The sequence below is a fragment of the Triticum urartu genome, chromosome 7A (genome assembly GCF_056163025.1).
Source record: "Triticum urartu cultivar PI428250 chromosome 7A, HENAU_Tu73, whole genome shotgun sequence".
NCBI classification, from domain to species: domain Eukaryota; kingdom Viridiplantae; phylum Streptophyta; class Magnoliopsida; order Poales; family Poaceae; genus Triticum; species Triticum urartu.
Genome location: NC_141879.1, coordinates 448,944,734 through 449,016,491, shown reverse-complemented (window position 1 = coordinate 449,016,491; position 71,758 = coordinate 448,944,734). Strand labels below are relative to the sequence as shown.

Below are 71,758 nucleotides of genomic sequence, written 5' to 3'. Positions count from 1 at the left end.
TCGGAAGGCGCGCCGAGGTACCATGGCTCGTGCCAGTCGTACTTGGAGAGGGTGTGGAGGAGGTTGGGGAGGACGAAGGCGGTGTCGTCGTCGGCGAGCACGAGCCACCTCGGCGGCGGCGACTGGTGCTGCTGCTGCTGCTGGCGGAGCTCGAGGAGGAGCTCCTTGGCGATACGCGCGACGCGGACCGCGGAGGGGAGGCCCTTCCGGTAGGAGTAGGGGAAGCGGGAGGCGTCGCGGGAGACGCGGAGGTGGAGGTTCGCCGGGACGGAGGCGGCGCGGGGCGGGGCGTCGAGGAAGAGGAAGGCGCGCGCGGGCAGGCGGAGCCAGAGGCGGAGGAGCGGGAGGCGCAGCGGCAGCGTGCGGCGGGAGGAGGCCACCCCGAACACCACGTGCGAGAGCGTCGTCGGCGAGGGCGACGACGAGGAGGAGGGGTCGGCCTTGGGCTTAGGCTGGGCGGCGGCGGCGGCGGCGGTGGTGGCGGTGGTGCGGAGGGGCGTGGGGAGGATGAGGGGGCCCGGAGGGGCCGGGTGGTGGCGCGGCGGGAGGTGCAGCGTGAGGAGGAGGATGAGCGACAAGAGCGGAAGGGCGAGCAGGAGCGTCCGAAGGGGCGCGAGCGGGAGCCCGTGCGAGTGCGACGGCGTTGCCATGGACGCCGGCCCGGCCGCGAGGTGGGAAAGTGGAGGCCGAGGTGCAGCAACTGGAAAGAAGAAAGGAACCCAAACCGCCGTGCCCAACGAGTGGAATCCAGTTCGAATCAGTTTTCTAGAGGCCATAGCCCAGAGGCACGGATCACTCACAAATTTCCTTTTTCTTCTCCTTCACTGTTTTGACAGCCAGAGGGCGTGTAGATAAAGGACAGGACATTTCATGCTAATGCATGATTTTTTTTATACTATATTTAGCACGCCATAACTTTTTAGACTGGCGAATCACGTAATAGGTGCGCCAAGAAAAATAAAAAACCAATAAATAACTTCCTCTAACTAGTAAGAAGCTCGTGCATTACAACGGGACATACATGCGAGATGGGACTTGCCTGCTCTTCAATATGCTCTGTGCTCCCCGACCGCTTAATCCAACAAGCCACAATAGTTTTCCTCCCTGGTCGGTCAACTCTCTCTCTCTATCTATCTCTCTCTCTCTCCGTTGCTGACTTCTCCTCCCGCTACCGAACCCCCAGCCAGTGGCGGAGCTACAAACAAAAAACTGGGCGGGCCAAGCTAACCAAGAGCATAACTTTTTTTTGAAATTTTAACCTGTCGGGTCGCCTGTGGCCGGCTCGCCGTCGCAGCTAGTGCAGCCACATCAGATGGGGGGTGCCGGGATGGGTCGCCACTAGGCAAAGTTGACTCTAGCTCAGCTCCTATTAGCTGTAGTTGCCCCAGCTACTGTACCTCCCCGTCGGCCGGCGCCGTTCCCTAGTGGAGTACACGAGTCGTAGTACTACTTCTCTACTAGACGAGGCGTAGACAGAGCAAGGGGACAGATGTGTTAGTGGTGCTACTCTATTGGTGGCAATTGGACTCTGGCGTTTGGGCTATGGAGCATGGCCTACCACCATGTGTGCTGGGCAATGGTCATACGTATATATATGTATTTTGGTGAATTGTTGGGCGGGCCACGGCATGGTTTTGCCCGTGAGTGGCTCCGTCGGTGCCCCCAGCCTCAAGGTGGCAGGCCCTACTGCCGCCGCACCATGTGGATTGAATTGATCGGGGGTCGACGTAGTCACGCAGAGCTCTGAAGTTGCAGAGACCGCAAAGATGTGCTCGTCATTTCACGGTTGTTGCGACCCAAGATTGTCGGTCGACGAGAAGGACATCATGCTCTTGCTTAGGTAGCTCTTGAAATCCTTGCGGCGGGGCGGAGTAGTGAGCCGTCAGAGGACTTGACGAGGGACAATGAGGCAACGTTCCTAGGGCCAGACCACTGGTGATGTTGGGTATTGAGGCCAACTCCAACGCCACGATGCAAATGGATGTGGAATTGCTTCGCCTTATGTCCGTTTGGGTCAGGGGCGAAGTCCGCGCAAATTTGGCCATGCACCCAACCGGCCGCCCCATTTGGTCTGTCTGACTGATTTTTTTCCAACAAACAAACATATTTGCATACTAGCTAGAATTCATGCCAGCATACAAAATAATCTCCATCACCAGCCATAGTTTAGAATTCATGCCGGCACACATGTCGGCATACAAAAAGAATCGCATCATGGTCAAAGTTCATGCATCTTGGCCAAACATAAGATGATCACGCTAGCTTGAGCATCTCCTTTTGCTTCTTCTCGAACCAAGCCATTTGGGGCGGGGGGCGGGGGAGGAGGCATCTTGCTCAAGTCCACCGCCATGATCTCCGATTGTTTCGAGATTAGCTTGAGCTTTATCTCGTTTGCTCTTGTCTGGGCATTGCTCTCATCAATCTTGAGCTTTTCTTTTGTATGTCAAAGAAGGTCTTCATTTGCTCCTCTTTCTCTTGGCGCTTCCTCTTGTCCCTCTTCTCAATTGTCACCTCCTTTTGGGTCACGAAACCCTTCAAAGTTTCTTGCAAGGCGATTGTCGAAGCATCACGCTTTTCGTCCACCTTGGAATTGGTCTTCCTCTCGGCCCCCCTCCCACCTTCGCTTCGTTCAGCCACTGATGAAGGCCCCCACCTTTATTTTAGCAACATATTGCTCCTTAAATTTTTCACACTCGCAAATCATCGTCCAACAATGGGTCAAAGTGAATGGCTTGTTTCATGTTGGGCGTTGAAGATTTCTAAAGTTTGAAAGCCTGCAAATGAAGATGAAAACAAGAAGATACATTCATATGCATAGGAGAACGACAAATTCTCATATGAACTGTTGGAAATATGCCCTAGAGGCAATAATAAAATGGTTATTATTATATTTCCTTGTTCATGATAATTGTCTATTGTTCATGCTATAATTGTGTTATCCGGAAATCGTAATACATGTGTGAATACATAGACCACAACATGTCCCTAGTGAGCCTTTAGTTGACTAGCTCATTGATCAATAGATGGTTACGGTTTCCTGACCATGGGCATTGGATGTCATTGATAACGGGATCACATCATTAGGAGAATGATGTGATGGACAAGACCCAATCCTAAGCATAGCGCAAGATCGTGTAGTTCGTCTACTAAAGCTTTTCTAATGTCAAGTATCTTTTCCTTAGACCATGAGATTGTGCAACTCCTGGATACCGTAGGAATGCTTTGGGTGTGCCAAACGTCACAACGTAACTGGGTGGCTATAAAGGTGCACTACGGGTATCTCCGAAAGTATCTGTTGGGTTGGCATGAATCGAGACTGGGATTTGTCACTCCATATGACGGAGAGGTATCTCCGGGCCCACTCGGTAAGACATCATCGTAATGAGCTCAATGTGACTAAGGGGTTGGTCACGGGATGATGTGTTACGGAACGAGTACAGTGACTTGCCGGTAACAAGATTGAACGAGGTATTGGGATACCGACGATCGAATCTCAGTCAAGTAACATACCGATTGACAAAGGGAATTGTATACGGGATTGATTGAATCCTCGACATCGTGGTTCATCCGATGAGATCATCGTGGAACATGTGGGAGCCAACATGGGTATCCAGATCCCGCCATTGGTTATTGGCTGGAGAGATGTCTCGGTCATGTCTGCATGATTCCCGAAACCGTAGGGTCTACACACTTAAGGTTCGATGATGCTAGGGTTATAGGGAAAGTTTGTACGTGGTTACCTGTAACGCCCTCGATGCGGCTATAGCTCCTACGTGTCGAGGCACGACTTAGAGGCATAACCGCATTGAAAGCAATGTCGCAAGTTAGGCAATCTTCACAACATCCCATGTAATATAGATAATAAAAGGGGAGAAACATAGTTGGCTTACACTCGCCACGTCAATCAAAGTACATAAATAGCATCACAACATTCAAACACTCATGGCCCGACTACGGCGCCAAAATAAAAGAACAACCCAACATGTGACACGGTCCCGATCGCCCCAACTAAGCACCACTACTGATCATTGGGGAAAGACACGTAATATCGGCGTGAGTCCTCGTTGAACTCCCACTTGAGCTCAAGCGCGTCATCTGGAACGGAATCATCAAGCCCTGCATCTGGTTTGGAAGTAATCTGTGAGCCACAGGGACTCAGCAATCTCGCACCCTCGCGATCAAGACTATTTAAGCTTAAAGGTAAGGCAAGGTAAAATATGTGGAGCTGCAGCAAGCGACTAGCATATAAGGTGGCTAACCTGTTCGCAAAAGAGAGCGAGAAGAGAGGGCAAAGCACGAACGAGTAACTACAGAGCAACCTACGGCAAGCATTACTCCAACACCGTGTTCACTTCCCGGACTCCGCCGAGAAGAGACCATCATGGTAACTCACACAGTTGATTCATTTTAATTAAGTTAAGGTTCAAGTTATCTACAACCGAACATTAACAAATTCCCATCTGCCCATAACCGTGGGCACGGCTTTCGAAAGTTCAAATCCCTGTAGGGGAGTCCCAACTTAGCCCATGACAAGCTCTCACGGTCAACGAAGGAATAGACCTCCTCCCGAGACATTCCGATCAGACTCGGTATCCCGGTTCTACAAGACACTTCGACAAGTTAAAACAAATCCAGCAACACCGCCCGAATGTGCTGACAAATCCCGATAGGAGCTGCACATATCTCATTCTCAGGGCACACTCAGATGAACACTACGTACAACTAAAACCAACCCTCGAGTTGCCCGAGGTGGCGCTGCAAGTGGCTCTGTTTGGACCAACACTCAGAGGAGCACTGGCCCGGGGGGGGGGGGTTTAAAATAAGATGACCCTCGGGCTCCGGAAACCCAAGGGAAAAGAGGCTAGGTGGCAAATGGTAAAACCAAGGTTGGGCATTGCTGGAAAAGCTTTAATCAAGGCGAACTATCAAGGGGTTCCCATTATAACCCAACCGCGTAAGAAACGCAAAATCCGGGAACATAACACCGATATGACGGAAACTAGGGCGGCAAGAGTGGAACAAAACACTAGGCAAGAGGCCGAGCCTTCCACCCTTTACCAAGTATATAGATGCATTAAGATAACAAGATAATATAATGATATCCCAACAAGTAAATAATGTTCCAACAAGGAACGGTCTCCAATCTTCACCTGCAACTAGCAACGCTATAAGAGGGGCTGAGCAAAGCGGTAACATAGCCAATCAATGGTTTGCTAGGACATGGAGGGTTAGAGGTTTGACATGGCAATTTGGGAGGCATGATAAGCAAGTGGTAGGCATCGTAGCATAGGCATAGCAAAAGAGCAAGCATCTAGCAAAGCAAAGATAGTAGTGATTTCGAGGGTATGATCATCTTGCCTGCAAAGTTGTCAGAGTTGGCTGGATCCTCGAAAGCAAACTCAACGGGCTCCTCGTTAGCGAACTCGACTCCCGGCTCTACCCAAACAAGACAAACAAGCAACAAGGACACAATCAACCATGTGCAAAGCTCAAACAATATGATGCAAAGATGGTATGCTATGCGAGATGCGATGCAAGATTTGAAAAGGAATGAATGAACCTGGCCTCAACTTGGTAATCCAAGTGTGCCACTAGAAAGGTGAGATGAAATCACTTGAAAACGATATAAAGATCACCGGAATCGGAGTTACGGTTTGGAAATGGCAAGCAATTCAAATATGGCACCGGTCTGCGATATACAACAAGTAGTCATCTAAATGCAACAAGATGAGCATGCTACAGCACTCAAACATGACAACCAAATACATGGCAGGGATCCATTCATGATGCTTAACAAAAGAGGAACACTGAGCTATGGCCAATTCATCCATTAACAGGTTCAAACAAGCATGGCAAATATGCATTTGGTAAACAGATTTCAGACTTAGTGAAATTAACGCTTGTGTGGAATTTCAGATCAGGTAGCACACTTTGGAGCATGAAAATTATATGCTACAGGTGCTGAACATGGCAAAGTAAAGCATGGCATGGAGCTACTCAAAGAGCTTAACAAAAGTCCCTTAGTGACCTTGAGCCAAAAGGGATCAGAAAATACAATTGCAAGCATGTGAACATGGCAAAAACATAAACAGATCACAGACTTAGTGAAAACTGGAGCATGCAAAAACAGATATCAAGTAGGCATATTTACGAGCTCGATGCACTCACTACAGAGCAAGTCATGACAATCTAAGCACACACCCATCAAGAATACACATTAAACAAGCTAGACATGGCAAGAACAATAGCATAGCATGCACGGATCAACTACAACATCCTTGGCAAAATCGCTAACAAGTAGACAATCTGCCCAGATTCACAAAATAGCAAAAGTAGAGCTCGATTGACTCAAGCTAGGGTGCTCCATAATTGCAAACAAAGACATGGATGGATAGAGCACCACAAGATTAACAAAACATCCTTACTGATCATCCTCAAAAGAGGCACAGATCACTAGGAAACAACATAAACATATGGCATATTGAAGCAGATCAAGGACTTGTGGAAATGCTAAGTCCCTGAAATCAACATTAACGAATGCACCACTTTGCAAGCTTATGCTAGTCACCACACACATCACAAAAATACATGGGTTGCACCTCTGGATATATGGCAAAACATATAACAAAACACATGTAGAGCTCAGGGGCATATCATGCACACATTAATCATGGCAAAAATGACAACTGTCTAATTGGAGCAGCAGATCTGACAATTATCTCAAATAGCACTCTTCCAACCGCATTTCGGGCATCAAGATGAACTCAAATGAAAATGATGCAATGAGATGAAATGATGTGCTCTCTGAGACGAACATTTTGATATGCTATATGCCCAAAACGGATCTACGGATGCAAAGTTACGGCACGATGATCATAGCTAAATAAACTGAAGACTTAGGAGAAAAAAAGGGTCAACCCCTAGGGTTCCTCAGATCTGGATCTGGGCGGCGCGGACTTCGAGGATCCCCGGAGGCTTCACCGGAGAAGACGGGGACGGTGGTGGCTGGAGTGAGCTCGGGGCTCACCGCTGCGTGGCGGAGCTCGGCTCCGGCGAGGGCGTGCCGGCGAGGAAGCGGGCGGCGCCGGCGGGTCGCTGCGGTTGCGAGGAAGCGACGGCAGACGGCGGACGGCGGTGAGGCGGCGGGGCGGCGGCGGCCGGAGATCGGCAAGGGCGGCGCTGGGAGGCGCCTCGGGCTCTAGCGGCGGCGGATCCTGCGGGATCGGGCGGCGGGCGGCTCGGGCCTCGGGGGCTCTCCCCGGGCCGGAGCGGGCGCGGGTGGCGGCGCGCCACGTGGCGACGACGGGTTGGTGGCGGCGGGATGTCCGGCGGCGGGCGGACGTTGTCCGGCCGCGCGGATGGAGCGGGGCTAGGGTTTGGAAGAGGGGATCCGGGATTTCGAGGAGGGATCTATTTATAGGCATAGAGGGAGCTAGGAGTGTCCAAATGAGGTGCGGTTTTCGGCCACGCGATCGTGATCGAACGCTCTAGATGATGGAGAGGGTTTTGGTGGGTTTTGGGCCAAAATGGAGGGGTGTTGGGCTGCAACACACACGAGGCCTTTTCGGTCCCTCGGTTAACCGTTGGAGCATCAAACGAAGTCCAAATGGTATGAAACTTGACAGGCGGTCTACCGGTAGTAAACCAAGGCCGCTTGGCAAGTCTCGGTCCAATCCGGAAATGTTTAATCCCCACACACAAAAGAAAGGTAGAAATGACCACCGGAGGAGAACGGAGCGCCGAAATGCAAAACGGACAACGGGGAAAATGCTCGAATGCATGAGACGAACACGTATGCAAATGCAATGCACATGATGACATGATATGAGATGCAAGACAACGACAACAACACATGGAGACAAAGACCCGAACCCGAGAAAATAAAATAACTTAAGGCCGGAAACGGCAAGAGTTGGATTACATCTCAGGTAAATCATATCCGGGGTGTTACATCACCGAATGTTGTTCGGAGTCCCGGATGAGATCCCGGACGTAACGAGGAGTTCCGGAATGGTCCGGAGACAAAGATTTATATATGGGAAGTCCTTATTCGGTCACCGGAAGTGTTCGGGGGTTTATCGGTATTGTACCGGGACCACCGAAAGGGTTCCGGGGGTCCACCGGGAGGGTCCACCTGCCCCGGAGGGCCCTATGGGCTGAATATGGAGGGAGAACCAGCCCCTAGGTGGGCTGGGCGCCAAACCCCCTAGGGCCCATGCGCCTAGGGTTTGGGGGAACCCTAAAGGGGGCGCCCCTTGGCTTGGGGGGGGCAAGCCTCCCCCCTTGGCCGCCGCCCCCCCTCTAGATCCATCTGGAGGAGGACAGCCCCCCTCTCCCTTGCCCCAATAAATAGAGGGGAGGTGGGAGGGCAGCCACACCACATCCAAGGCGCAACCCTCCCCCTCCCCAACACCTCCTCCTCCTTCCGCGATGCTTGGCGAAGCCCTGTCGGAGTACCACGCTCCACCACCACCATGCCGTCGTGCTGCTGCTGGACGGAGTCTTCCCCAACCTCTCCCTCTCTCCTTGCTGGATCAAGGCGTGGGAGACGTCACCGGGCTGCACGTGTGTTGAACGCGGAGGCACCATGGTGCTTAGATCAGATTCAACCACAATCTGAATCGCTTCGTGTATGACTCCTTCATCCGCGTTCTTGTAACGCTTTCGTTTCGCGATCTTCAAGGGTATGAAGATACACTCCCCTCTCTCTCGTTGCTAGTCTCTCCATAGATTGATCTTGGTGATGCGTAGAATTTTTTTAATTTCTGCAACGATCCCCAACAGTGACATCATGAGCTAGGTCTATGCGTAGTTTCTATGCACAAGTAGAACACAAGTTGTTGTGGGTGTCGATTTTGTCAATTTACTTGCCGTTACTAGTCTTATCTTGATTCGGCGGCATCGTGGGATGAAGCGGCCTGGACCGACCTTACACGTACTCTTACGTGAGACTGGTTCCACCGACTGACATGCACTAGTTGCATAAGGTGGCTAGCGGGTGCCTGTCTCTCCCACTTTAGTCGGATCGGATTTGATGAAAAGGGTCCTTATGAAGGGTAAATAGAAATTGGCATATCACGTTGTGGTTTTGGCGTAGGTAAAAAACGCTCTTGCTAGAAACCTATAGCAGCCATGTAAAAACTTGCAACAACGATTAGAGGACGTCTAACTTGTTCTTGCAGCATATGCCGTGTGATGTGATATGGCCAAAAGGATGTGATGAATGATATATGTGATGTATGAGATTGATCATGTTCTTGTAATAGGAATCACGACTTGCATGTCGATGAGTATGACAACCGTCAGGAGCCATAGGAGTTGTCTTAATTTATTTATGAACCGCGTGTCAACATAAGCGTCATGTAGTTACTTTACTTTATCGTTAACCGTTAGCCATAGTAGTAGAAGTAATAGTTGGCGAGACAACTTCATGAAGACACGATGATGGAGATCATGGTGATGGAGGTCATGGTGTCATGCCGGTGACGATGATGATCATGGCGCCCCGAAGATGGAGATCGAAAGGAGCAAAATGATATTGGTCATATCATGTCACTATTTGATTGCATGTGATGTTTATCATGTTTTTACATCTTATTTGCTTAGAACGACGATAGCTTAAATAATATGATCCCTCACAATAATTTCAAGGAAGTGTTCCCCCTAACTGTGCACCGTTGCTAAGGTTCATTGTTCCGAAGCACCACGTGATGATCGGGTGTGATAGGTTCTAACGTTCGCATACAACGGGTGTAAGTCAGATTTACACACGCAATACACTTAGGTTGACTTGACAAGCCTAGCAGGTACAGACATGGCCTCGGAACACAGAAGACCGAAAGGTCGAACATGAGTCGTATAGAAGATACGATCAACATGAAGATGTTCACCGATGATGACTAGTTCGTCTCACGTGATGATCGGACATGGCCTAGTTAACTCGGATCATGTATCACTTAGATGACTAGAGGGATGTCAATCTGAGTGGGAGTTCATTAAATAATTTGATTAGATGAACTTACTTATCATGAACATAGTCTAAAACTTTGCAATATGTCTTGTAGATCAAATGGCCCATGCTAATGTTGCCCTTAACTTCAATGCGTTCCTAGAGAAAACCAAGCTGAAAGACGATGGCAGCAACTACACGGACTGGGTCTGTAACCTGAGGATTATCCTCATAGCTGCCAAGAAAGCATATGTCCTTGAAGCACCGCTAAGTGACGCACCTGTTTTCCCAGCAACTCAAGACATTATGAACGTCTGGCAGTCGCGTAGTGATGATTACTCCCTAGTTCAGTGCGGCATGCTTTACAGCTTAGAACCGGGGCTCCAAAAGCATTTTGAGCAACACGGAGCATATGAGATGTTTCAAGAGCTGAAAATGGTTTTCCAAGCTCATGCCTGAGTCGACAGATATGAAGTCTCCAACAAGTTCTACAGTTGTAAGATGGAGGAGAACAGTTCTGTCAGCGAGCACATACTCAAAATGTCTAGGTTGCACAACCGCTTGTCTCAGTTGGGAGTCAATCTCCCGGATGACGCGGTCGTTGACAGAATCCTTCAGTCGCTTCCACCTAGCTACAAGAGCTTTGTGATGAACTTCAATATGCAGGGGATGGAAAAGACCATTCCTGAGATATATTCAATGCTGAAATCAGTGGAGGTGGAGATCAAAAAGGAACATCAAGTGTTGATGGTGAATAAAACCACTAAGTTCAAGAAAGGCAAGGGTAAAAAGAACTTCAAGAAGGATGGCAAGGGAGTTGCCGCGCCCGGTAAGCAAGCTGTCGGGAAGAAGCCAAAGAATGGACCCAAGCCTAAGACTGAGTGCCTTTATTGCAAGGGAAACGGTCACTGGAAGCGGAACTGTCCCAAGTACTTAGCGGATAAGAAGGCCGGCAATACCAAAGGTATATGTGATATACATGTTATTGATGTGTACCTAACCAGCGCTCGTAGTAGCTCCTGGGTATTTGATATCGGTGCGGTTGCTCATATTTGTAACTCAAAACAGGAGTTGCGGAATAAGCGGAGACTGGCGAAGGACGAGGTGACGATGCGCGTCGGGAATGGTTCCAAGGTCGATGTGATCGCTGTCGGCACGCTACCACTACATACCTACGGGATTAGTTTTAAACCTCAATAATTGTTATTTAGTGCCAGCTTTGAGCATGAACGTTGTATCTGGATCTCACTTAATGCGAGATGGCTACTCATTTAAATCTGAGAATAATGGTTGTTCTATTTATATGAGAGATATGTTTTATGGTCATGCTCCGCTGGTCAATGGTTTATTCTTATTTAATCTCGAACGTGATGGTACACATATTCGTAGTGTGAATGCCAAAAGAAGTAAGGTTGATAATGACAGTCCCACATACTTGTGGCACTGCCGCCTTGGTCACATTGGTGTCAAACGCATGAAGAAACTCCATGCAGATGGACTTTTGGAGTCTCTTGATTATCAATGATTTGACACGTGCGAACCATGCCTCATGGGCAAAATGACCAAGAATCCGTTCTCCGGAACAATGGAGCGAGCAACCAACTTATTGGAAATCATACATACTGATGTGTGCGGTCCAATGAGCGTTGAGGCTCGCGGTGGTTATCATTATGTTCTCACCCTCACTGATGACTTAAGTAGATATGGGTATGTCTATTTAATGAAACACAAGTCTGAGACCTTTGAAAAGTGCAAGGAATTTCAGAGTGAGGTTGAGAATCAACGTGACAGGAAAATAAAGTTCTTACGATCAGATCGTGGGGGAGAATACTTGAGTCACGAATTTGGCAAGCACTTAAGGAAATGTGGAATTGTTTCACAACTCACGCCGCCTGGAACACCTCAACGTAATGGTGTGTCCGAACGTCGCAATCGCACTCTATTGGATATGGTGCGATCTATGATGTCTCTTACCGACCTACGGCTATCATTTTGGGGTTATGCCTTAGAGACTGCCGCATTCACTTTAAATAGGGCTCCGTCGAAATCCGTTGAGACGACACCGTATGAATTATGGTTTGGGAAGAAACCTAAGCTGTCATTTCTAAAAGTTTGGGGATGCGATGCTTATGTCAAGAAACTTCAACCTGAAAAGCTCGAACCCAAGTCGGAAAAATGCATCTTCATAGGATACCCTAAGGAAACTATTGGGTATACCTTCTACCTCAGATCCGAAGGCAAGATCTTTGTTGCCAAGAATGGATCCTTTCTAGAGAAAGAGTTTCTCTCGAAAGAAGTAAGTGGGAGGAAAGTAGAACTTGATGAGGTACTGCCTCTTGAACCGGAAAATGGCGCAACTCAAGAAAATGTTCCTGTGGTGCCTGCACCGACTGGAGAGGAAGTTAATGATGATGATCATGAAACTTCGGATCAAGTTGCTACTGAACTTCGTAGGTCCACAAGGGCACGTTCCGCACCAAAGTGGTACGGCAACCCTGTCCTAGAAATCATGTTGTTAGACAACGGTGAACCTTCGAACTATGAAGAAGCGATGGCAGGCCCGGATTTCGATAAATGGCTGGAAGCCATGAAATCTGAGATAGGATCCATGTATGAAAACGAAGTATGGACTTTGACTGACTTGCCCGATGATCGGTGAGCCATAGAAAATAAATGGATCTTTAAGGAGAAGACAGACGCGGATGGTAATGTGACCATCTATAAGGCTCGGCTTGTCGCTAAGGGTTATTGACAAGTTCAAGGGGTTGACTACGATGAGACTTTCTCACCCATAGCGAAGCTGAAGTCCGTCCGAATCATGTTAGCAATTGCCGCATTCTATGATTATGAGATATGGCAAATGGACGTCAAAACGGCATTCCTTAATGGTTTCCTTAAGGAAGAATTGTATATGATGCAGCCAGAAGGTTTTGTCGATCCTAAGAATGCTCACAGGGTGTGCAAGCTCCAACACTCAATCTATGGGCTGGTGCAAGCATCTCAAGTTGGAACATTCGATTTGATGAGATGATCAAAGCGTTTGGGTTTACACAGACTTATGGAGAAGCCCGTGTTTACAAGAAAGTGAGTGGGAGCTCTGTAGCATTTCTCATATTATATGTGGATGACATACTATTGATGGGAAATGATATAGAATTCTTGGAAACCATAAAGGCCTACTTGAATAAGTGTTTTTCAATGAAGGACCTTGGAGAAGCTGCTTATATATTAGGCATCAAGATCTATAGAGATAGATCGAGACGCCTCATTGGTCTTTCACAAAGCACGTACCTTGACAAGATATTGAAGAAGTTTAATATGGATCAGTCCAAGAAGGGGTTCTTGCCTGTGTTGCAAGGTGTGAGATTGAGCACGACTCAATGCCCGACCACGACAGAAGATAGAGAAAACATGAGTGTCATCCCCTATGCCTCAGCCATAGGGTCTAATATGTATGCCATGCTGTGTACCAGACCTGATGTAAACCTTGTCCTAAGTTCGGTAGGAAGGTACCAAAATAATCCCGGCATGGAACACTGGACAGCGGTCAAGAATATCCTGAAGTACCTGAAAAGGACTAAGGATATGTTTCTCGTTTATGGAGGTGACGAAGAGCTCGTTGTAAAGGGTTACGTCGATGCTAGCTTCGACACAGATCCGGATGACTCCAAGTCACAAACCAGATACGTGTATAAATGGTGGGGCAGTTAGCTAGTGCAGTTGCAAGCAAAGTGTCGTGGCGGGGTCTACATGTGAAGCGGAGTACATGGCAACCTTAGAGGCAGCACATGAAGCAATCTGGATGAAGGAGTTCATTACCGACCTAGGAGTTATTTCCAATGCGTCGGGACCGATGACTCTCTTCTGTGACAACACTGGAGCCATTGCCCTTGCCAAGGAGCCTAGATTTCACAAGAAGACCAGGCATATCAAGCGTCGCTTCAACTCCATTCATGAAAATGTTCAAAATGGAGACATAGATATTTGTAAAGTGCATACGGACCTGAATGTCGCAAATCCATTGACTAAACCACTTCCACGAGCAAAACATGATCAACACCAGAACTCTATGGGTGTTTGATACGTCTCCAACGTATCTATAATTTTTGATTGCTCCATGCTATATTATCTACTGTTTTGGACATTATTGGGATTTATTATACACTTTTATATTATTTTTTGAGACTAACCTATTAACCGGAGGCCCAGCCCAGAACTGCTGTTTTTTTGCCTATTTTAGGGTTTCGAAGAAAAGAAATATCAAACGGAGTCCAAACGGAGTAAAACCTTCGGGAACGTGATTTTCTCACCGAACATGATCCAGGAGACTTGGACCCTACGTCAAGCAACCAACAGGGAGGCCACGAGGTAGGGGCGCGCCTACCCCCCCCCCCAAGCGCGCCCTCCACCCTCGTGGGCTCCCTGTTGCTCCACCGACGTACTTCTTACTCCTATATATACCTACGTACCCCCAAACGATCAGATACGGAGCCAAAACCCTAATTCCACCGCCGTAACTTTCTATATCCACGAGATCCCATCTTGGGGCCTGTTCCGGAGCTCCGCCGGAGGGGGCATCGATCACGGAGGGCTTCTACATCAACACCATAGCCTCTCCGATGAAGTGTGAGTAGTTTACCTCAGACCTACGGGTCCATAGTTATTAGCTAGATGGCTTCTTCTCTCTTTTTGGATCTCAATACAAAGTTCTCCCCCTCTCTTGTGGATATCTATTCGATGTAATCTTCTTTTGCGGTGTGTTTGTTGAGACCGATGAATTGTGGGTTTATGATCAAGTTTATCTATGAACAATATTTGAATCTTCTCTGAATTCTTTTATGTATGATTGGTTATCTTTGCAAGTCTCTTCGAATTATCAGTTTGGTTTGGCCTACTAGATTGATCTTTCTTGCAATGGGAGAAGTGCTTAGCTTTGGGTTCAATCTTGCGGTGTCCTTTCCCAGTGACAGTAGGGGCAGCAAGGCACGTATTGTATTGTTGCCATCAAGGATAACAAGATGGGGTTTTTATCATATTGCATGAATTTATCCCTCTACATCATGTCATCTGGCTTAAGGCATTACTCTGTTCTTATGAACTTAATACTCTAGATGTATGCTGGATAGCGGTCGATGTGTGGAGTAATAGTAGTAGATGCAGGCAAGAGTCGGTCTACTTGTCTTGGACATGATGCCTATATACATGATTATACCTAGATATTCTCATAACTATGCTCAATTCTGCCAATTGCTCAGCAGTAATTCGTTCACCCACCATAAAATACTTATGCTCTTGAGAGAAGCCACTAGTGAAACCTATGGCCCCCGGGTCTATCTTCATCATATTAATCTTCCAATACTTAGTTATTTTCATTGCTTTTATTTTACTTTGCATCTTTATCATAAAAATACCAAAAATATTATCTTATCATACCTATTAGATCTCACTCTCGTAAGTGACCGTGTAGGGATTGACAACCCCTTATCGCGTTGGTTGCGAGGATTTATTTGTTTTGTGTAGGTGCGAGGGACTCGCGCGTAGCCTCCTACTGGATTGATACCTTGGTTGTCAAAAACTGAGGGAAATACTTACGCTACTCTGCTGCATCACCCTTTCCTCTTCAAGGGAAAACCAACGCATGCTCAAGCGGTAGCAAGAAGGATTTCTGGCGCCGTTGCCACTATCCTTTGTCACACTTGTGCTTCAAAGTAGCACCATAATCCTCATGATAGAGAGTCTCTTGTTTTGTCACTTTCATATACTAGTGGGAATTTTTCATTATAGAAATTGGCTTGTATATTCCAACAATGTGCCTCCTCAAGTGCCCTAGGTCTTCGTGAGCAAGCAAGTTGGATGCACACCTACTTAGTTTATTTTGTTGAGCTTTCATACATTTATAGCTCTAGTGCATCCGTTGCATGGCAATCCCTACTCCTTGCATTAACATCAATCAATGGGCATCTCCATAGCTCATTGATTAGCCTCGTTGATGTGAGACTTTCTCCTTTTTTTTGTCTTCTCCACATAACCCCCATCATCATATTCTATTTCACCCATAGTGCTATGTCCATGGCTCGCGCTCATATATTGCGTGAAAGTTTATAGGTTTGAGATTACTAAAGTATGAAACAATTGCTTGGCTTGTCATTGGGGTTGTGCATGATGAGAGCATTCTTGTGTGACGAAAATGGAGCATGACAACTATATGATTTTGTAGGGATGAACTTTCTTTGGCCATGTTATTTTGAGAAGACATAATTGCTTAGTTAGTATGCTTGAAGTATTATTATTTTCATGTCAATATGAACTTTTATCCTCCTATATATACCCATATACCCTAAAACGATCGGGGAGCACAATAGATCGGGAGTTCCGCCTCCAGAAGCCTCTATAGCCACCGAAAACCAATCTAGACCCATTCTGGCACCCTGCCGGAGGGGGCAATCCTTCTCCGGTGGCCATCTTCATCATCCCGATGCTCTCCATGACGAGGAGGAAGTAGTTCTCCCTCGGGGCTGAGGGTATGTACCAGTAGCTATGTGTTTGATCTCTCTCTCTCTCTCTCTCTCTCTCGTGTTCTTGAGGCGATTCGATCTTGATGTATCGCGAGCTTTGCTATTATAGTTGGATCTTATGTTTCTTCTCCCTCTCTACTCTCTTGTAATGGATTGAGTTTTCCCTTTGAAGTTATCTTACCGGATTGAGTCTTTAATGATTTGAGAACACTTGATGTATGTCTTGCCGTGCGTATCTGTGGTTATAATGGGATATCACGTGATTCACTTGATGTATGTTTTGGTGACCAACTTGCGGGTTCCGCCCATGAACTTATGCATAGGGGTTGGCACACGTTTTCATCTTGATTCTCCGGTAGAAACTTGGGGGCACTCTTTGAGGTTCTATGTGTTGGTTGAATAGATGAATCTGAGATTGTGTGGTGCATATCATATAATCATACCCACGGATACTTGAGGTGACATTGGAGTATCTAGGTGACATTAGGGTTTTGGTTGATTTGTGTCTTAAGGTGTTATTCTAGTACGAACTCTAGGGCTGTTTGTGACACTTATAGGAATAGCCCAACGGATTGATTGGAAAGAATAACTTTGAGGTGGTTTCGTACCCTACCATAATCTCTTCGTTTGTTCTCCGCTATTAGTGACTTTGGAGTGACTCTTTGTTGCATGTTGAGGGATTGTTATATGGTCAAATTATGTTATTATTGTTGAGAGGACTTGCACTAGTGAAAGTATGAACCCTAGCCTTGTTTCCTAGCATTGCAATACCGTCTACGCTCACTTTTATCATTAGTTACCTTGCTGTTTTTATATTTTTCAGATTACAAAAACCTTTATCTACTATCCATATACCACTTGTATCACCATCTCTTCGCCGAACTAGTGCACCTATACAATTTACCATTGTATCGGGTGTGTTGGGGACACAAGAGACTCTTTGTTATTTGGTTGCAAGGTTGCTTGAGAGAGACCATCTTCATCCTACGCCTCCTACGGATTGATAAACCTTAGGTCATCCACTTGAGGGAAATTTGCTACTGTCCTACAAACCTCTACACTTGGAGGCCCAACAACATCTACAAGAAGAAGGTTGTGTAGTAGACATCAATGGGTATCCAGATCCCGCTATTGGTTATTGGCTGGAGAGATGTCTCGGTCATGTCTGCATGATTCCCGAACCCGTAGGGTCTACACACTTAAGGTTCGATGACGCTAGGGTTTATAGGAAAAGTTTGTACATGGTTACCGAATGTTGTTCGGAGTCCTGGATGAGATCTCGGGCGTAATGAGGAGTTCCGGAATGGTCAGGAGACAAAGATTTATATATGGGAAGTCCTTATTCGGTCGCCCGAAGTGTTCGGGGGTTTATCGGTATTGTACCGGGACCACCGAAAGGGTTCCGGGGGTCCACCTGCCCCGGAGGGCCCTATGGGCTGAATATGGAGGGAGAACCAGCCCCTAGGTGGGCTGGGCACGAAACCCCCTAGGGCCCATGCCCCTAGGGTTTGGGGGAACCCTAAAGGGGGCGCCCCCTTGGCTTGGGGGGCAAGCCTCCCCCCTTAGCCGCCGCCCCCGTCTAGATCCATCTAGAGGGGGCCGGCTGTAACACCCATGATGCGGCTATATCTCCCACGTGTCGAAGCACGACTTAGAGGCATAACCGCATTGTAGGGATGTCGCAAGAGGGGTAATCTTTACACATCCCATGTACTGAATAAGAAAGGGATAAAGAGTCGGCTTACAATCACCACTTCACACAATACATAAATATAGCATTACATCATCCAGAATACAATTAAGGTCCGACTACGGAACAAAATAAAGAAAGACAACCCCTAATGCAACAGATCCCCGATTGCCCCGACTGGGCTCCACTACTGATCAACTGGAAAACGAAACAACACAACGAACACGATCTTCATCGAGCTCCTCCTTGAGCTCGGTTGCGTCACCTGCACGGTTTCAACGGCACCTGCAACTGTTTGAAGTAATCTGTGAGCCACGAGGACTCAGCAATCTCACACCCGCGAGATCAAGACTATTTAAGCTTATGGGTAGGAAAGGGGTGATGAGGTGGAGCTGCAGCAAGCACTAGCATATATGGTGGCTAACTTACGCAAATGAGAGCGAGAAGAGAAGCAAAGCACGGTTGTGAACTAGAAGTGATCAAGAGTGATCCTAAAACTACTTACGTTCAAGCATAACACAAGAACCGTGTTCACTTCCCGGACTCCGCCGAGAAGGGACCATCACGGCTACACACACGGTTGATGCATTTTAATTAAGTTAAGTGTCAAGTTCTCTACAACCGAATATTAACCAATTCCCATCTGCCCATAACCGCGGGCACGGCTTTCGAAAGTTCAAAACCCTGCAGGGGTGTCCCAACTTAGCCCATCACAAGCTCTCACGGTCAACGAAGGATATTCCTTCTCCCAGGAAGACCCGGTCAGACTCGAAATCCCGGTTACAAGACATTCCGACAATGGTAAAACAAGACGAGCAAAGCCACCCGAATGTGCCGACAAATCCCGATAGGAGCTGCACATATCTTGTTCTCAGGGCATACCGGATAAGCAATCCGTACAACTAAAACCAACCCTCAAGTTTCCCCGAGGTGGCGCTGCAAGGGGCTCTAGTTTGGACCAACACTCAGAGGAGCACTGGCTCGGGGGTTTAAAATAAAGATAACCCTTGAGTCTGCAGAACCCAAGGGAAAAAGGTTTAGGTGGCAAATGGTAAAACCAAGGTTGGGCCTTGCTGGAGGAGTTTTATTCAAAGCAAACTGTCAAGGGGTTCCCATTATAACCCAACCATGTAAGGAACGCAAAATCAAGGAACATAACACCGGTATGACGGAAACTAGGGCGGCAAAAGTGGAACAAAACACCTGGCATAAGGCCAAGCCTTCCACCCTTTACCAAGTATATAGATGCATTAAATTAAATAAGAGATATTGTGATATCCCAACAATAACCACGTTCCAACATGGAACAAACTCCATCTTCACCTGCAACTAGCAACGCTATAAGAGGGGCTGAGCAAAGCGGTAACATAGCCAAACAACGGTTTGCTAGGACAAGGTGGGTTAGAGGCTTGACATGGCAATATGGGAGGCATGATATGACAAGTGGTAGGTATCGCGGCATAGCAATAGAGCGAGCAACTAGCAAGCAAAGATAGAAGTGATTTCGAGGGTATGGTCATCTTGCCTGAGATCCCACAAGGAAGAGGAACGAGTCCATGAAGAAGACAAACGGACGTAGTCGAACGGATCCTCACAACTCCGGAATGGAACCGAAGCTAACGAGAGAAGCAACCCGGAAAGAAGCAAACATAGTAAACAACCACCACATAAACATGGCATGATGCACAACCAAGTATGATGCATGTCCGGTTTAAATATGCATGGCATGGCAAAGTGCACAAGCAAAACTACAAGTTAAGTGGAGCTCAATATGCAACGAGTTGCATATTGACGGAACACCACATGACTTATTTAGTTCTCTCTCGTTTAGATACCCAACAATATTAAATGTTGTTAAACATGGCAAGAGGTGGAGCATATGAAAACTACCTATCTAGGCAAGTTTAAATGAGGCCGGAACAACAAGCAACAAGTCCGGAAAATCCTCATATGCATATTTTAAGGTTTGGTACTGTTCTGCCCTAAACATAATTTTAGAGTTATTAAACCTACAAAGTAAGTACACCATGTTAAACTAGGCAAAATTCTACCCCATTTACATATAAAGTTTATTAGATTTGGAGCTACGGTTATTAAGTTATGAAATAAAGCATTTTAACAAGGTAATAGGCAAAATATGTGCAAACATCATTTCAGACATTTTAAACATGATTGAGAGTGGCATATTATGAAACTACACAAAATTCTAAGCAACTTTCATATAAAGTTTGTTTTAATATGATGCACCGTTAATTAGTTAGGATATGCATGAAGCTTAGGGAGTTTTCTGTAAAACTGTTAGTCTCTAGATAAAAGATAAAATCGCCATAGGGAAGAAACATCATGGACAGAAACTACTGGCCCAACAGCGAAAGAAGAAAAAAAACACAGGAGGCGTTGGAGTTGGCCTCACCATGGGCCGTGGCCCGGATCTGGTGGGCTGGATGGTTGGAGGGGCGCGGCTGGGCCTTGCGCGAGATGCGGCCCAGGCGTGGTCGCGGTCGACCAGCGAGGAGTGGGACGAGGCGCTGGGTGAGCGAGGCGACTGGTCAACGCGGGCATGACCCGTTGTGCTCTGTCGCTCGAAGCAGGGGATGCAGCGGCGGCTTGGAGCGGCTCGATGCAGCAGCAAGACAGCGGCGACCGATGTAGGAAGCAGCAGAAGCAGGGAGGCCGGCGGGTGCGGAGGTCCAGCGAGTACTCCGGCGATGGGTGGCTGATCCGGGCGATGGCGTGGCGCGAGGGCGTTCTTCCCTGGAAAGAGGCGAATGCGACGGGAACCTTCAGGAGCTCCATGGGCGGCAGGCTCCTGCAAAAACGGCGGTGAGAGGGTGCAGCGGCTGCTACTGTTGCTGGCGTCATGGAAGAACTCCGGCGAGGTTCAACGAGGAGGTCCGGGCGTGAGGAGAAGACCAGGACGGCGGGGAAGAGGCTGGGACAGAGCGGGACTTGCAGCAGCAGCGGCGGGGCATGGCAGCACGGACTTGGCGGCGGTGAACGAGCGTGAGGGAAAGGAGGCAGGCATGGCGCCGCGCTCTGTTGCAGCATGGGAACGAGCGGGTGATGCGGTGCTCCGGCGAGGAAAAGGAGGGCGCCATGGCCTACTGTAGCTCCTGCGTGAAGAACACAGGGAAAGGGAGAGAGTTTAGCAACGGGAGAGAGAGGGATGGCGAGGGGGAGGCTAGGGACGGCGAGGCTTGGCCTGGTCGTGGTCGTGGTCGCCGGAGGGCGCGTTGGATCGGGAGGAGCGGCGAGCTCGAGGGAGCGAGAGGTTCGCGGGGCCTCTGCTTGCGGGAGGTTGGGAGCGAGGCTACGGGCGTGAACGACGCCCGGGATGGGGATGGCGCGGGCATGCCGAGAGACGGCCGGATCCGCGAGCGCGTCCAGAGTCGGTGAGGGAGGTGGAGGGATTTGGTTAGCCGATGGATGAATTCGAGGAGAGGTGGAGGATTGGCTACGGGATCAGGATGGATCCCGAGGAAGAAGAGGGGTGGTTGACTGGCGGCGGCGGGGATTGGACATGGGGTGGGTCCCTAGAAATTAGGTTTTGGTCTGATTTGGAAAGAGGTGGTCTATTTATAGGGAAAAAGGAGTAGGTTTGGACCCTCCGATCGAAATTGGACGGTCGAGAATAAATAGGTTTGGAAGTCCAAATAACAAAACAGAGATGTTTTATAGATGTTAGGGGATGATCCGGACCCACCGGTGACGATTGTCCGGGTCGGGTTCGGGGAAGTTTCGGACGCGCGAGAGGAGACTATGCTCTGAGCAAGGAGGGGTTTCGGGGCCTGGCGGTGGACTGTGAGGAAGGGCTTGGGCTGAGAGTAAAGAGGGGGAATGCAGCCCGGCGACTGTTTCCAGAGACCGAAAACGTCCGACGATTTGACCGACTATAATGTCGCTATAGTTATCCGTTGGGGCATCAAACGATCTCCAAATGCGATGAAATTAGGCGGGCGACCTACTGACAACAAAACAACATCGCACGCCAACTTTCATCCCATTCCGAGAACATTTACCAGCCACTTATAAAATACTATTTCGGACGTGCCGCGGGCGCGTGCAAGTGTGTCTAGGCTCAGAACGGACAACGGAAAGAACGAGGAGACCGGGACGGATGAAAGTTTCAAAAACATGATGATGCAATGCACATGATGACATGAAAAGATGCGACACGCAAGCAAAAGACAAGGCAACAACAGCGAATAACTGGAAGACACCTGGCGCAACGGTCTCAGGGCGTCACAACACTCCACCACTACGAGAGGATCTCGTCCCGAGATCTAGGATGGCACCGGAGGGAAAACGGAAGAGGAAGATAAAAGGTAAAACTAAGTTGCTTCTTTGACAAATGAGTGAACCCAAAGAACCTTTCGAGGTTAAACAAATTGAAATAAGGAAGCCAACAAAGATGCAAGAAGTTGAAAACACTCCGATAGATAAGAGGAACATGGGATACGACGAGAATCTAGAGGTTAAGTGGCAAGATAGATATTGAAACCACTCCGGTTAAAACAATATAGAGAAGGAATAAGAATGATATAATTTGGACAGCACTCCGACTGTAAATGGAAAGAATTCAACATGAACTTGACAAGATGAGAGGATACTTGATGAGATCAACAACCCACTGCCTCCGGAACTATTGAAAGAATGGAACAAGGGGTAAGAAAGATCTCAGACAGCACTCCGGTTGAGAAGGAAGGCAAAACTTGATAAGATGAGAGAACTTGAATGAAAACACGACACTCCGGTTGAATTGATAAGCAAAAGAAAGAACATGATCCTCACAATTCGAGATGATGTTAGAAAAGAGCAACATCACAATGCCTCTGGATGAAGGAATAGAAGGTAGATCGTCGGAACAAAAGAACGGAGAAAAAAATGACAACTTCTGCCACACATGAGCTTGGAAAGCACCCTTCCGAGAATTGTATTATTCATGCTAGAATTGTATTAACCGGAAACATAATACATGTGTGAATACATAGACAAACAGAGTGTCACTAGTATGCCTCTACTTGACTAGCTCGTTAATCAAAGATGGTTATGTTTCCTAACCATGAACAAAGAGTTGTTATTTGATTAACGGGATCACATCATTAGGTGAATGATCTAATTGACATGACCCATTCCATTAGCTTAGCACCCGATCGTTTAGTATGTTGCTATTGCTTTCTTCATGACTTATACATGTTCCTATGACTATGAGATTATGCAACTCCCGTTTGCCGGAGGAACACTTTGTGTGCTACCAAACGTCACAACGTAAATGGGTGATTATAAAGGTGCTCTACAGGTGTCTCCAAAGGTACATGTTGGGTTGGCGTATTTCGAGATTAGGATTTGTCACTCCGATTGTCGGAGAGGTATCTCTGGGCCCTCTCGGTAGTGCACATCACATAAGCCTTGCAAGCATTGCAACTAATGAGTTAGTTGCGAGATGATGTATTACGGAACGAGCAAAGAGACTTGCCGGTAACGAGATTGAACTAGGTATTGAGATACCGACGATCGAATCTCGGGCAAGTAACATACCGATGACAAAGGGAACAACGTATGTTGTTATGCGGTCTGACCGATAAAGATCTTCGTAGAATATGTAGGAGCCAATATGAGCATCCAGGTTCCGCTATTGGTTATTGACCGGAGACGTGTCTCGGTCATGTCTACATTGTTCTCGAACCCGTAGGGTCCGCACGCTTAAGGTTTCGATGACAGTTATATTATGAGTTTATGAGTTTTGATGTACCGAAGTTAGTTCGGAGTCCCGGATGTGATCACGGACATGACGAGGAGTCTCGAAATGGTTGAGACATAAAGATTGATATATTGTACGGCTATATTCGGACACCGGAAGTGTTCCGGGTGATTTCGGAGAAAACCGGAGAGCCGGAGGGTTACCGGAACTCCCCCGGGAGAAGTAATGGGCCATATGGGCCTTAGTGGAGAGAGAGAGGGGCAGCCAAAGGTGGGCCGCGCGCCTCCTCCCCCCTGGTCTGAATTGGACTAGGAGAGGGGGGCGGCGCCCCCCTTTCCCTCTCCCTCCCCACTTGAGGACTCCTCCTTGGCGCGCCATAGAGGGCCGGCCTCCTCCCCTTGATCCTTTATATACGGGGGCAGGGGGCACCCCTTGACACACAAGTTGATCCACGTGATCATATTCTTAGCCGTGTGCGGTGCCCCCTTCCACCATATTCCTCGATAATATTGTAGCGATGCTTAGGCGAAGCCCTGCGACGGTAGTGCATCAAGATCGTCACCACGTCGTCGTGCTGACGGAACTCTTCCCCGACACTTTGCTGGATCGGAGTCCGGGGATCGTCATCGAGCTGAACATGTGCTAGAACTCGGAGGTGCCGTAGTTTCGGTGCTTGATCAGTCGGGCCGTGGAGACGTACGACTACATCAACCAAACGCTTCCGTTGTCGATCTACAAGGGTACGTAGATCACACTCTCCCCTCTCGTTGCTATGCATCACCATGATCTTGCGTGTGCGTAGGAATTTTTTTGAAATTACTACGTTCCCCAACAGTGGTATCAGAGCCAGGTTTTTATATGTTGATGTTATATGCACGAGTAGAACACAAGTGAGTTGTGGGCGATATAAGTCATACTGCTTTCAGCATGTCATACTTTGGTTCGGCGGTATTGTTGGACGAAGCGGCCCGGACCGACATTACGCGTACGCTTACGCGAGACCGGTTCTCCCAACGTGCTTTGCACATAGGTGGCTTGCGGGCGACTGTCTCTCCAACTTTAGTTGAACCAAGTATGGCTACGCCCGGTCCTTGCGAAGGTTAAAACGGAGTCTATTTGACAAACTATCGTTGTGGTTTTGATGCGTAGGTGAGATTGGTTCTTGCTTAAGCACGTAGCAGCCACGTAAAACTTGCAACAACAACAAAGTAGAGGACGTCTAACTTGTTTTTGCAGGGCATGTTGTGATGTGATATGGTCAAGACATGATGCTAAAATTTTATTGTATGAGATGATCATGTTTTGTAACCGAGTTATCGGCAACTGGCAGGAGCCATATGGTTGTCGCTTTATTGTATGCAATGCAATCGCGCTGTAATGCTTTACTTTATCACTAAGCGGTAGCGATAGTCGTGGAAGCACAAACTTGGCGAGACGACAACGATGCTACGATGGAGATCAAGGTGTCACGCCGGTGACGATGGTGATCACGACGGTGCTTCGGGGATGGAGATCACAAGCACAAGATGATGATGGCCATATCATATCACTTATATTGATTGCATGTGATGTTTATCCTTTTGTGCATCTTATCTTGCTTTGATTGATGGTAGCATTATAAGATGATCTCTCACTAAATTATCAAGAAGTGTTCTCCCTGAGTATGCACCGTTGCGAAAGTTCTTCGTGCTGAGACACCACGTGATGATCGGGTGTGATAGGTTCTACGTTCAAATACAACGGGTGCAAAACAGTTGCACACGCGGAATACTCAGGTTATACTTGACGAGCCAGGCATATACAGATATGGCCTCAGAACACGGAGACCGAAAGGTCGATCGTGAATCATATAGTAGATATGATCAACATAACGATGTTCACCATTGAAAACTACTCCATCTCACGTGATGATCGGTTATGGTTTAGTTGATTTGGATCACGTAATCACTTAGAGGATTAGAGGGATGTCTATCTAAGTGGGAGTTCTTTAAGTAAATTAATTGAACCTAAATTTATCATGAAACTTAGTACCTGATAGTATCTTGCTTGTTTATGCTTGATTGTAGATAGATGGTTCGTGCTGTTGTTCCGTTGAATTTTAATGCGTTCCTTGAGAAAGCAAAGTTGAAAGATGATGGTAGCAATTACACGGACTGGGTCCGTAACTTGAGGATTATCCTCATTGCTGCACAGAAGAATTACGTCCTGGAAGCACCGCTGGGTGCCAGGCCTGCTGCTAGAGCAACACCAGATGTTATGAACGTCTGGTAGAGAAAAGCTGATGACTACTCGATAGTTCAGTGTGCCATGCTTTACGGCTTAGAATCGGGACTTCAACGACGTTTTGAACGTTATGGAGCATATGAGATGTTCCAGGAGTTGAAGTTAATATTTCAAGAAAATGCCCGGATTGAGAGATATGAAGTCTCCAATAAATTCTATAGCTACAAGATGGAGGAGAACAGTTCTGTCAGTGAGCATATACTCAAAATGTCTGGGTATAATAATCACTTGATTCAATTGGGAGTTAATCTTCCAGATGATTGCGTCATTGACAGAATTCTCCAATCACTGCCACCAAGCTACAAGAGCTTCGTGATGAACTATAATATGCAAGGGATGAATAAGACTATTCCCGAGCTCTTCGCAATGCTGAAAGCTGCGGAGGTAGAAATCAAAAAGGAGCATCAAGTGTTGATGGTCAACAAGACCACTAGTTTCAAGAAAAAGGGCAAAGGGAAGAAGAAGGGGAACTTCAAAAAGAACGGCAAGCAAGTTGCTACTCAAGAGAAGAAACCCAAACCTGGACCTAAGCCTGAAACTGAGTGCTTCTACTGCAAGTAGACTGGTCACTGGAAGCGGAACTGCCCCAAGTATTTGGCGGATAAGAAGGATGGCAAGGTGAACAAAAATATATGTGATATACATGTTATTAATGTGTACCTTACTAATGCTCGCAGTAGCACCTGGGTATTTGATACTGGTTCTGTTGCTAATATTTGCAACTCGAAACAGGGACTACGGATTAAGCGAAGATTGGCTAAGGACGAGGTGACGATGCGCGTGGGAAACGGTTCCAAAGTCGATGTGATCGCAGTCGGCACGCTACCTCTACATCTACCCTCGGGATTAATATTAGACCTAAATGATTGTTATTTGGTGCCAGCGTTAAGCATGAACATTATATCTGGATCTTGTTTGATGCGAGACGGTTATTCATTTAAATCTGAGAATAATGGTTGTTCTATTTATATGAGTAATATATTTTATGGTCATGCACCCTTAAAGAGTGGTCTATTTTTGTTGAATCTCGATAGTAGTGACACACATATTCATAGTGTTGAAGCCAAAAGATGCAGAGTTGATAATGATAGTGCAACTTATTTGTGGCACTGCCGTTTAGGTCATATCGGTGTAAAGCGCATGAAGAAACTCCATACTGATGGACTTTTGGAACCACTTGATTATGAATCACTTGGTACTTGCGAACCGTGCCTCATGGGCAAGATGACTAAAACACCGTTCTCCGGTACTATGGAGAGAGCAACAGATTTGTTGGAAATCATACATACAGATGTATGTGGTCCGATGAATATTGAGGCTCGTGGCGGATATCGTTATTTTCTCACCTTCATAGATGACTTAAACAGATATGGGTATATCTACTTAATGAAACATAAGTCTGAAACATTTGAAAAGTTCAAAGAATTTTAGAGTGAAGTTGAAAATCATCGTAACAAGAAAATAAAGTTTCTACGATCTGATCGTGGAGGAGAATATTTGAGTTACGAGTTTGGTGTACATTTGAAACAATGCGGAATAGTTTCGCAACTCACGCCACCCGAAACACCACAGCGTAATGGTGTGTCCGAATGTCGTAATCATACTTTACTAGATATGGTGCGATCTATGATGTCTCTTACTGATTTACCGCTATCGTTTTGGGGATACGCTCTAGAGACGGTCGCATTCACGTTAAATAGGGCACCATCAAAATCCGTTGAGACGACGCCTTATGAACTGTGGTTTGGCAAGAAACCAAAATTGTCGTTTCTGAAAGTTTGGGGCTGCGATGCTTATGTGAAAAAGCTTCAACCTGATAAGCTCGAACCCAAATCGGAGAAGTGTGTCTTCATAGGATATCCAAAGGAGACTATTGGATACACCTTCTATCACAGATCCGAAGGCAAGACTTTTGTTGCTAAGTTCGGAAACTTTCTGGAGAAGGAGTTTCTCTCGAAAGAAGTGAGTGGGAGGAAAGTAGAACTTGATGAGGTAACTGTACCTGCTCCCTTATTGGAAAGTAGTGCATCACAGAAAACTGTTTCAGTGACACCTACACCAGTTAGTGAGGAAGCTAATGATGATGATCATGAAACTTCAGAACAAGATAGTACTGAACCTTGTAGATCAACCAGAGTGAGATCCGCGCCAGAGTGGTACGGTAATCCTGTTCTGGAAGTCATGCTACTAGATCATGATGAACCTACGAACTATGAAGAAGCGATGGTGAGCCTAGATTCCGCAAAATGGCTTGAAGCCATGAAATCTGAGATGGGATCCATGTATGAGAACAAAGTATGGACTTTGGTTGACTTGGCCGATGATCGGCAAGCAATTGAGAATAAATGGATCTTCAAGAAGAAGACTGACGCTGACGGTAATATTACTGTCTACAAAGCTCGACTTGTCGCAAAAGGTTTTCGACAAGTTCAAGGGATTGACTACGACGAGACCTTCTCACCTGTAGCGATGCTTAAGTCTGTCCGAATCATGTTAGCGATTGCCGCATTTTATGATTATGAAATTTGGCAGATGGATGTCAAAACTGCATTCCTGAATGGATTTCTGGAAGAAGAGTTGTATATGATGCAACCGGAAGGTTTTGTCGATCCAAAGGGAGCTAACAAAGTGTGCAAGCTCCAGCGATCCATTTATGGACTGGTGCAAGCCTCTCGGAGTTGGAATAAACACTTTGATAGTGTGATCAAAGCATTTGGTTTTATACAGACTTTTGGAGAAGCCTGTATTTACAAGAAAGTGAGTGGGAGCTCTGTAGCATTTCTGATATTATATGTGGATGACATATTACTAATTGGAAATGATATAGAATTTCTAGATAGCATAAAGGGATACTTGAATAAGAGTTTTTCAATGAAAGACCTCGGTGAAGCTGCTTACATATTAGGCATTAAGATCTATAGAGATAGATCAAGACGCTTAATTGGACTTTCACAGAGCACATACCTTGACAAAGTTTTGAAGAAGTTCAAAATGGATCAAGCAAAGAAAGGGTTCTTGCCTGTGTTGCAAGGTGTGAAGTTGAGTAAGACTCAATGCCCGACCACTTCAGAAGATAGAGAGAAAATGAAAGATGTTCCCTATGCTTCAGCCATAGGCTCTATCATGTATGCAATGCTGTGTACCAGACCTGATGTGTGCCTTGCTATAAGTCTAGCAGGGAGGTACCAAAGTGATCCAAGAGTGGATCACTGGACAGCGGTCAAGAACATCCTGAAATACCTGAAAAGGACTAAGGATATGTTTCTCATATATGGAGGTGACAAAGAGCTCATCGTAAAAGGTTACGTTGATGCAAGCTTTGACACTGATCCGGACGATTCTAAATCGCAAACCGGATACGTGTTTACATTAAACGTGGAGCTGTCAGTTGGTGCAGTTCTAAACAAAGCGTTGTAGCGGGATCTACATGTGAAGCGGAGTATATAGCTGCTTCGGAAGCAGCAAATGAAGGAGTCTGGATGAAGGAGTTCATATCCGATCTAGGTGTCATACCTAGTGCATCGGGTCCAATGAAAATCTTTTGTGACAATACTGGTGCAATTGCCTTGGCAAAGGAATCCAGATTTCACAAGAGAACCAAGCACATCAAGAGACGCTTCAATTGCATCCGGGATCTAGTCCAGGTGGGAGACATAGAGATTTGCAAGATACATATGGATCTGAATGTTGCAGACCCGTTGACTAAGCCTCTTCCACGAGCAAATCATTATCAGCACCAAGGCTCCATGGGTGTTAGAATCATTACTGTGTAATCTAGATTATTGACTCTAGTGCAAGTGGGAGACTGAAGAAAATATGCCCTAGAGGCAATAATAAAGTTATTATTTATTTCCTTATATCATGATAAATGTTTATTATTCATGCTAGAATTGTATTAAACAGAAACATAATACATGTGTGAATACATAGACAAACAGAGTGTCACTAGTATGCCTCTACTTGACTAGCTCGTTAATCAAAGATGGTTATGTTTCCTAACCATGAACAAAGAGTTGTTATTTGATTAACGGGATCACATCATTAGGTGAATGATCTAATTGACATGACCCATTCCATTAGCTTAGCACCCGATCGTTTAGTATGTTGCTATTGCTTTCTTCATGACTTATACATGTTCCTATGACTATGAGATTATGCAACTCCCGTTTGCCGGAGGAACACTTTGTGTGCTACCAAACGTCACAACGTAAATGGGTGATTATAAAGGTGCTCTACAGGTGTCTCCAAAGGTACATGTTGGGTTGGCGTATTTCGAGATTAGGATTTGTCACTCCGATTGTCGGAGAGGTATCTCTGGGCCCTCTCGGTAATGCACATCACATAAGCCTTGCAAGCATTGCAACTAATGAGTTAGTTGCGAGATGATGTATTACGGAACGAGTAAAGAGACTTGGCGGTAACGAGATTGAACTAGGTATTGAGATACCGACGATCGAATCTCGGGCAAGTAACATACCGATGACAAAGGGAACAACGTATGTTGTTATGCGGTCTGACCGATAAAGATCTTCGTAGAATATGTAAGAGCCAATATGAGCATCCAGGTTCCGCTATTGGTTATTGACCGGAGACGTGTCTCGGTCATGTCTACATTGTTCTCGAACCCGTAGGGTCCGCACGCTTAAGGTTTCGATGACAGTTATATTATGAGTTTATGTGTTTTGATGTACCGAAGTTAGTTCGGAGTCCCGGATGTGATCACGGACATGACGAGGAGTCTCGAAATGGTCGAGACATAAAGATTGATATATTGTACGGCTATATTCGGACACCAGAAGTGTTCCGGGTGATTTCGGAGAAAACCGGAGAGCCGGAGGGTTACCGGAACCCCCCCGGGAGAAGTAATGGGCCATATGGGCCTTAGTGGAGAGAGAGAGAGGGGCAGCCAAAGGTGGGTCGCGCGCCTCCTCCCCCCTGGTCCGAATTGGACTAGGAGAGGGGGGGCGGCGCCCCCCTTTCCCTCTCCCTCCCCACTTCTTTCCCCCTCCTAGTAGGAGTCCTACTACTAGCCGTGGAGGGCCGGCCTCCTCCCCTTGATCCTTTATATACGGGGGCAGGGGGCACCCCTTGACACACAAGTTGATCCACGTGATCATATTCTTAGCCGTGTGCGGTGCCCCCTTCCACCATATTCCTTGATAATATTGTAGCGGTGCTTAGGCGAAGCCCTGCGACGGTAGTGCATCAAGATTGTCACCACGCCGTCGTGCTGACGGAACTCTTCCCCGACACTTTGCTGGATCGGAGTCCGGGGATCGTCATCGAGCTGAACGTGTGCTAGAACTCGGAGGTGCCGTAGTTTCGGTGCTTGATCGGTCGGGCCGTGGAGACGTACGACTACATCAACCAAACGCTTCCGTTGTCGATCTACAAGGGTACATAGATCACACTCTCCCCTTTCGTTGCTATGCATCACCATGATCTTGCGTGTGCGTAGGATTTTTTTTGAAATTACTACGTTCCCCAACAGTCGCATCACTTAGCTGTGAAGCGAATTCTTCGATATTTGGCTCACACCCCAACTCTAGGATTATGGTATCCATAGGGCTCAGAGTTTGATCTGGTTGGATTCTCGAATGCTGATTATGCTGGTGACAAGGTGGATCGCAAGTCTACATCAGGCACATGTCATTTTCTAGGACGATCACTTGTATGTTGGTCTTCAAAAAAGCAGAACTGTGTATCTCTCTCTACTGCTGAATCTGAATACATTGCTGCTGGATTTTGCTGCGCTCAGCTTCTGTGGATGAAGCAAACACTCAAGGACTATGGCATTCATCTGAAGCAAGTGTCACTCTACTGCGACAACGAAAGCGCCATCAAGATTGCCAACAACCCAGTTCAGCACTCGAAGACAAAGCACATTGAAATTCTTCATCACTTTCTCAGAGATCATGTTGTGAAGGAAGATATTGATATCATACACGTCAACACTGAAGAGCAATTGGCAGATATTTTCACCAAGCCCTTGGATGAGAAGAGATTTTGCAAGTTACGGTGTGAGCTAAATATCTTGGAATCCTCAAATGTCCTGTGATCAGGCACACATCCTAACACTTATACATATTGATGACTTAGATGTGCAACACATGAAGTAAAGTATATATTCAATCAATGAAGACATACATTCTAAGTGTGAATACATTAATGTGGAATTTGACTTCGGAGCGCCACGATAATTGTGCGCCGTGTCTGGGTCTAATACTTCCTATACGGTGGGTAACGCCACCACCAAATTTTCTGTTTGAAGTGTTTCACTCATGGCGTTACATTTGCTATGTCTTCACATTTGGTTTGGCTTCAATCTCAACATGTCTTCATGATTATCTTCACTATGTTGATTATATATATACTAGGGTTCTGTCCTCTACAGCATTCACTTATAGCTATGTCTTCTTGTTGAATCTTTTGAACTAAGTGAATGTGATCGGACCCTAACCTCTCTATGCTTTCTATCTCAAACTCTATCTCTCCAAATCATATGCATTCTATTGAAACTGTCGAATGTCTTCTCTGCGTCCTTGTCAACAGAAGATACAGAGACAAACATTAAGTCCGTTTTCAATGCTCATTCCTCACCTGAAAACCGGAGAAGTGGGAACGACCATCCGACAATACAGGCGTGCGTGGGACGTGGAACAACCCCCGATATGCTGCATGACAGCCACATGTCCCTTAGATGTGAATCGCCAGGGGCACCTGTGTAATAACGCAGTGCCGTCCCTGTACCTATAAATACACGCCTCGCAGCAGTCATTATCTCTTCTTCCACTCTCGCACGAACCCTAGCGCCACTGCTAGCCCTCGACGACGCCGGCGACGAAGCGCTTCGCTGCCGCAACCTCTCCGACGTCGTTTTCACACCGACCGCGGACATCGTCCTCTCCGCCGTCGCCGTAGGTGTCCTCCGTCGCCAAGTTAGGGCACGGAAGATCGAACTGCTCTGCCTCCTCTTCCACTCCGTCTAGCAGTTCTTCGTGTGGTAAATAAAACTTCCTTTTTACGGCCCCCTTGATCCTATAGCTTTGTCACTTTCTACCACAAGCAGTTTCTATTCACACAAGTTGGATCTCTTTCATACTGCATCCTATAACATGCCTAGTATATTCACTTATGCTTCACAAAGTAGTTAGATTCCTCACTTGTACTGATCTCTGGATTCGTACAAATCTGGAACCAACTCCTTATCTATGAGTGAATGTCTTCGCACGATGAGGTCAATGTCTTCTAAACTGATTTATCTTCAAAATCTTCTAAGAATGCATATGACCTCTTCCCCTTCCCTCGCACCTTAATGCTGTCACAGGTACATGTCCGTGGGAGAATCCCTTAGTTCTCATAGTCTGCATTCATTTGCAGAATTCTTACAGCATCATATAAATTCTCCCGAAGCCAGTTCCTGTTTGTCCAGCAAGCGAAAACCTTTGAAGCCTTTGAACGTATTGAAGCCTTTCAGTTTAAAATTCATGGCTTCAGAGAAACTGCAAGGAAGGGTGGCAGAAAGCGTCGAGGAGAAACATCAAGAGATCTGCCCGATGACCTCTCAGAGCTGTACAAGACAGATCCTGAAGAGGATTACAATCAGCGCAAGACACGAATCCAATGGATTCGACGCTATTGGGCAGAACAGTGGTTCAAGTACAGATTTGTGACCAAGGAATATGCTGAAAAGAATGCCATCAAGCGACCATGGGGAGACATCCTCTATAAAAATCTTCAACCCAGGACCAGAGATGAAGCCATTGAACAAGGCTTCTATCCCTGCATGGTCCGTGGACCACAGCCAGCGGATGCTGACCCATCATCACTGCTATGGTGTCGTGACGACATTCTGTTCAAGCGCAACTTCCAGTTTGCCCAGAACTCAGCAAAGCAGAACAAGAAGACATTGGGACTAGACTTCAACCATGGTCCTTCTGCTCCAAGGGCTGACGGCACACGTGATGCAGAACCCAATGTCGTCGGTCCTTTCTACAATCTTGAAGGTCTCATCACCCATATCTTGGTTTAAGGGACAACCGTGAATGAGCCTGCAGATGACGCTGAATCAGATGAAGCGCCTGCAGCGCCGAAGCCAAAGAAGCAGCCTAAAGCTTCAAAACCTGCCTCTGCCCCAAAAATCTCAGCGGGCGAAGCCACTGGCAACTGCACCTCTTGAAGACAGTGTGCAGTCTGAAGATTTGTCACGCATCTCCAAGCCACAGAAGGTCAAGATGCCTCTGCCACACACCGGCCAAGAACTGACAGCTGTTGCTGTTCTGCGTAATGATGCCATTGATCTGTCCAGCGATGAAGATCTTGCAGATGACGCTCTTGAGAAACTGATCAAGAGCAAAGAAGAAGCAGAAATCTTCAATAATCTGCCTCTCTTTGACGTGGCAATCATCCATAACTTCATTGATGGATGGTTTGACACGCCCAACATCAGCTTCGATAATCTGCAACTTCCCATTGGCCTCAGTGTCGCCTTCCATGGCGCCATTGCTTCAGAGTTAGCTATCGCCCAGCGCATTGTTGAACTGAAGCAGAAGATTGACTTTGAGAAATCTCAATTCAAGAAGTATATGGCCAAGCTCAGCGTGCAAGAGGTGAAGAATTTCAAGATTATGCTGCACGAGCTCAAGGAAGCCTTTCTCACGAAACGTGCAGAAGTTCAGGGTTCTCGTGAGCGCATGAAGGTTCTGGCTGACAGGTGTGTGCAAGCCTACAATGAGGTTGAGAAGCGCATGGCCCTTGGGCGTCCTGGCATTGACCCTAGGATGGCTGCAAAGAAGAAGAAGAAGCCCGCTACGGCTGAACCCGACGCACCAAGGCAGGAAGCAGATCCCATTGTCTTCCCAACCAGCATGACTGGCTCGAAGCCAAAAGCCCGGTCAACCGCTTCAGAGCTGAAGAAGACAAGGACTGCTGAAGCTGAAGCCGGGAAGAGGAAACATCCTGAAGCCTCTCCTACTGCCCCCTCCAAGAAGAAGAGGAAGACCAAGAAAGAACGGGCTGCTCACACAGAGCCCTTGATTGTTGAACCCATTTCCATGGTTCACCCTGACGCTGAACCATAAGAACGTGAACTGACTGTCCATGAGCCTGCTTTCACAGAGGCTCATGAAGCTGAAGACTTTCCAGCAGCTGATCCCATCGCTGCTGAAGACATTGGTCACCATGACCATGTTGAAGATGATGCAGTCCTTCCTCAGCTCGAGCACCAACAGGTATCATCGCCTGTGCTAACGCACAGCGAACTCATCAGCATTGGTCGTCCTCTGACACCAATTGCTCAGGATGCTTCATGGGTTGATCGCCCACAAGAGGAAGAAGACTTTGAGGCCCAGCCAACACCAACTCCACAGGCGTCGTCAGCGTTACGCAGGCTTCGCAAAGGACCAAGGCCTCCAGTCTGAGTCTGAAGCTAAAGCTGCTGAAGACATTCCGACTACATCAGCCGATGAAGAAGAAACCCCAGAAGCTGCTACTCCCCCGTCCCACCAAGAAGCTGTTCTCGAGGAGAACGTGATTGTGACCGACCCTCCAGCTCGTCAAGTGGAGGTTGAAAATCTTGAGGCTGCCACCACCAACACCACTGAAGCCATTAACGCTGTCATGGCTGAAGCTAATGTGGAGCCCTCACCCACAAAAGCACCAGAAGTCAGCGAAGTCACTGATCCCACTGCTTCTGTTCTTGCGCCTGCTGCCGGTCCCCAGTTCGACTATCATGTTGAGCACAGGCCTCAGGTACAGAAGCCAATCCCAAGATTGCCCAGGTTCCCAGGTCCTGTATCAGCACCTGGATTCTTCAATATCAATGGCTTCAGAGCAGACAACACATTCTTCAATAACTCCAGGAACCCCTACTCAAGGGAAAGAATATCATCTGATCGGTTCTGGAGCTATCCGCAGCGAAGCTATTACTCCTGCATTCTTTACAATCAAGGTCGCATCTTCCCACACAAGCGTCTTGACATTGAAGCAATAGTTGGTATGCCCTGTCTAGAAGAGGCTCTGGATTGCTTCAAAGAGGTTGGATTGCTGCCGTTCGTCACTGACCAAGAGCATTAGAATGAAGAGTTGTTGCTCCAATTCTATGCCACACTTCACATCCACGGGTATAACAGAGATCCGAAGACTTGGGTCCTGAAGTGGATGACAGGAAATGTTCATCATGAAGCCAAAGCCTTTGACATTATTGAGCTCACTGGTCTATCCACTCCAGGCGATCTCTACGAATCTGGCTGTCAACTTCACAGTGAAGCTGTGGAGAGCATCTTTCAGAAGTCTGAACCTAACATGAGTCAGATGCTCAGTATGATGAAGCCATTACCCCAAGATGCTGCATATCCCAAAGAGTTCTTTGTTGAAGACCTAAAGTATCTGCCAAGGATTATTTATCACATCATAAGGCGAACTCTCTGACCCATCAAAGGACACTCTCCACATGCCAAGCTGGAAGGTGCAATGAAGACTTTGGTCTTCTATATTATTCATGGCAAATGCTTCAATGCACAGGACTTCTTCATTCGCCAACTTGCTGCCTCAGGCTCTGATCTTTTTGGCTTGAAGTTCTACACCCCATAGGTAATGCGACTGATCAAACTTCACTCCGCTATCTCATATCAGCCATCTGCTCGCAATCATCGGATCTTTCTGCATGATGTGGATATGTCTATTGAAGCCATCTATCCTGAGCCTGCCAAGGAACCTCTAAGTCTTCAGAATGCAAAGCATCAAACTTTTTCTCAGAACATTGAAGGAGTTGAAGCAGTAACTCGTGTGTATCCTTTGGCTGGCACTACACGTGCACCGCATCCTACTCTCACTGAAGCCACTGATAGCACCATTGTCGAACGACCCAATAAGCGCACTCGTGTTCTCAATGACCGAGAGCTTCTTATGGCTCTTCATCAGAAACAGGATAGGCATCATGACTGGCTGAAGCGTCAGATGCAAAGCCTCTTGGTGGATGTTAATCGCATTCAAAATCTTGCTACCAAGAATGCCTTTGTTGCCCATGAACCTCTCGACGCACATGGAAAGGGCTGACGCTGATGTGCTCTGAAGATGATCTTCAAGAGGATGGTTTCTCTGAGCGCTTCAAGTTTAAATCCACACCTCCTCGAAGGGCAGTGCTGCGACGAACTCCATCTCTTAAAGACTCTGAGTTCTCTTCCTCTGCTACAACTGTGAATGCCAGAATGATCAAGGATGAAGACGATGCTACTTCACCGCCACCTCCTTCAGCACGCTTCGACTCTGCTCCAAGCTCTTCAGCACCGCCAAACACCACCAACGACCCTGCTGCTTCACCTACTCCTCATGGGAACGAGTAGAGGCTCTATGTCTTCCAACCTTTTTGGTCCTTACTGACAAAAGGGGGAGAAGCATATGAGTTTGATAGTCTTCAAGCGGGTCTATATGGGCGGATGCTTCATGTTTTGCTTCGTGTTTACAACTCTCATTTTGATACATTTGACTCTTTGAATTGTAACACTTAAACTCGATGGTCGTCTGCTACTTATTTGCCATTTTGTGATGCGATGATAAATTCCGCATGTGCGACGATAAATTCCGCACTTAGATCATTTTGCAGACGTTCATTTTCCATTATGCATGTCATTATCTTCACATACCTTCACATGCATAGTGGATTGTCATCATAAGTTGAAGAGGATCTCCACAAGCACAACCTGTCATATGCATTTGCATTCCAAAAGCAAATTACTTATATGCACTTCTTCAGGGGAAGCCCTTGCAACTTATAAAGACAATTCCTTACCCTTTACAATTTCACATATTATATTCCCTGTTGAAAACTTCAACTAGTTTGTCATCAGTCACCAAAAAGGGGAAGATTGTAAGTGCATCTAGTGCCACCCCTAGTTGGTTTTGGAGTATTGGCGACAAACCTAGTTGAGGGACTAATGTGTTTGTGAGAATTGCAGCATAACACAGGTAGAAGTCCCTCATTGATTCGGTTTTCCTACCAGAGATGACCCCTAAAAATGTATGAAGACATTGATGTCAAAGGTGGTATATGAAGATATTCACATTGAAGACTATGACAATAGAGGACATCGCATGAAGCCTATGGAGCTCGAAGACTTAGATCTTTCGTAGTTCTTTTTCTTCTGTGTTGAGTCATAGAAACCACCGTACTGTTAAGTGGGGTCCAAGAGAACTAGTCAGAATGACTGAAGTGATGCCTAACCAAAACCTATGTCTTCGAGTGAAGACTATGAGAGTGAATCTTGTCCAGAGTCGGACAAGTCAGCTTTGCTTGTAGCCCAAGTAAAGTTGTCGTGTGAGTTTGAAATCTGACCGTTGGAACACATGTCAGTTCCTTAGTGACCTAGGGTCATTTCGGACAAATCAGGTCGGGTTGCCTAGTGGCTATAAATAGCCCACCCCCTACAACCATAAACGGTTGGCTGCTCAGAGTTAGTATACGGCTTTTGTCATTTGAGAGCAACCCACCTCGAAGCTTTTGAGAGAGAATTCTTTGCGAGGATAAAACCCTAACCACCCAGAGCCAAAGAGAATTAGGCATCACTTAAGTCTTCTTGTCTGTGTGATCTGAAGACTTATTACACTTGAGGACTGTGAATCCTCCAGCCGGTTAGGCGTCGCGTTCTGAGCATCCAAGAGACATTGTGTATCGCCGGTGAACGAAGTCTATGAAGGTTTGGGAGTCTACCTTGAAGACTTACCAGAGTGATTGGGCGAGGTCTGTGTGACCTTAGCTCAAGGGGAATACAATGAGGACTGGGTGTCCTGAGCTGCGTGTTCAGGACTGGGTGTCCGGGACTGTGTGTCCTCAGGTTTAAATACCTAGCCGCCCTCCAGACATACAGTTGTCACAGCAACTGGAACTGGTCCAACAAATCATTGTCTTCAACGAGTCACTGGTTTCATCCTTCCCTTCCCTTTACTTACTGTTACTCCTTGTGAAGTCATTGTATGTTAGCACTATCTTTTGTCTTCACTGAGTGACTGCATGTTCTGTTTGGCTTCATAATATCTTCCTACCTGATCCTTACTACATTGCTGCTATTAGTCATTGTGCTCTCACTCCATTGAATACTTGACTATGGTTTGCCTAGTGTAGTCTACCTTCCGCTGCATGGTAATAGGTTTATTTCTATCGTTTGTCTTTAAAATTCCCATGTTTTGAAGACTTCCATAAAAATCGCCTATTCACCCCCCTCTAGTCGATATAACGCACTTTCACTCATCTTGATGATCATGTGTTCGTTCCGTCCGCTGGTTCGTCCGGGGGTCTTTTGGTGGCCTGGGATTCTGCTGTTGTTTCTGGTCAACTTGTGGCTGCGCACGGGTTTCATATCACCATGCGGCTGGTCTCTGCTGCTAGCCATGATTCTTTCTTGCTCACAAGTGTGTATGCTCCCTGTCATGATCATGAGCGCTCTCTCTTCCTTGAGACGGCCAGCTCTGCGGTCGGCGTGGTTTCAGAGCCTTGGATGGTTGTGGGAGACTTTAACATGTATCGTTCTCAACACGAGAAGTCTCGGGGTCGTATCAACTGGTCTATGATGGATTTGTTTAATGAATGGATCCGGGAGCACGGGCTAGATGAAGTGGATATCGGCAACAGGCAGTTCACATGGTCGAACAAGCGTGGCTGTCCCACCCTGGTTCGCCTGGACAGGGTTTTGGTGAACACAGAATGGCTCCTAGCTTTTGTTCAGACAACTGCTTCGACTGTTCCCGCTGTTACATCAGATCATATTCCAATTCCGATTCAGTTTGGTTCTGAGGTAGGGAAGAGCAGGTTGTTCCGTATGGAGAACCATTGGCTGGTCAGGGAGGACACGAGGAAGATCATCGCAGAGGGCTGGTCCAAGGGTACCAGGCCTTTCCGCTCATCCGCCTCTCTTATCAGCTTCAAGATGAGGCGTGTTCGTGCAGGGCTGCGCGAGTGGAAGCGTAATCGCCCTGGTCTGGATCTGCTTATCGATAACAACAAGCTGGTGGTTGACTATTTGAATGCAGTGGAAGAAAGGCGCACGCTGTCTACACTTGAGGCGATGCTGCAGGGCTTTGCGTCTGCCAAAGCTGAGCAGCTTATCTTATGGCAAACGGCGATGTGGCGCAGGCGCGCTAAGTTAAGGTGGTGCGTTTCTGGTGATGAGAGCAACAAGTTTTTTCATGCTGCTGCGAACTGTCACGCCAGGCGTAATAAGATCAGGGTTTTGGTTCATGAGGGAGTTGAATATTATGAGGACCAGCTCAAGTTACAGCTTGCCACCAGTTACTATGCGGACATCTTGGGTCAGCCTTCCCCGTCGCTGCCAACAGTTCAGCTTCACTCCCTCTACGATCATATAGATTTGTCCTGCCTCGACAACGAGTTCTCTTGGGCTGAAATTCTGGAAGCAATAAATCACTCTCCTAACAACTGCGGCCCGGGTCCGGATGGGTTCACGAATGAGTTCTATAAGTCCTTTCACAACGTCCTCAAGGTTGATTTGCAGCGGCTCTTCTCAGACTTGTATCACAACCGAGTGGATCTCTCTGGTATTAACACGGCGTTCATCACTCTGTTGCCAAAGAAGGAAACACCTCTTGACATCCGTGACTACCGGCCTATTTCCATGGTCCACAGCGTGCCGAAACTAGCAAGCAAGGTTCTCACCCGTAGGTTGCAGCGTCAGATGCCGGAGTTGATTCACCCGTTGCAGTCTGGCTTTGCTAAGGGCAGGTCTATTGTGGAGAACTTTGCTATGGCAGCTGACATGATTCAGAGTGCTCATAAGCGGCGCTTGCCTATGATTGTTCTGAAGTTGGACTTCAGGAAAGCTTTCGACAGCGTTAGTTGGGCATGCATTTCCAACATTATGGAGGCAAGGGGCTTCCCCCGCAGATGGATTGGCTGGGTTTCTTCTCTCCTGCACACCTCCAGTTCCAGGATCATGATTAATGGCGAGCTTGGGGACACGATCGTCCCCCGAAGAGGGTTCAGGCAGGGCGGTCCGTTGTCTCCATACTTGTTCATTTTGGTGGCCGACGTGTTGCAACGTATGTGTTGTGTGGCGTTTGAGGCCGGGAATTTGGTTCATCCTTTAGGCCCTGACAGGTTGTTTCCGGTGTTACAATACGCTGACGACACTCTGCTTCTCTTTCAGGGCAGCATACAGCAGGCCACTGTGATTCGGGATATCCTGGCAGCTTTCATAGATTTTACTGGTCTGCACATAAACTTCGACAAGAACACTTTGGTTCCTATTGGGCTATACGCTGTCACCGCGTCTGAGATTGCTGCTCTGTTCGGCTGCCCGGTTTCTTCCTTCCCATGTACTTACCTCGGCCTACCTTTATCTTTGCATAAGATCACTCATGGCATGCTGCTGCCAGTAATTCACAAGGTTGACAAGCGACCGTCAGGTTGGTTAGCTACTCTTTTATCATGGGGTGGTTAGCTACTCTTTTATCATGGGGTGGTCGGCTGACGCTGCTGAACTCTGTGCTGGCTGCCATTCCAAGTTATTATATGACATGCTTCCCTTGGCCCAAGGAGTCTCTTACAAAGCTGAATAATCTCTTTCGAGCTTTCTTCTGGCAAGGCAAGAACAGCGTACGGGATGGCCAATGCTTGGTGGCATGGGATTACGTGATTATGCCGCGGTGTTCTGGTGGGCTGGGTGTGCATGATGTAGCTGCTCACAATCAAGCACTGTTGTGCAAGTTTGCGGCCAAGGTTCTGCAGCCCTCTGATATCCCTTGTTTTCAGTGGTTTGCTGCACAATACTGCAATGGTCGCATGGGCTTTGGAGTTCACAGTAGGGATATGTCTATCTGGAAAGGTTTCAGATGCTTCATTCCTATGGTGCTCTATGCATCCAGAGGCTCTCTGGGCAATGGATGTCATCTCTCCTTTTGGCATGACAAGTGGCTAGATGTCGGGCGACTCTTCCAGGTGTTGCCGACCCTATACACCTTTGCAAAGGATGGTAACTGCTCGGTTGCTTCACAACTCTCTGTTGCTGGTGTCTGGGACATTCAACTACACCCTAACCTCACCAAATCTGCTGCCCAGGAGCTCCACCATCTGCACTCCCTTCTGCTGCACATTTAACATGTCTCTCACCACCGAGACAACCGCTCTTCGTCCATTTACGACAAGGCCTTGAGCACTTCGTACTTTTATCGCCTCCTCACCTTTCGGGGGGTGGATGGCCGCTTCAGCATGTGGGTTTGGGACTCTATCATCCCACTTAAGCACCGGATCTTCTTATGGTTAGCCTTTTGGGGGCGTCTGAACACGAGGGATAACATGCTTAAGAAGAACTGGACTTCGGTGGCCTCTCATGCTGACTGTGACATCTGCCCAGCCCGCAAGTCCATCGATCATATCATCTTGCGATGCTCTCTCGCCGCTGCTCTCTGGGACAGGTTCGGTTTGGAGAGCTCTGCTTCGCGCTCTGTGGATCTCCTGGAGTTTATGCGCCTGTCGCAGGAACACTGGCCTTCATTTGCTGCCTGGCATGTTCTTGTCGCTGTTGCTGCTGTCACTCTTTGGCACGCCCAGAATGATAGGGTGTTCAACGGCACTTCCTGGTCTCCAACGTATGCACGGTTGTACGCTTCAAATCTTCTGAAGCTCTGGAGTCATCGGGCAAGGAGCCCGGATCACAAACAAGTTGTCTTGCTTTGGTTGCATAATTTATAGGCATAATGTAGTTTAGGCTGCTGATGTTGCTGATGTGCCTGCTCTTCCACTTCTTTGTGCTCCTCCTCCTCCCCTTTTCCGTTCGATAGGCAGCTTATAGCCTATGCACCTTGGTGCAGAATATAAGCTTCATGTAATGGACCTACGGTCTCCGGGCTACGGCCTGTTTTGAAATATATAAGGTAGAATGAAATCTACCTTTCATTTCAAAAAAAACTATTTTAGAATATTGATAATACAGCGACCTGTTTGGCAGTGCCGTATGCAGCGATGTAAAATGGGTTTTAAGTTAGCGCCTAGCTAGACGTTGCTTATGCAAAAATTAACCAAGTATAACACCTTAGAGTCTTGCTTCTTCACCTTCCTCTATGTTATGTAAATTTGGTGACAAAGCTCGGTGTTCTCTAGCTTCTTCTTTTTCGAGGCCACCTTCTCCTTGTTCTTTCTTTATAGTCACCTTCTCCTTGCCCCTGCTTAGAATCGTCTGTTGTGACATCCCTGGCATCAATATACAACATTGATAAATTTATGCTAATGAAAAATATACAAGGTACAAAAGAAGAAGAAAAAAGACATAGTTTGTAGAAAATCAGATGTATATCTTTTATGGTTCAGAAGAAGACACTCCACCACCACATTATCATTTTAAAATGTTTGACTCTTGTTTTCTCTAACAAACACACAGACAGCATAGGAAGTGTCGTGGTTCTAAGTCTGACAGTAGTGTAGGGGGGTAAGTATGGAGAGGCAAGATCTTAGCTATGGAGAAGTTGTAAGCACGCAAGGTTTACGAGTTCAGGCCCTTCTCGGAGGAAGTAATAGCCCTACGTCTCGGAGCCCGGAGGCGGTCGACTGGATTATGTGAGTATGAGTTACAAAGGTGCGAACACTTGTCTCGGAGGAGGGGGTGGCTTATATAGAGTGCGCCAGGACCCCGGCCAGCCCACGTTACAAAGGGTTCAGTGTACATTAAGGCGGGGCGTTACTGGTAACGCTGGTAATAAAGTCCTATGATGACCATAAAAGCTATTTAATGACCGACCGTTAGCGTGCGGAGTGACTTTAGGTCTCCTGGCCGTCGAGTGGTTGGATCTTGGTCGAGTGATTGCTTCTTGGTCGAGTGTCTTCGAGTCTGTCGAGTGGAACACCTTCAAGTCGATTGAAAGGTGATTTCTTCTAGAGATGTCCTTGGGTAGGGCAGTTAGGACAGGTCCATGACCCTACCCTAGGTACATAGCTTCATCATTAGCCCCCGAATGGATCAAGGTTTGAGTGGAGAAGGAGTTGAGAACTTCTCCGACTCGTTTTTCATGCCGTGAGCATATCTTGTTTCGGATCAACGAACCTGGGTGATGACAGCAACTTCCTTTTCAGTCGCCTTGATCCATTCTTAATTCTTCATTGAGTGAATTTCTTTACTTGTAAGGCTCCGAGTGACGGTGCGGAGGAGATCTTTGGTCTGACGAGTTGTTTGCTGCCCGCAGATTTCGTGGGATCCGAATTTTGGGAAGCGCGCGGGACGGGGGAGGCCACAGTAATCGGATGGGATAGAGCGGAGCCGCCTCGATCCCCGCGCCGCCTTTTTCGCCACGTATCGCGCGCAGTCGTTACGAGATTTGACAGAGTCACCTGGGCCTACCCGTCAGCCACTCGGAAGCGGCCTCATATAAGGCGTTGGACCGGAGTCTCCCGAACAGTGCGTTCTCATTTCCCCTTCTCCTCTCCACGTCCCTCCGCTGCGCTCGTTCTCGCCCCAGTATCACCGCTCCGTATGCGTCTCGCCGGCGGCAATGGGGAAGGAGAAGACGGCGGCTCTGGAGCGGGCAAAGAAGGCGACGGCGAGGTCGAAGGGGAAGGCGACCAGCCGGGGCGGATCTTCTTCGCGGACCGGCCTGCCGAAGGGCTGGATCCAGGGCGACTGGATCCACTCGAGGATCACCCAAGAAGACCTTGACGACCTGGCCGAAGGGGGGCTGATCCCCTATGACTCGGCACGGCTTTCGGGGAAGGAATCTGAGCCGCAACCTCGGAAGGGTGAGCGTGTTCTTCTTGCCACCCACGTCGACCGTGGATTTTCCTTGCCTCCTCACCCTTTCTTTCGAGGGTTTCTGAACTTCTTTGGGGCACAACTCCACCATTTTACCCCCAACTCAATCGTTTATCTCGCCGCTTTCATTTCTTTGTGTGAGAATTTCCTGGGTTGCCGGCCTCACTGGGGTCTTTTCAAGCATATTTTCACTTGTCGCTCCCAGACAGTGAAAAAGGCTAATCCGAGTGACGAGAGGACCCAAGTGATCCAGATGTGTGGGGGCCTTGGCATCCAGACGAGAGGGAAAAGCTCCTTTCCAGCCATGATTCTTCCTGACTCAGTTCGCGGATGGCAGTCGACCTGGTTTTACTGTAAAGACCAGTCGATGCCAGGGCAATCGACTGGCCTCCCTCCCTTTAACATGGACCGAGTGGAGAAACCCTCCCCTTTGAAGGTGCTCCCGGAGGAGAAGGCGCACGTGAAGGTGTTGGTCGATCGAGTGGTCCAGCTTATTCGTGACGGGGTCACTGGTATGGATCTCTTGGAGGTCTTCCTTCAGCGGCGCATCCAGCCTCTTCAAGCTCGAGACCATCCGATGTGGATGTATTCGGGTCTTGAAGACTCCACTCAGATCCATCCGGAGGAGGTCGACGACGACACACTGGAGAAGTGGCTGTCGGGCATTACCGGGAACAAGGACAATCCTAGGGGAGCCAGGAGAATTCCTCCATTCGACCAGTCTCATGCACCAGAGCAGGTCTGATTCCGAATTTTTGCTTGTAATCTGAATTCACTCGCGCAGCTGCCTATATTGCGTCGACTGACTTTGCTCTCCTTGCTTTCTTTCAGGCCATTATTGAAATGTATTCAATTCCCAACGGAGAGCAAGAGCAAGTTCTGGAAGGCGAGGCGAGTGGCGGCGAAAGTGGCGAGTGGACTTCCGATGGTGAAGGGGATGGATGAAGCGACGACTCAAGTGATGGAGAAGAAGTCGAGTCGCCCCCTCGCAGGGAGAGGCGATCCAAACTTGACCAAGAATGGCCGAGTGCCCGCGACAAGGCAACTGCTCAGGCTGGTCAATCTTCGAAGCGTCCTCGGATCTCTTCACCAACCCCGACTGAGAAGGCGCCCAAGCACCCCAAAGTTGCAGAGCCGAGGACTCGGAAGGCGTTGCCGAAGCTCAAGATTGATATCCCCGCCGCCTCCGCGTGAGTGTCTCTCTTTGTATTCACTCGACACTCCGCGTTGTTTGTTTTTCTTGTTTTAACTGGACGAACTTTGGAATTGTCAGCGCTGCCACTTCCGGGACCTCAGCTTACAGGGATGATGATGAGGTGATGGAGGATGCGGTCACTTCTAATCCGGGTATGATTTCTGCCATACTATCTTTATTCGGTCGATTCAACTACAATGTGCATCATTGGGTGACGTGATTTTGGCAATCGAACTTTGCACAGCTCCCAACATTATTGATCTCCCTGATGATGATGAAGAGCCCGAGAGGCCTTTGACGAGGAAGAATAGGCGAGCTCCTGTAAGCGAGGCGCTACAGTCGACGCCGAGGGCGGAACCAGTCGTTCAGGACACTGGCGACGTCAATCAGGGTTCTGTTACCTTCGCCGAGCCACTGTCGAGTGCCTTGCCTTCTTCGCCGATTGCTCGGGCCTCTGTCGACCCACCTTCAGTTTTTGCGACCCATCATGGCCTAGAGGACGAGGTGAATGCTGCTAGGGAAGCCATACGCCAAGCGGGCGTTATGATGGAGAAGATGAAGATGGTGCGAGACGCCAGCCAAGTCGCCTATGATGCCAACTCGGCTCTCCAAAGCAACGTTCAGATTAGTTGGTCGCCGCTTTTTCTGTTAGGATATGCTACCTGAAGATTCTTTCTGAAAACCTTTGCATCTGTACACCCACTGGGTGCGTCGATTGAATTTTTGGACTAGTGGGGGCACGCTGAGTGCACCCACTAGGTGTAGTCCCCGAGACTACGGTGGACTGTTGGCAGTCGACTGTAGTCTTTGTATTTTGCCGAATGTATAAACCAAACTGGTAGTTTGTCTCTTCCACTTGACTTCGGCGGGCCGGTCGGGTGGGATCAGAACCGGTGCGCACGCTAAGTGCACCCCCTGGGTGTAGTCCCCGAGACTACGGTGGACTGCTGGCAGTCGACTGTAGTCTGAGTTCTACTTTCTCTCTTTCTGCCCCTTTTTTAGACTCGACTTCGGCGGGCCAGTCGAGTGGGATCAGAACCGGTGGGGGCACGCTAAGTGCACCCACTAGGTGTAGTCCCCGAAACTATGATGGACTGCAAGCAGTCGACCGTAGTCTTAGTATTTATTGCCTTTGTTGTTTTTTGCTGTAAAAATAACTTCTCCCCTTTGATTTCAGAAATCTTGTGATCTTGGAGCTCGCTTTGCTGACTTGGAGAAGCAGCAGATTCAACTGAACCTTGACTTGGAGCTGGCCAGGACAGAGCTACAAAAGGTCAGAGACGGCGCCGCAGGTAGGACGAGTTTGTCGACCGGTCAGTTTTAGGCTTGAGTACCCTTCTGCTATTTCTGAATCAATCATCATTTCTTTGCAGAAAAACTGAGAGAAGCTCTGGCGAAGAAGGATCAGGATTTGGCCGCTGCTCGTAAGGAGGCTGACGACAAGACCGCCCTGGCCGAACAGAAGCTGGCTTCGGTCGGCCAGTTGGAAGAAGAGAATACCAGGCTGAAGACCGCTCTGAATGACTCCAACAAGGAGTGCTCGCGCTGGAAGAAGGCGAATCTCGTCCAGGGCGAGAAAATGGAAGGCATTGCTCGCAGGAGGGATGATCTAGAGAGCTATCTGAGAAGTCTTGCCAAGAAATTGTTCATCAAGCTTGAAGTGCACATTCTGTTCTGACTGATTTTTTTTGTGTCGACTCAGTGTACGAAAATTGACTTATCCTTGGATCGTGAATGCTGAGTTTTGCCAGAATTTTGAAGAGGAGACTGGGCGGATCGAACCAGGTTTGGATCCAATCAACTCTCCCGTGAAAGATGAAACTGCCATGAATCTGCTCCGTCTGGAATCTCGCATCGACAGTGTCGTGGACTACTTGGCTCGACTGAAGGTCGTCATGTCGCGGATTGACCCGACACTTTGGCCAAAGGCTGTGCTCCACAATGATATTGAGTCCCTGATGACTCGACTAAATGAAATCCCCGACCGAGTGCAGGAGTGGAAGAAGTCTGCTGCTCGCTGTGGCGCTGACGTGGCTCTGTCTTTGGTTCGTGTCCATTGCAAGGAGGTGCGACAGGACAAACTGGCAGCAATCAAGGTCGCCAACACCCAGAAGCATGACTTCCGAACCTTTATGGAGACTTTCATCGCTGCAGCCACTCGGATAGCCGACGGCGTCGACCTGGATGAGTTCGTCGAGCCTGCCAGCCCTCCTCCCGCGGAGTGAACAAACTCTTATGTCCCACCTTAAATTTGCCTCGGAATGCCGAGTGGTTTTTGTAACCGTTAAAGTTTTTCGGGCTGCATGCCCGAGTACTTCGATCTGTGATCTGGAATCTTTGGAATTTACCTGAACTTGGTTTACCGTTGAATATCTTTATGAATCTCCTGCTAAGTGAACCCATTCTTCATTCGAGACAACTTTTGCATTCGCAGCGCAGCTCCGAAGGAGAGGGAGGCAGTCGACCCATGTCTTGTATTTGTGGCGAAGCTCCCCAGGGGAAGGCGGCGGTCGACCCACACCCTGTTACTGCAGAGTGGGACGGAGCGCACATTGTATTTGTGGCGAAGCTCTCCAGGAAAAGGTGGCAGTCGACCCGCACTTCGTTACTGTAGAGCGGGATGAATCGCGCGTTGTATTTGTGGCGAAGCTCTCCAGGAGAAGGTGGCAGTCGACCCGCACTTCGTTACTGTAGAGCGGGATGAATCGCGCATTGTATTTGTGGTGAAGCTCCCCAGGAGAAGGTGGCGGTCGACCTGCCCCTTGTCATCCTTGAGGAATGAGATGTGTTTCGTATTTAGGCGAGTTCTGGACTGCAGCTAAGCCCCCGAGTGGGAGGATTGCTCTCCACTCGGTAGGATTTTTTCAAACTTAGGCGAGTGCCGGACTGCAGCTAAGTCTCTAAGTGAGAGAACTTAGGTGAGTACTGGATTGCAGCTAAGCCCCCGAGTGGGAGGATTGCTCTCCACTCGGTAGGATTTTTTCAAACTTAGGCGAGTGCCGGACTGCAGCTAAGTCTCTAAGTGAGAGAACTTAGGCGAGTACTGGACTGCAGCTAAGCCCCCGAGTGGGAGGATTGCTCTCCACTCGATAGGATTTTTTCAAACTTAAGCGAGTGCCGGACTGCAGCTAAGTCTCTAAGTGAGAGAACTGGACTGCAGCTAAGCCCCCGAGTGGGAGGATTGCTCTCCACTCGGTAGGATTTTTCAAACTTAGGCGAGTGCCGGACTGCAGCTAAGTCTCTAAGTGAGAGAACTTAGGCGAGTACTGGACTGCATCTAAGCCCCCGAGTGGGAGGATTGCTCTCCACTCGGTAGGATTTTTTCAAACTTAGGCGAGTGCCGGACTGCAGCTAAGTCAACTTAGGCGAGTACTGGACTGCAGCTAAGCCCACGAGTGGGAGGATTGCTCTCCACTCGGTAAGATTTTTTCAAACTTAGGCGAGTGCCGAACTGCAGCTAATTCTCTAAGTGAGAGAACTTAGGCGAGTACGGGACTGCAGTTAAGCCTCTGAGTGGGAGGATTGCTCTCCACTCGGTAGAATTTTTTCAAATTTAGGCGAGTTCTGGACTGCAGCTAAGCCCTCGAGTGGGAGGATTGCTCTCCACTCGGTAGGATTTTTTCAAACTTAGGCGAAACGGATTCGCAGCTAAGCCCCCGAGTGGGAGGCTGGCTCGCCACTCGGTAGGAAACTGTTTTTACAAATTTAGGCGAAGCGGATTCGCAGCTAAGCCACCCACTGGGGGATTTCTTACGCAAACAAAAATAATAATCACTGGGAAAATTGTAACGCTCTTGTCTTTGATAAATAAACTACAGGAGTTTTTCTTATTACATCTCATCCGAGTGAGAATTTAAGTATAAAAGGGGCGGAGTAGCTCCGCATTCCAGGCTCGTGGCTCATCAATCTGGCGACCGACATTGTAGAGGTGGTATGCTTCATTGTGGAGGACTCTGGTGACTATGAAGAGGCCTTCCCAAGTAGGAGCGAGTTTGTGTGGTTTCTGCTGATCCACTCGGAGGACTAAGTCTCCTTCTTAGAAGGCTCGGCTCTTCACGTTTCTGGCATGGAATCGACGCAAGTCTTGCTGATAGATGGTCGATCGAATCAAGGCCATTTCTCTTTCTTCTTCTAGGAGGTCGACTGCGTCCTGCCGGGCTTGTTCTGCTTCATCTTCTGAGTAGAGCTCGACTCTGGAAGCGTTGTGAAGCAGGTCACTCGGTAAGATTGCCTCGGCTCCATAGACCAGAAAGAATGGGGTTCTTCCGGTCGATCGATTCGGGGTTGTCCTCAATCCCCAAAGGACTGATGGAAGCTCGTCGACCCATGCACCTGTTGCGTGCTTGAGATCGCGCATCAATCGGGGTTTCAGTCCTTTGAGAATTAGCCCGTTTGCCCTTTCTGCTTGCCCATTCGACTGAGGGTGAGCGACCGAAGCATAGTCGACCCGAGTACCCTGAGAGGCGCAAAAGGCCCTGAATTTGTCGGAATCGAAGTTTGACACGTTGTCGGTGATGATGTTGTGTGGAACTCCATATCTAAATATCAACTCTCTGATGAAACTGATAGCGGTGCAAGCATCAAGATTCTTGATAGGCTTGGCTTCAATCCATTTGGTGAACTTGTCGACTGCTACCAGCAAATGAGTGAAGCCGCTCCTGCCTGTTCTCAGTGGTCCAACCATGTCCAGCCCCCAAACAGCGAAAGGCCAGACGAGTGGAATGGTTTTCAGGGCTGACGCGGGCTTGTGCGGCATGTTGGAGTAATACTGACATCCTTCACATTTGTCGACTATCTCTTTTGCCATCTCATTGGCTCTTGGCCAGTAGAACCCCGCTCGGTATGCTTTAGCCACAATGGTCCGAGAGGACGCATGATGACCACAGGTCCCCGAGTGGATATCGTTAAGGATCATCTGACCTTCTTCTGGTGTAATACACTTCTGGCCGACCCCAGTCGCGCTTTCTCTATATAATTGTCCCTTTATGACTGTAAAGGCCTTGGATCAACGGACGATCTGTCGAGCCTCTTCTTCGTCTTCTAGGAGTTCTTTCCTTAGGATGTACGCGATGTACGGTTCTGTCCAGACGGGAGTGATAACCAAGACTTCCATGATCAGGTCGACCACAGCTGGAACTTCAACTTCAGTCGGATCTATGGCGCTTTTTGGTTGCAGGGCCTCTTTAGTGAAGCGATCCTCCTGGACTGATGGTGTGTGGATGCGTTCCAAAAACACATTGCTGGGAATGGCTTCTCTTTTGGAACCTATTTTTGCCAGATCATCAGCTGCTTGATTTTTCAGTCGGGGTATGTGATGAAGCTCTAACCCCTCGAATTTCTTCTCCAGCTTTCTCACTGCATTGCAATAACCAGTCATGGCTGGACTTCTGACGTCCCATTCCTTCATCACTTGATTGACCACCAAATCTGAGTCGCCATAGACCATGAGGCGACGGACGCCGAGTGAAATGGCCATGCGCAACCCATATAAAAGTGATTCGTATTCTGCCTCGTTGTTAGAGGAATCAAAGTGGATTTGAAGAACATATCTGAGTTTATCTCCTCTGGGGGAGACCAACACCACTCCGGCGCCGGAACCATTTAGCATCTTGGAACCGTCAAAGAACATGGTCCAATGCTCCGAGTGAACCTGAGTCGGCAGTTACTGTTCAATCCACTCGGCGACGAAATCCGCGATTGCCTGGGACTTGATAGCTTTCTTTGCCTCAAACTTGATATCTAGAGGAAGGAGTTCAATCGCCCATTTTTCCACTCGACCAGTTGCGTCCCTGTTATGCAAGATCTCTGACAACGGAGCGTCGCTGACGACTGTAATGGAATGATCAGAGAAGTAGTGGGCAACTTTCTTTGTGGTCATATAAATCCCATATACGAGCTTCTGATAATGAGGATATCTTTGCTTCGATGGGGTCAAGACTTCAGAAATATAATACACTGGGCGCTGAACTTTGAAGGTTTTCCCTTCTTCTTCCCGCTCGACCGTAAATACCGTACTGACGACCTGTCCTGTGGCTGCAATGTAAAGCAGCAAAGGCTCCTTGCTGATTGGGGCAGCAAGCACCGGCTGGGTGGAGAGCAGAGCTTTGAGCTCTACGAACGCTGCGTCAGCTTCAGGAGTCCACTCGAACTTGTCAGACTTCTTCATCAATCGGTAAAGAGGCAATGCCTTTTCACCGAGACGAGATATGAATCGACTTAGGGCGGCCAAGCAACCAGTAAGCTTCTGAACATCGTGCACTCGCACAGGACTTTTCATTCAGAGTATAGTACCGACTTTTTCTGGATTGGCGTCGATTCCCCATTCGGAAACGAGAAAACTGAGTAACTTTCCGCCAGGAACCTCGAATGTGTATTTTGATGGATTAAGCTTGATATCAAACCTTCTGAGGTTGGCAAAGGTTTCAGCAAGGTCAGTCAGCAGGCAGGAACCCTTCCGTGACTTGACCACAATATCGTCCATGTATGCCTCCACATTCCGACTGATTTGGGTGAGCAAAAACTTCTGAATCATCCTCATGAATGTGGCTCCGGCATTCTTGAGGCCGAATGGCATGGTAACATAACAAAAGCACCCGAATGAAGTGATGAAAGTTGTTTTGATCTCGTCAGGCCCATACAGACGGATCTGATGGTACCCGGAATAGGCGTCTAAAAAAGACAGTCGCTCACATCCCGCAGTCGAGTCGACTATCTGGTCGATGCGGGGGAGAGGAAAATGATCTTTCGGGCAGGCCCGATTGATATGTTTAAAGTCAATGCACATGCGAAATGACTTGTCCTTCTTGGGGACCATGACAACATTGGCGAGCCACTCGGAGTGGTAGATTTCTCGGATGAACTCCGCCGCTAAGAGCCGAGCCACCTCTTCGCCAATGGCCTTCCTCTTCTGGACGACGGACCGTCAGAGATGTTCCTTGATAGGTTTTACTTTTGAGTCGACTCTTAGGCGGTGCTCAGCCAGGCCCCTGGGAACACCCGGCATGTCAGAGGGCTTCCATGCGAAAATGTCCCAGTTCTCACGGAGGAACTGGATGAGCGCTTCTTCCTATTTGGAGTCGAGTGTTGTCGAGATATGAGTTGGAGCAGCGCTGGGGTCAATCGGGTGGATGTGAGCTGTCTTCGTATCGCCAGTCGACTGAAAAGCTGACTCTGTAGCGGGCTTCTTGGCTCGCAACAAATCACTCGGGTCTGCAGTCTTCTAGTATTCCTGCAACTCCACCACTGCCATCTGAGCATCGGCGATCTTTGAACCTTTCTGAAAACATTCTTCCGTTTTCTTCCTATTGCCCGTAATAGTGATCACACCTTTGGGGCCAGGCATCTTCAATTTGAGATACACATAACATGGTCGGGCCATGAAACGTGTATAAGCCGGCCTGCCCAAAATAGCGTGGTAGGCACTCTGAAAGTCTATAACTTCAAATGTCAACTTCTCTTTGCGGTAATTCTTGGAATCACCGAAAACCACATTAAGAGCAATCTGGCCGAGTGATTCAGCCTTCTTCCCAGGAATGACTCCATGGAAACTCATGTTGCTAGCACCGAGTCTGGACATCGGAATGCCCATCCCTTTCAACGTTTCTGAATACAATATGTTCAAACCACTGCCACCATCCATCAAGACTTTGGTCAGTCGAGTGCCTTCAACCACTGGGTCGACCACCAGAGCTTGCCTCCCAGGGGTGGCAATATGCGTTGGGTGATCGGACTGGTCGAACGTGATGGCAGTTGGGACCATTTCAAATAACTTGGTGTCGCCGGAGCAACCATATTCACCTCTCGGTTGATGACTTTCAGTCGACTTTTGCTCTCAACATCAGCAAAAATCATCAGGGATGGAATTGCGGGTATCCGTCGTCACTGTCCTCTTTGTCCTCGACCTTGTCCGACTCATTTTCCTTACCTTTGGGTTGCTTGCCCTGGAACTGCTGGATTAAGAGTCGACACTGTCGAGTGGTATGTTTTGGGTAAATGAAATTACCCTCTTCATCTTTGTTTGTGTGGACGAGACATGGCAAGTCCAACACATCATTTCCGTCCTGGTCTTTAACCTTTTTGGGGTTCCAAGGCCCTTTAGGTTTCCCTTTAAACTTTCCTTGGGTTAAAGCCAAGGCTTCCCCGGGAGCCGCTGGCTCGGCTTTCCGTTTCTGTTTCCGATTGGAATTGCCTCCGGTTTCTTGGGTGACTGACTTGAGCTTGCCACTCCTGAGTCAATCCTCATCTTCGCCATTAGCGTACTTGGTGGCAATCTCCATCATCCGATTCAGGGACATATCCCCGGTTCGACCGAATTTCAAATTCAGTTCTCTGTACTTGACGCCTTCCTTGAAGGCACAAACTGCTTGGTGGTCAGGCACATTCTCCACCGAGTGGTGTAACGTGATCCACCTCTGGATGTAATCCCTCAAAGTTTCATTCGGCTTCTGCACGCAAGACCGGAGTTCCGTCAGTCCTGCCGGTCGCTTGCATGTGCCTTCAAATGTGGTGACGAACACTCGGGAGAGATCTTCCCAAGTGTAAATGCTGCTAGGTGCTAACTGGATCAGCCACGCTCTGGCCGAGCCCTCCAACATGAGAGGCAGGTGCTTCATGGCCACTTCATCATTGTCGCCGCCAATCTGGACGGCCACTCGGTAGTCCTCAAGCCAAGTATCGGGCTTGGACTCGCCAGTGAACTTAGTGACTCCCGTCGCCAACCTGAAGTTGGGAGGAATCACAGCGGCCCTGATGGCTCTAGTAAAGCACTCTGGCCCCGAAACATGTACTCTGCTGCTGGTAGGTGCATCTCTGTCATGACTTTCTCGGTGAGCCCTGTTCCTGTCGACCAGACCTTGGACGAGAATGGATCTTGCGTCAAAGCCTGGCCCTCTGGGGTCGACTGGAATCCTTCGCCCACCACTATGAGGGCGTCTGTCATCCTGCTGGCGAGGCACATACGACCCGCTCCTCGGGGGAGGCGTGGGCACTCGACGTCGACCGTCACGATCGACTCGGTGATCATACTGCTCATGGTTCCCATATTGGTCACGCCGGTCTCCACGTCCCTCACGCCTCGGGGGCGATCTCGGGCTGTGAGCCGACTGGACTGTGTCCGCGGCAACGGATCTACTGTGAATCCTGTTCCGCGACTGAGAAACAGCGGAATTCTGATCTCCTGCTGCCCGGAGTAACGCTCTGATCTGCAGCAAGCCTTTGTCGGCCTCCGACTGGGAAGGCTAAATCGACTCCGCAGCTGCTAAATTCTGAATCGGAGTTCGATATACCTGCGGGGCGGGAAGAGCTGACGTCGACTGGATTCGGGAACCCGTTGTCGCGCACGCTCGCCGAGTGCTCGCTGGAGGTTCTCCAGTCGAGTGCGCTTGGCCAAGTTTGCCAGGCGCGCGTCCTCCAAGGCGCGAGCCTCGAGGGTTTCTCCAACGATAGGAGTGTGTAGTGCATCCACGTTCCGGCGGCGAAGTTCTTCTCTCTGCAGCGACGTGAGAGGCTCGGGAAGATACTCCTCATGAAGACGCGACGGGTCGCCTCCACCCGCGCCTCCGTCGGTGCGGGGAAAACCGGGAGGACTGGGCGGTCCATCGACCATCAGAACCTCCGTCGCCGGATCGCTGCTGTCGCACTCGGATGCGGTCTCTGCGGAGCCAGTCGACAGGTCGAACAGGCCGTAGAGGGATTCATCGGGCTCGATCACCGCGACTTGAGGGGTGGCCGACTGACATGCCACCGCGTGCCTCACCCACCGCTGAAGTCTCGACCGACCGGAGCGCTTGCGCCGGCGGGAAATGGGGAGGGAGGACAACACAGGAGCCGACCGGTAGGGGGTCGACGGTTGCCGCGGGAGAACGCCGCGGACGCACGCGCTAAAGTGCGTTGCACCGCGAGCAGGGAGTGGGTCCACATCAAGCGAAGCCTCCTGGAGCCAAGCAAAGTCGTCGACGATGAACGTGAGCGCGCCGAGACGGATCTCGCGGCCCTCCACCGAAACTCCGCCGAAAACCATGATGATTCGAGTCGGAAAAGGTCGCAACTCCTCCAACAAACGCTAAAGCACCTGCCCCACGGTGGGCGCCAACTGTCGTGGTTCTAAATCTGACAGTAGTGTAGGGGGGTAAGTATGGAGAGGCAAGATCTTAGCTATGGAGAAGTTGTAAGCACGCAAGGTTTACGAGTTCAGGCCCTTCTCGGAGGAAGTAATAGCCCTACGTCTCGGAGCCCGGAGGCGGTCGACTGGATTATGTGAGTATGAGTTATAGAGGTGCGAACCCTTGTCTCGGAGGAGGGGGTGGCTTATATAGAGTGCGCCAGGACCCCGGCCAGCCCACGTTACAAAGGGTTCAATGTACATTAAGGCGGGGCGTTACTGGTAACGCTGGTAATAAAGTCCTATGATGACCATAAAAGCTATTTAATGACCGACCGTTAGCATGCGGAGTGACTTTAGATCTCCTGGCCGTCGAGTGGTTGGATCTTGGTCGCGTGATTGCTTCTTGGTCGAGTGTCTTTGAGTCTATCGAGTGGAACACCTTCAAGTCGATTGAAAGGTGATTTTTTTTAGAGATGTCCCTGGGTAGGGCAGTTAGGACAGGTCCATGACCCTACCCTAGGTACATAGCTTCATCAGGAAGCACACTACCAATAAAGACATCGTGACGACAGACACCGCTCAAGGGCGAGGAAGGCAGCGTCGGCGGCGAGGGTCGGGTTATTGGGGAGGGTCGTCACTATAATGAGCAATAACAACTCTATCCCTAGCAAAACTTATTTACGGTACCGCGACCCTTCGGCGGAACAGACCGCGTAAACCAACCCGCAAATGTTTGCGGGACGCGTTTACGTGATATGTTCCGCATCGGAGGGCTTGCGGTACCGCACAATTTTCATAGCTTCGTAAATCAGAGACTTCAACAAAGAAAACCGAATGGAATCATAATATAAATATAAATGGTCCGAAAAGCAATTCACAATACAGCAATCATTTTCATCACAACAAATGTTCAAATTTGAATAATTATTACAACACCAAATTGTTCGAATCATCGGATGAAGACAATGAGGACGAACTCCAATCCATCTATAAAATGCACATGAAACCCCATGAATTTCACCCGAACCTACTCCGAGCCAAATCGAGCACAACCCCGCGAGTGTTGGACATACCTCGCCCGAAGCCGGCCGAAGCAAAGCCGCGCTACGCCGCCCTTTCTTCTCCCCGCCGACTGATGCAAAGCCGCGCCGCCGCCTTCCTCCTACGCGCGCAGGCGAGCCCCATCGATTCCGAGGCTCACTGGCGACCAACCGGATCCACCAGCTACAAGGTCGTGCGCCAAGCTCCGGGATGGGATCCATGGCGCCAACGGTGGCCACGAGCCCTGGACACAAATGGGCACCCCCCCCCTCCCCCCCTTGCCGAAACTTGGTGGAATGGATGTGGAGCAGGGTGGCGAAGCTTTCGGGTGGCGTGAGGCAGCCGAGGCAGCAAGACCAGACGGGGATGTGCGGTGGCGGCGGCGGCGACGGGGAGTGGAGATGCGAACGGAAGCGGGCGGAAATGCGTTCACGCAAAAGGAAAGAGGAGCTGGCAAAATTGATTGAAATCCCGTAGATATGAACGAAATGAGCTCGTGGATTCGGGATCCCACAAAAAGTTTCCGGGACGGCCAAAATTGGGGGATTTATTCGGGCCGGGCAAACCCCCTCCGTCCCGCAAACCGACGTTTATTTTGCTGGACGTCCGGTTTGCAGGATCCGCTAGAGATGCTCTTAATCGTCCTCCTCTTGCAAGACAAAACATCATCTTTTTCCCTACATTTCCTTTCCGTCCACTTTCATTCTCTTAAGGCCATGGCCAATGCATAGCCTCGGGGTGATGCCTCACATGCCATGTAGGATTGGATGACAGGAAAAGTAGATTGGGATGGGGAAGCGGGATCCTCTGCAGGAGGCGAGTGCTTGAAGATAAAAAATGTGGTCAGGTGCATAAAGTAGAAAAAGTTGAAGTAGTGAGTATGGATACATGTGTAGTGAGAATCACTTTCTATTCTTTGATGAAGCCCACTAGTAGTAGCTTGCATTGGGGGGGAGGGAGGGGGGGGGAGAAAATTAATATAGATGCCTCAAACTACTTTTTGTCGTGGGGCATCTATATCCATATGCCACCTTTGTACATGCACTAATCCGCCCATTCTCTAGCATTACTGATGTTACCATCGCTTAGACACATTTTACAAACTCTTCATTGCTAGTGACCCCCCCCCCCCCCCCCCGCCCTCATTCGCAGCCGCTCGTAATACCTATCGATCCAACAATGCAAATTTCCACTACATTTTATAATTGGTCGCTATTTTAACATTTAGTGATGAAATGTTAGTAGGCAAGAACATCATTACCTATTGTGTTACCAATTTGCCGTTTATTAGCCACCTTGACATCAACAGATTTAGCGGGTTTTGTATCTTCGTCACTGAAGAAAACCAATTCCTGAAAATGATAAAAACATCATCGGAATACATATGTAGAAATCTTAATTCATGTCTAACATTTGCAGCTAATATCAATGAAATAAATGATGAAGTACATACACAGCAATGACGATCTTCTTGGTAAATAAAATCTAAACACCTTATATGATTGCATGACCATTATTTGTATTTGGCAGATAGAGGTTTTAACCCAAAACATTTATTGTTCAAAGTATAGGGCTTCTCTGTTGTTTATGCTAAGAAAAATATATTCAGAAAACATAGTGCTCGATAAAATAATACAAACAACTTTTGCATTTGTACCAATAATGTTACACCATAATAAGTATAATGCTAGATGCGGATATGAATTTTAGTACAAATAACAGATTTCATTTCACAAGGAGTGAATGGAAAAAACAATACCACAGAACTATCAAAGAAAGGCGCGAAAGAGTTGTCAGCGTATTCACCTTATTCTCGTTTCCTGTATTTAACCTCCCATATTGGTAGGTCCGATTCTTGGAATGGTACCATCTGCACATCAGTAAATTTATCAGAGAAACATAATGTTATGTGGGGTAACAATGGGAGACCGGAAGCACGGCACAAGCAATAGTGGTTTCAAACACGTTTACCACTGCCATCGCTGCAGTTCAAGTTTATATTCATATTATTTATAGATGGAATGCAAATTAGTGTAGCTGACAGAGTGGCAATAGAAGGAGAAATAATCAATAAATGGATTTGCGCACAATCAAAATAACATAACAAGGCGTAAATGTCGTACAACAAAGTGAAAAGTCTCAGATGCGTAAGCAAAACCTACGAAATGCTAGAGAAGAGAGATAACATAGTTCATAGAACTTCTAAAGGTAAACAACAGATGACCTGGGTCAGCAAACAGGAGTGATTACCTCTTGGCCGAACTCCCAAAAGTAAGATCTTCTGTCTGTAGTTTATGGGACAAGTCCTTTGGCTCAACAAAGTTTTTTTTCTGTCGACTTTCTGTACAGAACTTCAAATCTAACTTGCTATCATCCATATCTAAATGTTTCTCAGAAATATTTTGAAAAACTGTACGCCTTTTTGGTTCATGATTCATGGGATTTGTTGCTCTTTTCCGATCTTTCATTTGGGAAACATGTTTGCCTGTGTTAAAATAGCCTAGCTCTTTAGCGAATGCTGCTGCAGCGCCCTATGTATAACCAGGAAAGTTGTCAAAACATTTGTAAATAGTCACCACAAAAGTATAGTAACATAGAAAATTAGGACTGAGGACACTGAAGCGTGCACCTTCCCATAGCTCTTTGTAGGTGGAGTAGACTGTAAGTGCCGATGGTATTTACCAACAACGATGCTGCTGTTGAGCTCATCACCATTATCTGCAAAAGAAATGGCAAAGGTCCATTTGTTTTTGTGGGGAAAGGTAAATTGATGACTGAAAAAACATAAGCAATATGCATCAGACAGTTGAAGGCAAGAAAAGGAAGGTATTCGATCGGCTCACGTGAATACACCTTCGCTAAAAACCAGCAAAAGGAAGACAATGAATGAATCCTAAATTCCTAATACTTTTCTGCCTCAGGCTTGGGCTGTTGTGCATATCTCATAGGTGACTCACTTTCCTTGTGCCTCTTCAGATTTTCATGCACTGGTTAGTTTGTTATCCCAGTTGGCCGATGGTGCCACAAGAAATGTGTGTATCCAACTTGTAAGGTTATATAAATGTAAAATAATTAGTTAGATAACTACGTGAATATGTGTTTTTAGGTCAAAATTTATCAAGTTACTGATGATTAAAAGTATTACCGTTTAGCTCACAATGAATCTGAACTCGGCTATGTACAGAAAGTCCAAATCGAATCCAGATATAAGTTTCATGTAGCTTCGTATTAATTAGCACAACCAAGTTATGGGTAAAAAAATGCAGGGTTAAATACTTCTGCATATCATCGAAATAAGAAACAGAAAAACACCTCTCTGACGAAGAGGGACAACACATAACCCAGTGTAGTTGATTAATTCAATTAACATATGTCCAGTGATCCTTGGTGATGAGTTATGAAGATAAAAGAACGTTGAGAAAAGGAACAGCTGCATACTTGTAGAGTTGTCCAGCAGTACATCATTTTTCCAGTAAGGTAAGTACCCATGAATAATTTTAATATTCGGCAGAATGACACCTTTTGATACTGATTTCCACAAATTATGGTAACCAACACCGTAAACCTACCAAGCACGAACATCGAGGAATTGGATATAGTGAAAACAAAATCAAAAGGCTATGAAGGAGTAGTGCCGGCAGCATTCATGTCTCGAAAAGAATGTGGGCATTTTGCCCAATGATACACTTGGCTTGCAACCGTAAGAATTCGTGCTTACATCATCAAGATAAAAGGAAATTCATGGTGAATAAGTTGAGCCGGCAAGGTTTGCTTGGAGCTAAACATCTAAACGCACGCACAGCTATCAAGTAGCATGCAACTGAAAAATTACTAGTATTTCACAGCAACAATATATTCATCAGTAAGCGAAGATGCAAAATTACCAGCGGCGGTGAGGTAACGCGTCGTGGCCCCGTGACCCGTCATTCCTCTCGTTCCCACGTGCAGTTCACCGAGGCAGCGACCGAGATGCAGGGGAGGCACGGCAGCGAGGGATGCCGCGCGCCCGCCGCGCCGGGGGAAGGACAGAGAGGTGACGCCGGCGGGAGGACGGAGCGGCGGCAGGGTGGAGGGTGGTGCGGGGAAGAAGGCGAAGGGAGCGCCGAGGAGGCTAGTTAGCGGATCTTGGCAGCGAGAATCGGCGGCGGCGAGGATGAGAACTCGGGGTGTGAGAAACCTAGCGAGACGACGATGAAACAACGAGGGTCTGGAGGGTGCTGTTTCCTTTTGTCAATCGGATCGTTTTTGGTGGGAAGGAAAGAAACCAGCGTGAGAGATTTTTACAAGAATCTATCGACCGGGCGTTCCCACAAGCCAAATTCCTTCGGGTTCAACTTTTTATTCAGAAAAACCGTCAAAAAAACACTTTTTATTCAGAGATATCATGTGACTTGGTCGCCAATGGCTGCGAGGAAGAGGACGATTTCCTTCTCGGCCCGCGATCAAGACCACCCGACCGCGGCACATTTTGGCGCCAAACGGCCACCTTTCCTATCATATCCTCCTCTTTGCCTTCGCCCAGCCACGAAGCTCATAGCTAGAGCCTAGAGAGACTTCAGGTTGAGGAAACATTTGAAAAGAAAACCATGAATGAATGAATCTCCCACGATTGATGCAGAAATGGCAAATTTCGGCAGAGCCCCTGTAAAACTCACACGTTCCAAACAGGCCAGACCACAAAGACGGCACCGCCACGGAGAAATTTAGGCCATTCAAGCGTCAGGATTATGACGAGGTTCTTCTTCACCCAACAAAGTGTTTCCTTCTGGTATGTGTTAGGCCACCAAATTCAGGCAGGTCGCCAACTCAATGAGAATGCGAACGAGGATTTAAGTTTAACTCCCACATTCGGTACATGATACAGCCAATGTAATAAACAGAAACATCCGGCAAATCATCGAATCAACAACATCCTAGCTTACAACATTATAAGCTCATTCACCCCAACTTCTGGACTAAGTAATTGGTACAACCCACTAAGTAAGCAACACAACAACTACCCAGGACAAGCTCAAACTGGCTGGCATTGCCATGGGGCCGCACGGCATGGTGGTTTTCAGTTGCTTCAATTTTTTGCAGCTTGATGTTCCACTTCGTCCCAGCGGTATATGCTGCCATCCTCGCCGCAGGCAAGGATCGTGCTGAAGAATGGAAGAAAAGAAGAAGAGTGACATGCAATTCTTATGCACCAATACCAAAAGCAGACTTGAAAGAAGAAAAACTATAATGGATGCACATAGCACACATGAGAAGCTATATCCATAAAAGTACAGGAAAAATAAGTGCTAGAGAGGTACTACTGGATCAGAGGTGGCGAACGGAATATGGTGATGTACCTTCCATCAAACGACACTGCAGTCTGCCTTATTGGCATTTTGCATTGTGGACTACTCAGCCTGGAAATTATCAGTGTGTACATGCAGGAACATACAAGTTAGTAGCTAGCACCACCACCACATTCAGAGGAGGAGAAATTGGGAATAGCTGAACTTGCTCGGTTAAACTTACCGGGTAATTAGCACAGGAGGGCTCGCCTGCACTTCCCACACATAGATTTTGCCTTCGCGGTTGCCTGTTTACAAGCAAACGATTAACCACAAGAGTTATACTTTTTGAATTTCATCTAACCCTGATCAGGTGCATGTAGATGAGTTCGTTTACGAGCAAACGATTAGCCACGAGCATGTTTTCTACAAATATCAGTTTTTTCACGTGTATAAGTACGGCCATCCTCAGAAACTTGTTGACAATCACATAAGTACAATACAGAAATATGTCCGCAGATAGATAATAATTTCAATATAAAGTGTTACCTATTGCTAATTGATTGAAGTGAAAATCACATGAGAATTTGATAAACCAAATGTCACAATCAGGCACAGGGTACTTCTGAAGAACATCAATGCTACCCTGCATATGGAATGAAGAATCACTTCAGAGGAAGGCACATAGTATGGCCGGCATCATTTTTAGAAACAAAGGAGCACAACCAGAACTAGTTTGTATCAGTACAAAAGTATAATGTGTTAAGCCCTATAGTTCTTTAAAAGTAAAACTGCATCACCTCGCCGGGACCCTGCTCTTTTATTTTTGGCTCCCACAGAACAATTTCATTGTCAACACTCTGCAAGTTCAAGGCGAAGCAGATCAGATGTTCTCATCCTTCAGGAAATAATTATATCAGCATTGAAAAACAGGTGGCAACACTAATCTTTGATATATAAAAAAGACTGTAAAGTATGATATTACAGGTTTCAGGTATAGTCTGAAATTTTGCACCAGTAAGCATTCTAACATTGTGTTCACACTAATTCGTCTCTCCTACAAAAATGAGCAATTTACCTTCGACAGGATGAAGTCACCAAGCCACCTAGTACAGTCAACATAGTTAGAATGAACCACGGAAGTCATGAGCTGAAAGGGGATATATCAGCACGATGCTGAGAGGGTCAATATTAAAAGTTTGCATAATAACAGGTTCAAAGATGAGAGATACTTAACATACCGGAAATTGAACAAATTTCGTTGGAAATTTTGATGGAAGGTCAGTCCATGTAAAGGATTTCTCCACGTATGGCCAAAATTCTATGACAACATTAACAAACCATGTCAGTGATCAGCAGTAATAAAATGTAAATAGGAAGCAAGATTGATGAAATGGTTCGCTAACCTTTCATTGACCAGATTTTAACAGTATTATCCATGCCACAACTGGCAATTCGGTAGATATCAGAAGGGTGGAAGTCCTGATATAACGGAAGTATTAATGAAAGGACAGTTAGTGCCGAGATAACATGTTTTATTTTTCAGTGATACTAACTAAAATGATCCACTCAATAATGCCAGTAGCTGGCAGACAGCTATATTTAGAGTGTGTTCGGATTTAGCCCATATTTGGCTAGCTATAATTTTGGTGATGATTTTGCTAGCCCATGATTTGGCCAACATTGGTAAGAAAACTGAACTAGGGTGGCCAAACGAGCATTGGCATGCCAGAAAATTGGCCATGATCCTAACAAAGACCACGTTTTTGATTATGAACAAAATATTGGCAGGGTAGCTTTTGGCCACAATCCAAACATATCTTTGGGCAGTGAAGTGAGTGGCAATATAAAACAATGTCACTAGGAGGTAGGTGTAACTTACAACACTCAATACTTCATTACGGTGACCTCCTCCTCCAGCAAAAATCAAGATGCAGATACCTGTATGGACATTCCATAGCCTAACAGACTCGTCCTATATAAGGCCATATAAACTGCATCAGAAAGGTAAAAGGCATAGGTATATCCAGCATCACACCAGGTTATCTGCCAACCTTGCTTGCAGAAATGAAGAGCGAAGGCTTCAATGGTTGAGTTCTTATCTCATTTATTGAATCACCATGGCCAAGAAAACTCTGCATGATTTGTAAGACGAAATAAGAAACTTACTCCACGTTCGTAGTCATTAGTTTAGGATATTGAATCGTAATATATACGCCCAATTTCATGACTACCTCAGAAGAATAGATCTGCTAGGTTGTAAATGTTTTCACCACGGTAGACGTACTAAAGTATTTGACATCTACAATCTCTTTTGGAGAAAAATAAACTACTGTATAGCAGAAACACAACTTTTCCTAAAAGTCCAAATCATCATCTCGAATGGACAATACAGAGAAACCAACAATTATCAAATAAGTAACTGTTTTCAGAAAGGACATCAAATAAGCAGCTGAATAGTAGATTGATGCAAGTGAAACTTCATCCATGTTGGCCACAATAAGAAAGTAGAAAACTCTGGCACTACTATTATACCTTAAACAACTTCTCGGTGGCACAGTTGATGACCCGAATGACCGCATTGCTTCCTGCTGCCACTAGCAGTGGTGTGCCGTCAAGGTCACAAGCCCAGCTCAGAGTGTAGAATGACTGAGCATCCTGAGATAAGATGCAGACCTCGTCAGCCTCAGATAAAGTACAACTAATATAAGAAACTGAAGATTCTAGAGACTGTAATGGAGCTTACGTCCGCATCAATGTATGCTTGCAGAACAGCCAAGTTACCGTCGGGGAGGCCACGGTACGTCGTCACCTGCAAGATCAGCAGAGTCAACTTGTGGACAGGAGCAAACCAGAAGTAACAATTAATCGAATCAAACTACGATCGGATGCCTATGGAAAAGAAAACTAAGACCAGATTCTCAACAATTCCCTCCACTGTGATATTGATCGAAAGTTCCATCGAATATGCAAGTTGTTATCAGATACAATATATCAAAACTTGTGACAAACAGCACCCTGTTTCCCAATGGAAGGTCCAAATTTTCCGAACCAAAAGCCAAACTTGCAGCTCCATCGACCTTATTTGGGAGGTTCCTTCACCCCTTCGCCTCGACGGTGAGATTTGGCCAGCGGTCGCCCTCTCCATTTTGTGGAAAATTTGGGACTCTCGGAATCCCTCCACGAAGGTCGGATCCTCCTATGGAGCCCCGCGCACCGGAACCCCAGCTCTCCCACTCAACCACTCACAATTAAGAACATTCCCAAATCTAAAGACAGGGCAAAGATCGAGCGGGCGGGCAACCACAGAAGGCTTACACGATTGCCGCCGACGGTGGCGAAGACGTCGTAGTAGCGGGCGTCGATGAAGTTGAAGCCGATGGCGTAGAGCGGGCGCTTGCCCTCGGTGTGCTTGCTGCAGAGCTTGTACTCCCGGCTCCGGCTGGGCGCCAGCGACCCCACCGCCGCCTCGCACCCTAACCCCTGCCCCGGGCCCAGCCTCGCCATGCGCGCCGGGAGAGGTTGGGGCTCTGGCGCCTGCTTCTCCTCCTCCGCCGCCGCCTTCCTCTTCCCCCTCCCCCTACCCTTCCTCTCGGCCCACGCCTTGGAGGCAGCGGCGGCGTCTGCAAAGGCGGTGGCGGCGCGGGCTTCGGCTTCTGCGGGTGTGATGGGGCGGCGCTGTGACCTCCGGCGCGTGACGACCTCAGGCGTTGTCGCGCTTCAGAGTTGAGAGATTTGGGGTTTAAGCACCGCGTGGAAATCAGATTTACATTTTCTTCTTACGGAAATCAAATTAGAAAAGAATCAATGAAAGCAATTAATCGGGCACCTGCAGTTTACACTTGGATTTACATCTTTCACTTTTTTGGCAAACCTTTAATGTAGTACAGTAATTGGGTTGTTGGGATATGGCTGGTTATGGGTTTTCAAATTGCAAATAGGGACACGAGTATATCAATAGCAAACATTTAATAATATATGCTGGTTACAACTGGAGTTGGTAACTGAGATGGGGCTATTGCCCTCTGCAACGGGATTTAAATCCATTCGCAAAAAATGATGATGATGATGATGATGATGATGATGATGATGCTGCTGATGATGATGATATGTTATCATTGGATTTACATCCAAATTTTTTTCTTTCGTAGAACTGAACCAAGACATTGTTTTACTGGATTTGCTAGATTTTTTTTTACCTGATTTTCTACTTTTAAGGTTAAAGCAATACTTTAAGATTCATGCAACTAAGAAATCTACCACAATGCAAGAACAGTTGTACAACAAGTTGATATACCTGGATTTTGATTCAACTTCATTTTAAAAGTCGTGTAATCAAACTATGAAGAAAATCACTCATACTAAAGTAAAAAAAATGTTTTTTGAAAATAACCTGATAAACTAAAACTATTTGTGTTATCAATGACAAATAAACCACATACCATAACGATTGAGGACCAAAGGAACTATATAACATAGATCTAAAAAAAAATTTACTTTGATTTAGTAAGAAAAAAGGTTTGGAGTAACAATATTTCCCATGTACCACGTACTTTTTGCGACGCGACTTATACTGCATCTTGCCGTTGGACCCCATCAACGGCGTCTCATCGTTCGGGGTGCTCATGCCATAGCAAGTAGTTGGAGTAAGGGGCCTTGGTAAGATGCCTAAGGTGTAGTTGTGTGGGGTTTTCTAGATAGTTGTCTAGACAATGACACTAAACATGTACTATATGTTTGACATGCTTTGCCGGATATGGAAGAAAGTGTCGATTTTTCTTCACGGGAGTCTCGGATCCACATGTGCGGCTGTAACCACAAAGAAAGGATGGTCAAAATCGAATAAGGCAATGAGATGTCATTGTCCGATGAAACCGGGTAAGTGTTAAGGTGCGATAACAACTAGACAACTGGAGAAGAGGAACACGAGGAAGCTAATGGATACCAGGAGTGAAGGATGTTGGCGGCGGCGGATGGAATGAATTGTATGTTCTAGTTTATATAATTGAAATTTAGGGTTTCAAAACTAGATGATGAAAATATGTGTTCATGGGCCTGTCGTTTTCACGGGCCTACCCGTTACTTGGGCCTGACACCTTATAGAATGTTCGTGGAATGAACCCATAGATTTTTCATCATCTATAAAGGTCATTTCGATAAATAAAAACTAGATTAAACCCCCATTGATTGCACTACCCTAATTTCATAAGGATTATTCGAGTAGCTAGATCTCCAAAAATACTCGTTAAACTCTGGCGTGCATCTAGTCCCTACATTGAAATTATTTAGTACTTTTTGTATTTGTAGTTTATGTATATAATATACAATGTACTATTATTAATATAATTGATTTTGAAGGAGATATGCCCTAGAGGCAATAATAAAGTTATTATTTATTTCCTTATTTCATGATAAATGTTTATTATTCATACTAGAATTGTATTAACCGGAAACATAATACATGTGTGAATACATAGACAAACTAAACGTCACTAGTATGCCTCTACTTGACTAGCTCGTTGATCGAAGATGGTTATGTTTCCTAACCATAGACATGTGTTGTCATTTGATTAACAGAATCACATCATTAGGAGAATGATGTGATTGACATGACCCATTCCATTAGCTTAGCACTCGATCGTTTAGTATGTTGCTATTGCTTTCTTCATGACTTATACATGTTCCTATGACTATGAGATTATGCAACTCCCGTTTGCCGGAGGAACACTTTGTGTGCTGCCAAACGTCACAACGTAACTGGGTGATTATAAAGGTGCTCTACAGGTGTCTCCAAAGGTACATGTTGGGTTGGCATATTTCAAGATTAGGATTTTTCACTCCGATTATCGGAGAGGTATCTCTGGGCCCTCTCGGTAATGCACATCACTTAAGCCTTGCAAGCAATGCAACTAATGAGTTAGTTGCGAGATGATGTATTACAGAACGAGTAAAGAGACTTGCCGGTAACGAGATTGAACTAGGTATTGAGATACCGACGATCGAATCTCGGGCAAGTAACATACCGATGACAAAGGGAACAACGTATGTTGTTATGCGGTCTGACCGATAAAGATCTTCGTAGAATATGTGGGAGCCAATATGAGCATCCAGGTTCGCTATTGGTTATTGATCGGAGACGTGTCTCGGTCATGTATACATTGTTCTCGAACCCGTAGGGTCCGCACGCTTAAGGTTTCAATGACAGTTATATTATGAGTTTATGAGTTTTGATGTACCAAAGGAGTTCGGAGTCCCGGATGAGATCGGGGACATGACGAGGAGTCTCGAAATGGTCGAGACGTGAAGATCGATATATTGGACGACTATATTCGGACATCGGAAAGGTTCCGAGTGATTCGAATATTTTCAGGGGTACCGGGGAGTCACGGGAATACGAGGAAGAAGCAATGGGCCTCATGGGCCAAGTGGTGGAAGAGAGGAGGCAGGGCGCACGGCCCCCCTAGCCCAAACCGAATTGGACTAGGGGGCCGGCCCCCCTTTCCTCCTTTTCCTCCCTCTCCTTCCTTCTCCTTCTCCTTCCCTTCCTTCCCCTCTCCTACTTGGACTAGGAAAGAGGGGGGAATCCTACTTGGAGTAGGATTGCCCCCCCTTGGGCGCGCCTCCTCCCCTTGGCCACCTCTCCCCCTTGCTCCTTTATATATGGGGGCAGGGGGGCACCCCATGACACACAAGTTGATCTTCGTGATCGTTCTCTTAGCCGTGTGCGGTGCCCCCCTCCACCATAATCCTCGATAATATTGTAGCGGTGCTTAGGCGAAGCCCTGCGACGGTAGAACATCAAGATCGTCACCACGCTGTCGTGCTGACGGAACTCTTCCCCGACACTTTGCTGGATCGGAGTCCGGGGATCGTCATCGAGCTGAACGTGTGCTAGAACTCGGAGGTGCCGTAGTTTTGGTGCTTGATCGGTCGGGCCGTGAAGACGTACGACTACATCAACCGCGTTGTCATAACGCTTCCGCTATTGGTCTACGAGGGTACGTAGACAATACTCTCCCCTCTCGTTGCTATGCATTACCATGATCTTGCGTGTGCGTAGGAAAATTTTGAAATTACTACGTTCCCCAACATCGGTATCCGAGCCTAGGTTTTATGTGTTGATGTTATATGCACGAGTAGAACACAAGTGAGTTGTGGACGATATAAGTCATACTGCTTACCAGCATGTCATACTTTGGTTTAGCGGTATTGTTGGATGAAGCGGCCCGGACCGACATTACGCGTACGCTTACGCGAGACTGGTTCTACCGACATGCTTTGCACACAGGTGGCTGGTGGGTGTCAGTTTCTCCAACTTTAGTTGAACCGAGTGTGACTACGCCCGGTCCTTGCGAAGGTTAAAACAGCACCAACTTGACAAACTATCGTTGTGGTTTTGATGCGTAGTTAAGATTGGTTCTTGCTTAAGCCCGTAGCAGCCACGTAAAACTTGCAACAAACAAAGTAGAGGACGTCTAACTTGTTTTTGCAGGGTATGTTGTGATGTGATATGGTCAAGACATGATGCTAAATTTTATTGTATGAGATGATCATGTTTTGTAACCGAGTTATCGGCAACTGGCAGGAGCCATATGGTTGTCGCTTTATTGTATGCAATGCAATCGCCCTGTAATGCTTTACTTTATCACTAAGCGGTAGCGATAGTCGTAGAAGCATAAGATTGGCGAGACGAACGATGCTACGATGGAGATCAAGGTGTCACGCCGGTGATGATGGTGATCATGACGGTGCTTCGAAGATGGAGATCACAAGCACAAGATGATGATGGCCATATCATATCACTTATATTGATTGCATGTGATGTATATCCTTTATGCATCTTATCTTACTTTGATTGACGGTAGCATTATAAGATGATCCCTCACTAAATTATCAAAGTATAAGTGTTCTCCCTGAGTATGCACCGTTGCGAAAGTTCTTCGTGCTGAGACACCACGTGATGATCGGGTGTGATAGGCTCTACGTTCAAATACAACGGGTGCAAAACAGTTGCACACGCAGAATACTCAGGTTTAACTTGACGAGCCTAGCATATAACAGATATGGCCTCGGAACACAGAGACCGAAAGGTCAAGCGTGAATCATATAGTAGATATGATCAACATAGTGATGTTCACCATTGAAACTACTCCATCTCACATGATGATCGGACATGGTTTAGTTGATATGGATCACGTGATCACTTAGAGGATTAGAGGGATGTCTATCTAAGTGGGAGTTCTTAAGTAATATGATTAATTGAACTTTAATTTATCATGAACTTAGTCCTGGTAGTATTAGCATATCTATGTTGTAGATCAATAGCTCGCGTTGTTGCTTTCATATGTTTATTTTGATATGTTCCTAGAGAAAATTGTGTTGAAAGATGTTAGTAGCAATGATGCGGATTGGATCTATGATCTGAGGTTTATCCTCATTGCTGCACAGAAGAATTATGTCCTTGATGCACCGCTAGGTGACAGACCTATTGCAGGAGCAGATGCAGACGTTATGAACGTTTGGCTAGCTCAATATGATGACTACTTGATAGTTTAAGTGCACCATGCTTAACGGCTTAGAATCGGGACTTCAAAGACGTTTTGAACGTCATAGATCATATGAGATGTTCCAGGAGTTGAAGTTAATATTTCAAGCAAATACCCGAGTTGAGAGATATGAAGTCTCCAACAAAGTTCTATAGCTAAAAGATGGAGGAGAATCGCTCAACTAGTTAGCATGTGCTCAGATTGTCTGGGTACTACAATCGCTTGAATCAAGTGGGAGTTAATATTCCAGATAAAATAGTGATTGACAGAATTCTCTAGTCACCATCACCAAGTTAGTAGAACTTCGTGATGAACTATAATATGCAAGGGATAACGAAAACGATTCCCAAGCTCTTCGTGATGCTAAAATCGACGAAGGTAGAAATCAAGAAAAACATCAAGTGTTGATGGTAGACAAGACCACTAGTTTCAAGAAAGGGGCAAAGGGAAGAAGGGGAACTTCAAGAAGAACGGCAAGCGAGTTGCTGCTCAAGTGAAGAAGCCCAAGTCTGGACCTAAGCCTGAGACTGAGTGCTTCTACTGCAAAGGAACTGGTCACTGGAAGCGGAATTACCCCAAGTATTTGGCGGATAAGAAGGATGGCAAAGTGAACAAAGGTATATTTGATATACATGTTATTGATGTGTATTTTACTAGTGTTTATAGCAATCCCTAAGTATTTGATACTAGTTCAGTTGCTATGATTAGTAACTCAAAACGGGAGTT

General features: G+C 47.3%; 3 protein-coding genes across 5 annotated transcripts in view; all 3 read right to left on the bottom strand.

Moving 5' to 3' along the window:
* The window catches only part of LOC125521279 (uncharacterized), a 3,231-nt gene extending 2,275 nt beyond the window's left edge, over positions 1-956 (bottom strand). The window contains exon 1 of the mRNA XM_048686343.2: positions 1-956. This exon is cut by the window's left edge and continues 208 nt beyond it. Coding sequence (XP_048542300.1) covers positions 1-776 — 776 coding nt within the window. The 5' untranslated portion in view covers positions 777-956.
* A 17,246-nt stretch (positions 957-18,202) lies between these two features.
* On the bottom strand, positions 18,203-61,893 carry LOC125519896 (uncharacterized). Of its 3 annotated transcripts, none has more exons than XM_048684673.2 (7): positions 61,107-61,893; positions 59,852-59,940; positions 59,473-59,753; positions 59,029-59,092; positions 58,484-58,574; positions 43,177-43,335; positions 18,203-18,445 (listed from the first exon to the last, which is right to left on the bottom strand). In XM_048684673.2, the coding sequence occupies exons 1-6, from the start codon at positions 61,147-61,149 to the stop codon at positions 43,178-43,180; spliced, it is 726 nt and encodes a 241-aa protein (XP_048540630.1). In that variant the 5' UTR covers positions 61,150-61,893; the 3' UTR covers positions 18,203-18,445; position 43,177. The 3 variants fall into 3 exon arrangements, with proteins under 3 accessions (XP_048540630.1, XP_087391284.1, XP_087391283.1); XM_087535158.1 differs by having other exon boundaries at positions 43,198-43,335; XM_087535157.1 differs by lacking the exon at positions 18,203-18,445 and adding an exon at positions 18,461-19,770 and having other exon boundaries at positions 43,198-43,335.
* A 139-nt stretch (positions 61,894-62,032) lies between these two features.
* Positions 62,033-66,230, bottom strand: LOC125519895 (polycomb group protein FIE1). The gene is made up of 13 exons (XM_048684671.2): positions 65,805-66,230; positions 65,233-65,298; positions 65,022-65,144; positions 64,541-64,621; positions 64,369-64,461; positions 63,893-63,968; positions 63,728-63,807; positions 63,565-63,636; positions 63,287-63,346; positions 63,036-63,132; positions 62,731-62,794; positions 62,559-62,618; positions 62,033-62,363 (listed from the first exon to the last, which is right to left on the bottom strand). The coding sequence occupies exons 1-13, from the start codon at positions 65,991-65,993 to the stop codon at positions 62,288-62,290; spliced, it is 1,137 nt and encodes a 378-aa protein (XP_048540628.1). The 5' UTR covers positions 65,994-66,230; the 3' UTR covers positions 62,033-62,287.
* Between the last annotated feature and the right edge of the window lie 5,528 nt (positions 66,231-71,758).

Bases quoted from the DNA above. Each gene is read 5' to 3' on its own strand.
- LOC125519896 (XM_087535157.1), bottom strand. From the start codon at position 61,149: ATGACGGGTCACGGGGCCACGACGCGTTACCTCACCGCCGCTG. The intron at 59,754-59,851 runs GTGCACGCTTCA...GGTTATACATAG, and splicing joins CTACAAAGAGCTATGGGAAG to GGCGCTGCAGCAGCATTCGC. The intron at 58,575-59,028 runs GTGAATACGCTG...TATCATTTTCAG, and splicing joins ATACAGGAAACGAGAATAAG to GAATTGGTTTTCTTCAGTGA.
- LOC125519895 (XM_048684671.2), bottom strand. From the start codon at position 65,993: ATGGCGAGGCTGGGCCCGGGGCAGGGGTTAGGGTGCGAGGCGGCGGTG. The intron at 64,462-64,540 runs GTTGGCAGATAA...GGCCTTATATAG, and splicing joins TCTTCATTTCTGCAAGCAAG to GACGAGTCTGTTAGGCTATG. The intron at 63,637-63,727 runs GTATGTTAAGTA...ATCCCCTTTCAG, and splicing joins CGAAATTTGTTCAATTTCCG to CTCATGACTTCCGTGGTTCA.